The sequence below is a fragment of the Salminus brasiliensis genome, chromosome 24, assembly GCF_030463535.1.
Source record: "Salminus brasiliensis chromosome 24, fSalBra1.hap2, whole genome shotgun sequence".
NCBI lineage: Eukaryota > Metazoa > Chordata > Actinopteri > Characiformes > Bryconidae > Salminus > Salminus brasiliensis.
Window position 1 is genome coordinate 993,874 of NC_132901.1, and position 71,428 is coordinate 1,065,301.

A 71,428-nucleotide genomic window follows, 5' to 3' on the forward strand; every position below is an offset into this window, starting at 1 on the left:
GTCTGTGAGAGTGTCTACCTGTAATTAACTTTATATAACATTAGAATAAACCCAAATAAACATAGTCAGTTGTCTGTGAGAGTGTCTACCTGTAATTAACTCTATATAACATTAGAATAAACCCAAATAAACATAAAGTCAGTGGTCAGTGAGAGTGTCTACCTGTAATTAACTCTATATAACATTAGAATAAAGCCAGATAAACATAAAGTCAGTGGTCAATGAGAGTGTCTACCTGTAATTAACTCTATATGACATTAGAATAAACCCAAATAAACATAAAGTCAGTAGTCAGTGAGAGTGTCTACCTGTAACTACAAACTCTATATAACATTAGAATAAACCCAAATAAACATAGTCAGTTGTCTGTGAGAGTGTCTACCTGTAATTAACTTTATATAACACTAGAATAAACCCAAATAAACATAGTCAGTTGTCTGTGAGAGTGTCTACCTGTAATTAACTTTATATAACATTAGAATAAACCCAAATAAACATAGTCAGTTGTCTGTGAGAGTGTCTACCTGTAATTAACTCTATATAACATTAGAATAAACCCAAATAAACATAAAGTCAGTGGTCAGTGAGAGTGTCTACCTGTAATTAACTCTATATAACATTAGAATAAAGCCAGATAAACATAAAGTCAGTGGTCAATGAGAGTGTCTACCTGTAATTAACTCTATATGACATTAGAATAAACCCAAATAAACATAAAGTCAGTAGTCAGTGAGAGTGTCTACCTGTAACTACAAACTCTATATAACATTAGAATAAACCCAAATAAACATAAAGTCAGTAGTCAGTGAGAGTGTCTACCTGTAACTACAAACTCTATATAACATTAGAATAAACCCAAATAAACATAGTCAGTTGTCTGTGAGAATGTCTACCTGTAATTAAATCTATATAACATTAGAATAAACCCAAATAAACATAAAGTCAGTGGTCAGTGAGAGTGTCTACCTGTAATTAACTCTATATAACATTAGAATCAACCCAAATAAACATAGTCAGTAATCAGAGTGTCTATCTGTAATTAAGAAACTCTATATAACATTAGAATAAACCCAAAGTCAGTGCTCGGTAGTCAGCGCCAGGTGGCAGCAGCGGTCAGACCGCCACGAAACACCAACACAAGACGCAGAAGAAGACCGTTCAGGTAAACTAAGCTAAGCTAGGCTAGGCTAAGATGGGCTATGCTAAGCTAAGCTAAGCTAAACGTGGCCATTCCGGTCCGGGTCGCATGGAGACCTAACTTTGTCGAGGTGGGCTGACTCCCAGGGCGGATAATCTACCGGATGTTCACACATAGACGGAGAATGAAGGCCGGGGAGATCTGAGCTGAGGTAAAGGGCGAGTGATTAGCGGGCTAATGGCGAATTAACGGCTGTAGCGCTAGTTAGCTAGCTGGAGAGAGGCGTCTGGGAAAGTCTACAGACTTCGTTTTTGGTTGTGTTTAGGGTCTAAAAAGACTTGTTTTGGGGTTTTTTAGGGGTAATTGTATAAAATAATGGAGGAATTTGAACTTAAAGGCTGGAGTTTGCTCATTTTTAGGAATTCTCCGTTCCACCTTAAATGGTGCAGCGGTTACATTTCGGCGCCTCAGGCGCTGCACCATTTAAGGTGGAACGGAGAATTCCTCAACTCCTCAAACTCCACTCCCTGACCACCAACACCACACAATACACATGCAAACTCCATGTCCATGTCATAAAGTCAGCGGTCAGTGAGAGTGTCTACCTGTAATTAACTCTATATAACATTAGAATAAACCCAAATAAACATAAAGTCAGTGGTCAGTGAGAGTGTCTACCTGTAATTAACTCTATATAACATTAGAATAAACCCAAATAAACATAAAGTCAGTAGTCAGTGAGAGTGTCTACCTGTAATTAACTCTATATAACATTAGAATCAACTTAAATAAACATAAAGTCAGTAGTCAGTGAGAGTGCCTACCTGTAATTAACTCTATAACATCAGAATAAACTTAAATAAACATAAAGTCAGTAGTCAGTGAGGGTGCCTACCTGTAATTAACTCTATAACATCAGAATAAACTTAAATAAACATAAAGTCAGTAGTCAGTGAGGGTGCCTACCTGTAATTAACTCTATAACATCAGAATAAACTTAAATAAACATAAAGTCAGTAGTCAGTGAGAGTGTCTACCTGTAATTAACTCTATAACATCAGAATAAACTTAAATAAACATAAAGTCAGTAGTCAGTGAGAGTGTCTACCTGTAATTAACTCTATAACATCAGAATAAACTTAAATAAACATAAAGTCAGTAGTCAGTGAGGGTGCCTACCTGTAATTAACTCTATAACATCAGAATAAACTTAAATAAACATAAAGTCAGTAGTCAGTGAGGGTGCCTACCTGTAATTAACTCTATAACATCAGAATAAACTTAAATAAACATAAAGTCAGTAGTCAGTGAGGGTGCCTACCTGTAATTAACTCTATATAACATTAGAATAAACTTAAATAAACATAAAGTCAGTGGTCAGTGAGGGTGCCTACTTGTAATTAACTCTATATAACATTAGAATAAACCCTAATAAACATAAAGTCAGTGGTCAGTGAGAGTGTCTACCTGTAATTAACTCTATATAACATTAAAATAAACCCAAATAAACATAAAGTCAGTGGTCAGTGAGAGTGTCTTCCTGTAATTAACTCTATATAACATTAGAATAAACCCAAATAAACATAAAGTCAGTGGTCAGTGAGAGCGTCTACCTGTAATTAACTCTATATAACATTAGAATAAACCCAAATAAACATAAAGTCAGTAGTCAGTGAGAGTGTCTACCTGTAATTAACTCTATATAACATTAGAATAAACCCAAATAAACATAGTCAGTTGTCTGTGAGAGTGTCTACCTGTAATTAACTCTATATAACATTAGAATAAACCCAAATAAACAGAAAGTCAGTGGTCAGTGAGAGTGTCTACCTGTAATTAACTCTATATAACATCAGAATAAACCCAAATAAACATAAAGTTGTTGGTCAGTGAGAGTGTCTACCTGTAATTAACTCTATATAACATTAGAATAAACCCAAATAAACAGAAAGTCAGTGGTCAGTGAGAGTGTCTACCTGTAATTAACTCTATATAACATTAGAATAAACCCAAATAAACATAAAGTCAGTGGTCAGTGAGAGTGTCTACCTGTAATTAACTCTATATAACATTAGAATAAACCCAAATAAACATAAAGTCAGTGGTCAGTGAGAGTGTCTACCTGTAATTAACTCTATATAACATTAGAATAAACCCAAATAAACATAAAGTCAGCGGTCAGTGAGAGTGTCTACCTGTAATTAACTCTATATAACATTAGATTAAACCCAAATAAACATAAAGTCAGTGGTCAGTGAGAGTGTCTACCTGTAATTAACTCTATATAACATTAGAATAAACCCAAATAAACATAAAGTCAGTGGTCAGTGAGAGTGTCTACCTGTAATTAACTCTATATAACATTAGAATAAACCCAAATAAACATAAAGTCAGTGGTCAGTGAGAGTGTCTACCTGTAATTAACTCTATATAACATTAGAATAAACCCAAATAAACATAAAGTCAGTGGTCAGTGAGAGTGTATACCTGTAATTAACTCTATATAACATTAATAATAATACTACTACTACTAATAATAATCTCATTCAATAAACCTCATAGTTTCGCCCCAAAACCTCGCTTTCTACTTGTAGGCCAACATCTATATCACTACTCCTCTCAGTAGGGCCACTACACGACCCCAAAGGTCACCACCAGCATTGGGCCGTAAGGTCCTCTGGTCAGGTCTGGAGTGACGATGGAGCTCCATCTCCATCTCCATCCAGTACAGGTCACGTAAGGTCACGGGACATTCTCCAAGACCTCACTGGATCACTGGAAACATCCCCATCAGCAACATGGTTGGTTTTGATGTGTGCCAGTAGGTGGCAGCATCCTTCTCCAGATGTCCAAAAACCTGTGAAAGTCCCTTTGATTCCGTCATCTGGGACTTGCCCACAAATGCTCACACCCTGGGCCTGGTCACCGTCGTCATTGGAGTCATTGTCGTCATCATCCACCCATGCAATCAATCAAATCCTCACAGCAGTGCTCCTCCCAAAATACTAACACTTTAGTCCGTGTAGTTTCTCAGGTGTTGAAAGTAAACGTACAGCTCCACCTGGCTAGCGTCCTGCTGACGTATGGCTGTGGCATCTTTGAGACTTAGCGAGTGGGCTGTAGGGTAAGGCAGCAGGTGAAGCCACCAGAGAGATCGAGGCCTAGTGTGTTCTCTGGGGCTTCAAGCTACACATGGCTGGGAATTGAGCCCACGACCTTCCGAAGACCTCGCTGAAGCGTCATCAGGAAGTTCTGGGTGGAAGGGTTGGGCTTTGGCTTGGATGAAGGCCTGGTTGGGTCATATGTTTGCTCTACTGTGTCATGATGTCACTGGGGCTGTGTGGGAAGATGGGCGTGGGTTCTCCGGGACATCCCTCCCGGTATGCAGTGGTCAGTACCTACCAAAGGTGCTTCAAGGAGGGTCATAAAGGTCACTCCTCACAACCTACAGGCCTTAAAGGATCCGCTGCTGACAGTAGTGTCAGCAGGACACCTTCAGAGAATCGGAGCTGTCCCTCTGGGGACAAGGGGGACATACTCGGTACTCAATGCTAGGCGGTTATAATGTTATGGCCTTAAGACTGCTGCTTTTTCCGGGCCTAGAAACAGTGGTGAGTGTGAGGGAGCTCTTGGTGTGTATGTACATCCCCCTCTCCCTTACTAAAGGAGGATATGGGGGACGAGCTCCAGTCTGCTCTCTCCACCAGGCAGCCAATGAGAGCAGGAGGCCGTTCACAACCCCACCCCCTATGCCAGGGTGGCTGCTTTGTGTGGGCCTCTTTCTCTCTCTGTTTAATGGCAGACCAGAGCCAGGAGCCTGAGAGAGAGAGAGAGAAAGTGAGCGAGAGTCATTGGGTTAGACAGGCGAGCGGAGGGAGAGGAGAGCAGACAGAATGTTACGAGGCCTCGGCGCTAGAAACCCACATGTGAGTCGGCTGCCATGTTGCTTTTCTTCTTCCTCTCTGTCTCTCTGTCTCTGTCTGTCTCTCGCTGTCTCTCTCTCTCTGTCTCTCTCTCTCTGTCTCTCTCTCTCTGTCTCTTTCCCGCCTCCCCACACCCCACTGTAAAGATCACAGTCAGGCTGAGGTCTTGTGATGCTGCAGGGACAAGGATGCCGGGCCTGTGTGTGTGTGTGTGTGTGTGTGTGTGTGTGTGTGTGTGTGTGTGTGTGTGTGTGTGTGTGTTGAGGGGGAGGGTGAATTACTGATTCTCATAATGACTAGGATGCTGTTAGCCTAGCTTGATGCTATGAGCAGTTAGCAGCTATGCTAAATCTATATATATTTTTCTGTTATTTATATATATTATATTATATTGAGTTTTTTTTTGCTATTTTTTGAGCATTTTTTTAAATTAATCGTTTGTGCACCAACATTTATGGTGTTTTTATTTTCTTTTTTACATTTATTTTGTTACTTGTTTATTAAATTGTTTTGGAACTTGTTGCTATTTTCTTAATTTTTTTTGTGTTAGGATTTATTTATTTTTATGTTTTTAATATTTTTTTTATTATTGTTTTGTCCCTTGCAGTTCTGTTACAGTTTCTAATATTTTGCATTTCTAGGAGGTGTTTTTATTTATTTATTTATTTATTTATTTTAATTTTTTTGCTAATATTTCTTAAAAATATTCAGGGTCTTTTACTATTTTTTTTAGCAAATGTTTGAATTTTTTTTGGGCCAATGTTTGTCACTCATTTAATAATAGTTTAGATTTTATTTATTTATCTATTTATTTATGGCTAATATTCCAAATTAATTTAGCTATTTATTTATTTATATAATTTTTTTTTTTGGGGGGGGGCTACTTTTAAAACTATGTTCTTTACTAATTTCACAGCTGTTAGAGGAACCCTGACTTTTTTCCCCTCCCAGAATGCCTTTCTTCTCGCCCAGCTGGGTCTGATCACACACCAGCCCTACTGTTCACGAATAGGTGCTTTTAAGTTGGCTCAGAAACTGTCATGCAGGTGATGAAGTAAACCCCCCCCCACCCCACCCAGGAGGTCATATGTTCTTGTGCGCTGTCCCCTCCACTGCCACCCGGGTCGCTGTCCTGCTGGAGCTGCCAGTGGTTTGTCTAGCTGATGGTTTGAGGCTATGCTGGGGAATTCTGTGGTAGTCCCCCTCCTTCAGTTTTCCATCAAGTTCCAAAGTATGTAACTCCCACCACCATGTTTAACAGTTTGTACAGTGTCCTCAGGGTTGGACTTTACCTGCCCGTGTGGTTCAGCTGGGATCTTTAGCCGCATTTGAAGGCGGTGGTTTTGGAGCAGGGGCTTCTTTCTCGGACGGTAGTCCAGTTCTATCAACCTATATTAGCACTGACGCAGGTCTGCAGGTTTTATTTTCACTCATAATTAATAATCTTATAATCTCTTTTTACATATTTTTGGGGATGGTATTTAGTTTTCTTTGCTAATTTTGATACCTGCTAATATTTTCTATTTTTTCACCTGTTTTATCAATTTTTTTTTCAAAGTTTTTATATTTTTTGTGGTTTTCTTTGCTATTTTATTTTTTTTCTGGTGCAGGGCCTTCTTTCTTGGATATGGCAGCCTCCCAGTCCAGTGCTGTCACCTTTAGTCCTGATGCTAACGTAGGTGTAAACCTGGACGTATGGCGCGATCTTGCTGCCCAACAGGTTTTGCCACACAGGTGCCAAGACTATGCTCTTTTTCCAGCAATGGAAAAATTCCTCATAATGACATCATTCACATGTGATGTTCCTCTAGCACACCCAGCAACAACTAAAATCGTACCACCTTGGTCTCTCTGAGGCCTTCAGGCAAATTGCAGACCTTCAAGGTTCTCGATATGGTTGATGGGTGCACCTTCCACCCCAGTTTTAGGTACTGAACTCTGTAGCTCCTTCAAAGTGATTGTTGGCCTCCTTGCTGTTTCACTCATGAGCCTCCTTCCCAGTCGAATGCTGAGGTTTGAAGGACCGCCTTGTCTCGACAGTGGTGTCTTGGTCTTAGCCTTTTTCCGAGCTTGTGCTTCGGCCTTCGTTTTAGCAGGGTGACCAGCGGCGCTTGAATGTAGGGGGTCTCTTCTTCAGAAAAAGGGGAACTTGCACCAGATTGTGTCGGGAATGGGTCTGGTGAAATGCACCACATCTGTTCCACGTCTTCGGCGGGTCGTTAGCTCTGTTAGCCCAGGTTTTGTGAGTCTCTGGTTTCAAGTCTGTGGTCTGTCTTTGTCAGTTTGACAGGGAGGAGTCTCTGGGATTATCTTTCTAACCAAGAGAATGTTTTGGGTTTATTGCCCTGTAATCAGGAGGTTCCTCCCATTATCTGCTGGGGCTGGTGGGCAGCCAAGTGGCCGTAAACCTCAGGACACTCCAGTGGCCTGAAGCTAATATGGCAAGAGGTTAGCAAGCTGGCTAACTGCACAAGTCTGAGGACCTCAGCTTGGCGTTCATAGTAGTGATCAATGACCTCATGTAGGCCTTTGGATTTCTTGAGGTAATCGGGAACCTGAGGATTCTGCTCGACCCGTGGTGGAAGGCATAACCCTCAGGATACTCCAGTGGCCTGAAGCTAATATGGTAGGAGTGCCATAAAGTGGTTAGCAAGCTGGCTAGCTGCACAAGTCTGAGGATCTCAGCTTAGTAGTGATCAATGACCTCATGTAGACCTTTGGATTTCCTGAGGCCAGCTCGACTGGATGCCTACATAAACATCACTCGCCATGAAGGAGGCGGGACTTGTTTGTTGCATTTCTGAAGACCACTTGCTGATCTCTGGAATGTCTGGAATTGGGTTAGTGGTGGTTCTTAGCTCCTCAATAATCCTGTGTTACATTAGCCTACACTCTGGAAATACACACTGATCAGCCAGAACATTAGAACCACAGAGAACTGGGAAGGTTCCCTAGTATCCAAACCCACCGGTGCTACTTTCTGTAGCCGCACTACACCCTAAAGGCAGCATGTATCCCTCCACCAGTTTAATGATCTGGTTCTAAAAGCAGGTTCTAGAGCCGAGCTCTTCTCAGAACTCAGGTAGAACAGTGTCTCAGGCATCAGGCAGCGTCTTCATCACCAATAACTCTCCAGACTCTCAAACTGTTTACCATGCTTTGTTTGTTTCCGTGACGTGACGCCCCCGGTCTCGGCGCTCTACCCATCAATCATTTGCTCCCTCGCAAACTTGACCTCTCCGGATGACCCCGGCTTCGGCCTTGGCGGGGAGTGTTGTTACAGTACCGTGAGCTCTGGCCGCGACTGGCCAGGATGTCCACAGCACAGTATGGACAAAAGTATTGGGACACATGCTAATTCACCGTTTCTTCTGAAATCAAGGGGATTAAAAAGAGCCGGCCCTGCAGAGCTGTGAGGATTTGATTGCCTTCTGCTCCACAGCTCTAGGCATCATGGTGCCAATAGGTGCATTTTGATCTGCTCCAGAGAGATGGTCCTATTCTACTGGCAGTACTTCTCCACAGGGACTAGACAAGCAGTGGGAGAAGCTCTGGTGGTGTGATGGTTGTAGCTCAAGGTTATTTGCACCCGGATCTTCACGTTACTATTGATTTTACTCCCTATCAGCAAACATGAGGTTACGCCCGACTGCTTGACCAAACAAGGTCGTCAGTTGAGACTTTGCCTGCAGGCCAGATCAGACCAGAGGTGAGCTTCACCAACGTTAGCATGCGTTGTAGAACTGGGCTCTCAAACTGCTGTCAGACTGGCTCCACCTTTGGAGAAGACCACCTGCCTTGGGTACCCAGGTAGAACGCCATGCTAGCCATGACATAAACCGGCTACAAGTCCGGCCTAGGCTGGTTTACTTAGCGGTGGAATTTGCAACCACAAAATGCTTGGACTAAGTTTGATACACTATTTGGACAAAAGTATTGGGACACCTGCTCGTTCTCTGCTGTCCAGGCATTCCAGAGAACACAGTACTACTCTACAGGGACTAGACTATGTGCATTCATTAGAAGAGGTGTCCACAAACTTTTAGCGTATAGGACATGGGTAGTGTATGTGTCATAGAAGGGTGTCTTGAGATGATCGGGTGCTTTTGTCCTGCCATCATTGGTCAAATATAGCAAATAACGTCGGTGCGGGCCTTTCCTGGCGGTCAGGGCGATGAGTCCACAGTGACTAAGCTGCGTTCTTCCCCTTCACGTTTTTATTTTTTGTATTTCATGCCAGAAGGGTTCCCATCGCAGGAACACGCATGTAAGTACAACCATCCTCAATCTGGCCGCCCTGCATTTCAGAGGAATACTTCATCTACCTGCGACCCGTTAGCATAAGCTAATGTAGGTTCTAAGAACTTGCACAGATCAGGTCTCATACGCAAGGCTACGACGATCAGCCGTAACATCCGCACCACCTGCCTGGTGTTGTTTAGGTCCCCCTTGTGCCGCCACAACAGCCCTGACCGTTCCAAGGCATGTCTGGACTCCACAAGACCTCCAAAAGAAGGTGTCCTGCTGTGGTATCTGGCCCCAAGTCCTTGGAAGTAAGTTGTGAGGTGGGCCTTGGGCGGTTCACCGGTTGTCCTTCCTTGGAACGCTTCTGGTAGGTACTGACCACTGCATACGGGACAGAACACCCCACGAGACCCGCCTGGTCCTAATGTTATGGCTGATCGTTGTGCTAACACGTCTCCCTGTTAGCTTTCAGTCTCGACATTATAAAGTACAGCAGTACAGTTAGCATTCAGGTTAGCATTGAGGTGAAGTATTCCTGAAGCTAACTGGAACCTCGTGGTAGCGAGATTGCATGATTAGCCGTGCGCTGCAGGGGAATGCACCTATGCTAGCTATGCTAACGTGAATGCCAATGCAACGCCTTGCCTGGCTACCAGTCGTTCGGCACCGCAGACACTCGCTTCCCAGCCTATTCAGTTTGCCTGCATGCTAATCTGCACTTCGGTTTCCAGACGGCTAGCTGTATCGCTTGGACATACGCGAACAGCGGCGTTGCTAGCGAGAAGCTAGCTGCTGGCTGACCTGGCCTTGAAAGTTGGATTAAGCGAACGCTTGGTCGTAAGTTTCAGGGCAAGGGTTCGAACTGGTTCAACCTAGCTTTTGAAAAACTGGAAACCAGCTAGCTGTCAGTTGTAAATTAGCATGTGAGAGCCAGGCTAGTTACGGGGTGGGACTGCAGTCTCTGTAGTCTGGTCCGGGATCAGGTTTTTACCTCAGAATGAGGTACAAAACAGAACAGGAATCTGATCATGCTTCAAAATTCCAATTTTAGCATGCTAGCTAAAAAATTCAAGCACCAGCTCCAGGCTCTCATAAACGGAAAGTTTCTGAGGAAAATTAGCCAAAACAGGCCTGGTTTCACACTGCAGATACAAACCTTAAGCTAATGTAGCTAACAAATAGTGGAATTAGCGGTTAGCACAGTGCTAACTGCAGGCCTACGTCATCATGTTATCCAGTAATCTCTGCCGGACTTCAGTGTGCGGTTTATGGCGCTCTATAACTCGCCGTTATCTAGAAACATGGGCTGAGGTGTGTTAGCATGGCTAAAAACAGTAGCAGCAGCTGTTTAGCGCTCTGCTCCTGTTCACTGGGCAGCTCGTAAAAGTAAATTCATGACTGTTTATGACCTTGAAGTGAGCGCTTCCTATCCGCGGAGGTTGGTGGTGTGTGTCCGTAGCGATTAGCTGCTAACAGCCATGCTAAAGATTAGGAAATCAAGCATGCTAATCACGGTTCTGAGGTGTTTTTGTTTGGTACGCTCAAAAAAACAAAGCTTGAAGGCCGAACTGCTGACTCCGTGCTGACTCCAGCTGTTTTTCTGCTCGTTCTACAGGAGCTGTATTACCTGACGATGCAGCGGGCGGAGGAGAAGATGGAGCAGCTGGAGAAGGGGGCCAAGCGGAGGCTGCGGGTTTGCGTGGCCACCTGCAACCGAGCAGATTACTCCAAACTGGCCCCTATCATGTTCGGGCTGAAGGCCCAGCCGGAGCTGTTTGAGCTGGAGGTGGTGGTGCTCGGCTCCCACCTTATTGATGATTACGGGTAAGAGCTGGCCGGAGCGGTGTGGTCCGGAAGCTACGCCTTCCGGACTTGCTAAGCTCCTTAAAGGCACGTCTAGGTGTCAAGGGGTGGCTCTGCTAGGCAGCAAGTGAAGGGTCAGTTCTTGAAGGTGGAGAAATCTGAGACACTTTGACCGGAACCAGACTGTGATGTTCTAGATAGACGACTGGGTCAGAACATCTCCAGAACATCAGGCAGGTCCTGTGGGGTGTCCCATCCCGGTATGCAGTGGTCAGTACCTACCAAAAGTGCTCCAAGGAAGGACAACCGGTGGACCGGTCCTGCCCACCAGCTAGCCCACATGGTTTTAGCATTGTGCCACTGTTCTCCACAAAACTGTCCAACAGTACAGACCGGAGTCACATTTCAGGTGGCTAGCGCTGTGTTTAGCTATGCTAGCATGCTTTAATCTGTGGTTCTAGATAGCAGGGAGCCATACAGTGTCAGAAACCACCTAATCGGCTGTATGTAAAGCAGGAACGTCTGGCTCTCAGACCACAGCAACGCTCCCATTCCTGAAAGGCCGTGGGCCTCGAACTTGAACTCCCTTTGGAGTTGCCATGGAAACGTTGGAATGTAACACTGAGGGCCGGTCATGGCTGGACAAACACTTTCATCCGTGACCCAACGAATTCACACCCACTCCTACAGGCCCACATGAACCCTCCTGAGGTCTCAGACAGCAGATAGGGCTTGATACACTACAGGAAGCGTAGGGGGCGCTCTATAACGCTCTATAATGATCATATGATCCACACGCTCATTCTGACAGACTGTAATACACTACAGGAAGCGTAAGGGCGCTCTATAACGCTCTATAATGTTCATATGACCCACACGCTCATTCTGACAGACTGTAATACACTACAGGAAGCGTAGGGGGCGCTCTATAACGCTCTATAATGATCATATGATCCACACGCTCATTCTGACACACTGTAATACACTACAGGAAGCGTAGGGGGCGCTCTATAACGCTCTATAATGATCATATGATCCACACGCTCATTCTGACAGACTGTAATACACTACAGGAAGCGTAAGGGCGCTCTATAACGCTCTATAATGTTCATATGACCCACACGCTCATTCTGACAGACTGTAATACACTACAGGAAGCGTAGGGGCGCTCTATAACGCTCTATAATGTTCATATGATCCACACGCTCATTCTGACAGACTGTAATACACTACAGGAAGCGTAGGGGCGCTCTATAATGCTCTATAATGATCATATGATCCACACGCTCATTCTGACAGACTGTAATACACTACAGGAAGCATAGGGGGCGCTCTATAATGATCATATGATCCACACGCTCATTCTGACAGACTGTAATACACTACAGGAAGCGTAGGGGGCGCTCTATAATGCTCTATAATGTTCATATGATCCACACGCTCATTCTGACAGACTGTAATACACTACAGGAAGCATAGGGGGCGCTCTATAATGCTCTATAATGTTCATATGATCCACACGCTCATTCTGACAGACTGTAATACACTACAGGAAGCGTAGGGGGCGCTCTATAACGCTCTATAATGTTCATATGATCCACACGCTCATTCTGACAGACTGTAATACACTACAGGAAGTGTAGGAGGCGCTCTATAATGCTCTATAATGATCATATGATCCACACGCTCATTCTGACAGACTGTAATACACTACAGGAAGCGTAGGGGGCGCTCTATAATGCTCTATAATGATCATATGATCCACACTCTCATTCTGACAGACTGTAATACACTACAGGAAGTGTAGGAGGCGCTCTATAATGCTCTATAATGATCATATGATCCACACGCTCATTCTGACAGACTGTAATACACTACAGGAAGCATAGGGGGCGCTCTATAATGCTCTATAATGCTCATATGATCCACACGCTCATTCTGACAGACTGTATAATACTACAGGAAGCGTAGGAGGCGCTCTATAATGCTCTATAATGATCATATGATCCACACGCTCATTCTGACAGACTGTAATACACTACAGGAAGCGTAGGGGGCGATCTATAATGCTCTATAATGATCATATGATCCACACGCTCATTCTGACAGACTGTAATACACTACAGGAAGCATAGGGGGCGCTCTATAATGCTCTATAATGCTCATATGATCCACACGCTCATTCTGACAGACTGTAATACACTACAGGAAGTGTAGGGGGCGCTCTATAATGATCTATAATGTTCATATGATCCACACGCTCATTGTGACAGACTGTAATACACTACAGGAAGCGTAGGGGGCGCTCTATAATGATCTATAATGATCATATGATCCACACGCTCATTCTGACAGACTGTAATACACTACAGGAAGCGTAGGGGGCGCTCTATAATGCTCTATAATGATCATATGATCCACACGCACATTCTGACAGACTGTAATACACTACAGGAAGCGTAGGGGGTGCTCTATAATGCTCTATAATGTTCATATGATCCACACGCTCATTCTGACAGACTGTAATACACTACAGGAAGCGTAGGGGGCGCTCTATAATGCTCTATAATGATCATATGATCCACACGCTCATTCTGACAGACTGTAATACACTACAGGAAGACAAACAGTTCTGCAGTGTTTGTGTCCTTGTTGTTGTCTGTGGGGTTGCTGAAAGGCCCTGTTATGACTAAAGAAGTCGTAATCAGCGGTGATAACCGATAGCCGCTCAATAAACTGCGTAGAATATCTTAGAAGATTTTTAACTGGCTAAGAATGGGAATTTGGGGCGCAACTCAAAAAAAAAAGTATCCTCTGTACTGCAGCCGGGACCCTGAACACTGAATCATAGTGATATCCCGGTTTTGCTTGTTTTGTCCTCCTGCAGCTACTCTCAGCACCGCTCACTGAACGTCCTGTACTCAAACAAGGTCGCTACTGACGCTTCTGAAGTGGCCTCAGGGGCCGAGGAAGAGGCATCAGACGGGGGGGGAGGGTGTGCCCTTCGCTTTTTGGGCAAAACCTGTGACACAAATTTTCTCTGTCTTTTCCGTAAAACCGCCAGCATCTGGATTTCTCAGCACTACACTACAGGAAGCGTAGGGGGCGCTCTATAATGCTCTATAATGCTCATATGATCCACACACTCATTCTGACAGACTGTAATACACTACAGGAAGCGTAGGGGGCGCTCTATAATGTTCATATGATCCACACGCTCATTCTGACAGACTGTAATACACTACAGGAAGCGTAGGGGGCGCTCTATAATGCTCTAGAATGCTCATATGATCCACACGCTCATTCTGACAGACTGTAATACACTACAGGAAGCATAGGGGGCGCTCTATAATGCTCTATAATGATCATATGATCCACACGCTCATTCTGACAGACTGTAATACACTACAGGAAGCGTAGGGGGCGCTCTATAATGCTCTATAATGTTCATATGATCCACAAGCTCATTCTGACAGACTGTAATGCACTACAGGAAGCAAAGGGGGGCGCTCTATAATGCTCTATAATGTTCATATGATCCACACGCTCATTCTGACAGACTGTAATACACTACAGGAAGCGTAGGGGGCGCTCTATAATGCTCTATAATGTTCATATGATCCACACGCTCATTCTGACAGACTGTAATACACTACAGGAAGCGTAGGGGGCGCTCTATAATGCTCTATAATGTTCATATGATCCACACGCTCATTCTGACACACTGTAATACACTACAGGAAGAGTAGAGGGCGCTCTATAATGCTCTATAATGTTCATATGATCCACACGCTCATTCTGACAGACTGTAATACACTACAGGAAGTGTAGGGGGCGCTCTATAATGCTCTATAATGTTGATTAAATCTCTCCGTCTCTCAGGAACACCTTTCGCATGATCGAGCAGGACGACTTTGACATCGGCTCCAAGCTGCACACCATCGTCCGTGGAGAGGACGAGGCGGCCATGGTGGAGTCGGTCGGCCTGGCGCTGGTCAAGCTCCCTGACGTCCTGCAGCGCCTGGCGCCGGATGTGCTGGTCGTCCACGGCGACCGCTTTGACGCGCTGGCCCTGGCCACAGCGGCGGCGCTCATGAACATCCGGATCCTGCATCTGGAGGGCGGGGAGGTCAGCGGCACCATCGACGACTCCATCCGCCACGCCATCTCCAAGCTAGCGCACTACCACGCCGTCTGCACGCGCTCCGCCGAGAGCCACCTCATCGGCATGTGCGAGGACCACGACCGCATCCTATTGGCTGGATGCCCCTCCTACGACAAGCTGCTCTCCGCCCACCAGAAGGACGACTACGCGGACATCATCAAGGCCTGGCTCGGTCAGTTCGCCTCTTATCGACGAGATGATAAATGGAGATTAGCATGAGGACGATGTTCCTCAGGTAGCCAGACCCAGTCACGGCGTCCACAGCGTCCACAGCAGGCAAACAAGAGCCGTGTTAGCGTCCAGTATATGGTGCATGTGTGACGACCATGCTAACGGATAGCTATTAGCTTTAGAAACCCTGCAGCTAGCTTTTTAAGGGTTAGCTAGTTTATGCTAAGTGAGCCGGACGTCCTTAGTGCTACACCATTGAGGAGGCTGCTAATCTTCTGAAGGTTCTCCTGAGGTCTTGGTTCCGGAGGGGTTTCTATGAGCCCTGCTGATACTTACTCCGTCCTGCACTGTGTCTTTTTTTAAAAGGAGACGAGGTGAAGGAGCAGGACTACATCGTGGCGCTGCAGCACCCTGTAACCACTGACATCAAGAACTCCATCAAGATCTACGAGCTGATGCTGGACGCTCTGGTCTCCTTCAACAAGAGAACGCTCATCCTCTTCCCCAACATAGACGCAGGTCAGCACTGTCCAAATGTTTGTGGACACCCCTTTCTAATGATCAACCCTTTTTAAGACACCTCGATTTTAGAAGAAGCAATGAATGAGCATCCGTCCCAATACTTTTGTCCACATATCGTATCTTTGGTGTGTGTGTGCAGGCAGTAAAGAGATGGTGCGCGTGATGAGGAAGAAGGGGATCGAGCAGCACCCCAACTTCCGCGCCGTGAAGCATGTGCCGTTCGACCAGTTCATCCAGCTGGTGGCTCACGCCGGCTGCATGGTGGGCAACAGCAGCTGCGGGGTCCGCGAGGCCGGCGCCTTCGGGACGCCTGTCATCAACCTGGGAACGCGGCAGACTGGGCGAGAGACGGGTAAACGCTCCAGACTGTAATACACTACAGGAAGCGTAGGGGGCGCTCTATAATGCTCTATAATGATCATATGATCCACACGCTCATTCTGACAGACTGTAATACACTACAGGAAGCGTAGGGGGCGCTCTATAATGCTCTATAATGTTCATATGATCCACACGCTCATTCTGACAGACTGTAATACACTACAGGAAGCGTAGGGGGCGCTCTATAATGCTCTATAATGATCATATGATCCACACACTCATTCTGACAGACTGTAATACACTACAGGAAGCGTAGGGGGCGCTCTATAATGCTCTATAATGATCCTATGATCACACGCTCATTCTGACAGACTGTAATACACTACAGGAAGCGTAGGGGGCGCTCTATTAAGGTTCTGTGGGATTTTGTGTTTTGTGTTCAGGGGAGAATGTGCTCCACGTGCGAGACGCCGACACTCAGAATAAAATCTACCACGCCCTGGAGCTGCAGTTTGGGAAGCGCTACCCGTGGTACGTACGCCACCAACCCAGCACACAGACACACCCAGTACCAAAACACCAGGGGTTAATCTAGGTCCTCCGCTCCTGTCCCTGCAGCTCGAAGATCTACGGCGACGGAAACGCGGTTCCCCGAATCCTGAAGTTCCTGCAGTCCATCGACCTGTCGGAGCCGCTGCAGAAGAAGTTCTGCTTCCCGGCCGTGCGGGAGTGCTGCTCCCAGGACATCGACCACATCCTGGAGACCCAGAGCGCGCTGGCCGTCGACCTGGGGGGAACCAACCTGCGCGTGGCCATCGTTAGCATGAAGGTACACGCGTCACACACACCTGGGCTGGCCCGGAGGGGACTCTTACACGGCCGAGCGAGTATCAGACTGAGCTCTCTCTCTCTCTCTCTCTCTCTGGACAGTTAGGGTTTATTGTATGCTCAGCTATAAATGAGTAAACACTGGGTCGAGTCCACAGCGGCCGTTTGAGCTTCCTCTGCAGTATGACTGTGCTGACGTGGCCAGTCCTGTGTGTGTGTGTGTGTGTGTGTGTGTGTGTGGAGGTCTGAACAGGATCTGACTGTCCTGTTTGCTCTCTGTGTGTTTGCTCACAGTCCTGTTCCTCCTCGTCTGCCCCCTCAGATAAAGCTCTGTCCTGCCCGTCCAGCCGTTAGCCAGCCGCCACCCTGTTAATCACCCTGTATGACACGAGACTGAGTCGTGTGTGTGTGTGTGTGTGTGTGTGTTTCAGGGTAAAGTGATGAAGAAATACACTCAGCCAAACCCAAAGACCTATGAGGAGCGGATAGAGCTCATACTGAGCATGTGCAAACAGGCCATCGCCGAGGCCGTCCGCCTCAACTGCAGAATCCTGGGAGTCGGTGCGTCTGATCATTTACTCCAATCATCTGTTCATTCACTCGTCTGTTCATCCAGTCACTCGTCCAAATGTTTAGCAGTTCATTCTTATGGACCAGTTTACCGTCCACCCATCCATCCACCCATCCACCCACCTGTTTATCAGTTCTTTCATTGGTTCACCTTTTCACACATCGAAATATTCATCCATTCATTAATTAATCTACAAATGAATCCGATCATCTAGATGTCCAAAAAATGATTCATCCACCCATCCATCCACCCACATATTCATTCATTAATTTATTCATTCATTCATTCATCCAAATATTCATTCACCCATCCATCCATCCATCCATCCATCCATCCACCCACATATTCATTCATTTATCCACCCACCCACATTCATTCATTCATCCATCCACCCACATTCATTCATCCATCCACCCACCCACATTCATTCATCCATCCATCTGTCCATCCATATATTCATTCATCTATCCACCCACATTTATCCATCCATCCATCCACCCACATTCATTCATTCATCCATCCACCCACATTCATTCATTCATCCACCCACCCACATTCATTCATCCATCCATCCACATATTTATTCATCCATCCACCCACCTATTCATCCATCCATTAATCCAAATATTAATTTATCCATCCACCCACATATTCATCCATCTATTCATCCATCCATCCACATATTCATTTATCCATCCACCTACATATTCATCCATCCATTCATCCATCCATTCATCCATCCATCCATCCATCCAAATATTCATTCATTCATCCATCCATCTATCCATCCATCCAAATATTAATTTATCTATCCACCCACATATTCATCTATCCATCCAATTAATTCATTAATGTGTGTGTGTGTAGGAGTGAGTACAGGGGGGAGGGTGAACCCTCAGGAGGGTGTAGTGCTGGACAGCACTAAGCTGATAAAGGAGTGGAGTTGTGTTGACCTGCGGGCTCCGGTCTCCCGCGCCCTGCACCTGCCCGTCTGGGTCGACAACGACGGAAACTGCGCCGCGCTCGCCGAGAAGAAGTTTGGACACGGAAAAGGCGTGGAGAACTTCGTCACCGTCATCACGGGCACAGGTGAGGTTCTGTAGGTGGAGGTTAGAAGGTTCTGGAAAGGTGGATCTCCACAAAGTCTTCACCCATCACCTCTGACTGCATCTTATCCGTGTGTGTGAGCAGGGATCGGAGGGGGGATCATCCAGCACGGAGAGCTGATCCACGGCAGCACGTTCTGCGCCGCGGAGCTGGGGCACATCATGGTGTCTCTGGAGGGCCCCGAGTGTTCGTGTGGGAGCCACGGCTGCATAGAGGCCTTCTCCTCCGGCCTGGCCCTGCAGAGAGAGGCTAAAAGACTGCATGATGGTGAGCAAACACACACACACACCCCCATACACCCCCCACACACACCAAGGATGACTGTTGAGGAGCCGTAAAGGTTCCTCTGTTCATCCCTTTGAATTAAACAGACTGTCCCTTTAAGACTGATAAACACAAATCAGCTCTGATCTGATTGGCTCTCCTGTACTCATTTCAAAAGCAGGTCTGGTTGAAACACTACATAGATGTTCAGCGTGAAGGGGCGGGGCTAAACTGCTGTAGACTGAACAGGCAGATCTGTTTGTCCCATCCGTTTATTTATATATCTGTCTATCCAATTAACCGTCTGTCCGTCCGTCCAAATAACCAACCAACCATCCATCCGTCTGTCCGTCCGTCCATCCAACAAACCATCTGTCCATCCGTCCATCCGTCCAAACATCAAAATAACCAACCATCCAACCAACCATCCATCCATCCAACCAACTGTCCGTCCATCCATCTATCCATCCGTCCATCCGTCCATTCATCCATCCTTCCAACCAACCACCTGTCCGTCCATCCATTCATCCATCCGTCCATCCGTCCATTCATCCAACCTTCTGTCCATCCATCCATCCATCCATCCATCCATCCAATCAACCAACCATCCATCCAAATGAATAATCATCCATTCATCCATCAGTCCTCCATCTTCATGTCCATCTGTTATGTATCCATCCATCTAAATATGCAGATGAGCTTTCTGATTGGCTGCCCTGTACTCATTCAAGAAGTAGTCCAGGCTGGAACACGCTCAGGAGTGCAGGATGAAGAGACTCGGCTGGACTACCGATTAGCATAGTGCTAACAAGGTGATGTGGCGGCGCTTGTAGATGTATTTGTTAATGTGTGTGTGTGCGGTGTGTGTTTGATCTGCAGAGGATCTGCTGCTGGTGGAGGGGATGAGTGTGAACAATAAGGAGCAGGTGAACGCTGTCCATCTCATCAACGCTGCTCGCCTCGGCAACCGCAAGGCAGAGGCGGTCCTTCACACGGGTGAGACACACACACACACACACACACACACACATGTATTTCTAGATACAGTGAGAATTAGAGATACTGACATCCCCCCCCCCCCCCCCCCCTCTCTCAGCCGGGACCGCTCTGGGCGTAGGGATCGTGAACATCCTCCACACGGTGAATCCGTCTCTGGTCATCCTGTCCGGCGTTCTCGCTCAGCACTACCAGAGTCCGGTCCAGCAGGTCATCGGCCGCTGCGCCCTCTCCTCCACCCGGGACATCAGGGTCGTCACCTCCGACCTGGAGGAGCCCGCTCTGCTGGGCGCCGCCAGCATGGTGCTGGACTACGCCACCCGCCGCACCTACTGACACACTCAGCCAATCTGCCCGCCCGCTCTGAGCCTTCGAGCCAATCGGGGGCCGCGCATCCAGGCAGAGGGCCAATCACACACTGTGTGTCTGTCCGCTGGACATGTCTGGAGCTCTTCCCCATCTCATTTTTTTTAATTATAACTTTTTTTAATCATGTTTCTTTTTTTTACCTCATTTATTTGAAATATTTATTCGAGGGGGTGTGGCTAATGATGTGAGAATGTGATTGGCCAGACATAACGGTGTTGGGATCAACGTTGATGAGTCTTATGACCTGGCCACCAGCAGAGTTTGCTCAGTGCTCCCAGTCAGAACAACAACCTCGTATCTCCAGCAGAGTCATTTTGGAGCATTTCTATTGGTCCGTTCATCTGGAAGGACCTGGAAGGACAGTTACGTCGAAATGATGTCAGACAGTGAAAAGTGGGGGATTTTGAAGGACCAATAGAAACTGTTACACTAATTATTAAAGGGGAACTCCGCCCTGTTTTTCAGATTTCTGCATAATGAGCATTTAAGATGAACAGTGTTGGGGTTTGGTGTGAAATCGTATTATTATTATTATTATTATTATTATTATTTTTACACAATTGAGGTGAATGGAAGCAGGCGTCGGTCGCCATGACTACAACACAGATACAGCCCATAATGTATCTCCTATCCAAACCTACCAGTGCAGCTACATGAGTCTTCTGAGTTTTATAAGGAATGATGATGATGATGATGATGATGATGAAGGTAAAATAGTGAATAGAGAATCTGAACTAATGCAGTTCTCTTTAGGGACTACTTTCTGTAGCTGCACTACACCCTGCAGCATGTATCCCTCCACCATTTTAATGATCTGGTTCTAAAAGCAGGTTCTAGAGCCGAGCTCTTCTCAGAAGTCTGGTAGAACCGTGTCTCAGGCATCAGGCAGCGTCTTCATCACCATTAGGTGAAGAACTTTCTGTGAGGAGCTTTTATTAGAGCTTCAGACGTCTGCTTCCCTTCACCTCCAGTTCTGACTGTTTACGCTGAGCGCTGATTACGCAACGAATGTTGGATTGGTCTCGTTCGTCTGAGCGAAGAAGGAAAATCATGTGACTTTATTTATGTGTCCATTTATTTAATGTGGTCAGTCCAGACCATTTTAGATGCGTGTCATTTAAAGGGCCGATCCCAGCTGGGGCGGTCCACTGCTTTTTCAGGCTGACCACTGTGTGTGCTGTAGAGACCCATAGTGAACCACAGCTGCTTCAGCAGATCGAGGTTGGGCCGGAAAACGCTGGAGTAGCCCTTTAAACTGGTTTCCATGGTTACTGAAGGTACTGGGATCAGCCCTGGGATCAGCCCGACCACGCTGGACCTCTTACCCGGGTATAAGCTTAAAGGGCCCGTCTCCTGGACAACGGAGAGGTTCCGTACGTCTGTGACGTCTGTGATGTCACAAAGTCCAGCACCTTTACATTAATGCAGTATATGGAACCTGTCCAGGCCAGGGCAGCTTGTAAGGACCGTTTCAGCCTAGGCTCTGTGAATAGGGCGCAATAGAGGATGGCCAATCAGAACGGAGCTCATTTGCATATTACGCTGCCAAAAAAAAATAAATCAATGCTTTTGTGATGTCACACAATCCCTTCACATTTGCATACAGCCCCGCCCATTCACACCGACGTTATAGAGATGGTGCCAGCTCAGACTGCTTTTTTCGTATGGGCTGATTTGCATATTTCGGAATTGTAGACACATGATTATTTAAATGAGGCATGACTCACTATGTACGCGCTACAGTGGACCTCGAATTGATTCCACCCAAATGGACGAACTTTGCCAGTCCCACAATAATGTGACCCTGCAACTGATTTTATTTGAATATTTTTATTTGATTGATTGATTGATTGATCAATTAATTAATTACTTAATTATTCGCTCCATTTGAAAACACATGTACAGATTCACAGAAATGTCTGTTTGAACTTTTGTCCACTAGGGGGCAGCAGATTCCCAAAGGTTTCCCGATTGGGAATTATCGGGAACGCCTAGGACTGGGCCTTTTTTTTCCCTTTTCTTTTTTCTTTCCGAATATCCTCTCGCCCAGTCCACGGTACGAGCAATTTTGATTGGTCCAGGCTAGCTAGCGTCGATCGATCGTGGGACACAGTTACCGGGGACCCAATTTATACTCACTGTTCCTCCCCTAATGGACAAAAGCTCGTGACGACTTCTTTAACCCCTTTGTTTTTAAGTGTTTTAAGTATTTCGGCCCGAATAATAAACAGACTTCAACCGTTTCTCGTATTACTGTCAATTATTTACATCGGAAAAAACCTCATGTATGCGCACAGGCGTGGGAATGGGATCCTGTGTAGTGGCCAGAGTAAGGTAAGGTAAGATGCAGCCACGACTTGATTAAAAGGCGACGAGCCAGTTTTAGTAGCCTCATCTTTACGAAATAGTCCTTAAACCCCATTTTTTTTAAAAACGACTTCTCAATAAAAATGATCAAAATATCGAGATAAAAAAAAAAAAAAGCAGGATCGATGAATGAGTCAAGTGTCCCAATACTTTTGTCCACGTCATGTCATATTCGTGTGCATGGCGATGTAAGGTGTTTCCAATAAAGTGGCCAGTGCGTGGAAGCGGACTCTTATTATGAAATATGTGGGCGTGGCCGGGCCGGCTGTCTTCCTGCCTGCCCGCGGTTCACTGTAGGCTCGTGGAAAGCTGAGCTGGAGGAGAAACGACAAGCAGGAGAAGATTAAAATACATAATTTTTATTAGTTTATTTAGTGGAAAATGTCTCTAAAGTTCGAGCTGTGTCCCGGGCGGATGATCGGAGGGAATCACCCGTGTTTTATTATTGCAGAAATTGGACAAAACCATCAAGGGGACCTGGAGATAGCGAAGAAAATGATCAAGATGGCTAAAGTAAGAGCTTTTATTACAGAGGATTATATTTTAATGATATTTAATAAGAAAATAGCAAAAATCTAGATTTTCGTCAGCTTCTCATGCGAACTCTCCGTTCCACCTTAAATGCTGCAGCAGTTACAGTCTGGCGCCTGAGGCGCCAGACTGTAACTGCTGCAGCATTTAAGGTGGAACGGAGAGTTTGCATGAGAAGCCAGTTTTCGCCTCATATCCACGTAAATAGTCCGATTTTTAGGTCTAATCTCAATAAAAACGCTCAAATACACCTTTTCCTGCTTCCCCCCCTTCTACACAGTCAACAATTTGTAGATCTACACATCAGACTTTTATTATGAAGGGATTTCCACACGGTTAACATTAAAAAAGCTTATTTTTTAAAAAATATATCTGTGTAAAAATCTGTTGACATCATTTTTGATCAGATTATGTGGCGTAATTATTAGATATTGTATTTAACTACTAAAACTAATAAAAAAAAACATTGGATCATTGGACCATTTACTACTGCAATCAGACGTTTATCAGACGATGACTGTACCATTGCAGATTGAGTGATGGGCTGTCCGATTTCATTGAGTATCAGACAGTACTGATACAGTTCCAACATTGGAATCTTGAATATCGAACAGCGCCGATACTGGTCCGATATTAAAATCTCGAGTACCGGACAATATTGGATACGGGTCTGATAACGAAATCTTTAGTATCGGACAGCACTGATTCAGTATTGCAGTTTTGAGTATCAGACAGTATCAGTACTGTGCAGATACTGGTCCGATATTGAAATCTTGAGTACCGGACAATATCGATATTAATGCACTATATCTGATTTCGGAGTCTTATATTGGATACGGGTCTGATAACGATATCTTTAGTATCGGACAGCACTGATTCAGTATTGGAATCTTGATTATCAGATACTGTTTGGATATTGAAATCAGTATCAGACAGTCCTGACACTGTTCCAACATTGGAATCTTGAATATCGAACAGCGCCGATACTGGTCCGATATTAAAATCTCGAGTACCGGATAATATTGGATATGGGTCTGATTCCGAAATCTTTTGTATCGGACAGCACTGATTCAGTATTGCAATCTTGAGTATCAGACAGAATCAGTACTGTGCAGATTCTGAAATGTTGAGTATCAGAAAATTCTGATCCGATATTGAAATGTTGAGGATCAGACTATATGGATACTGTTCAGATACTAATATCTTGAGTATCGAACAAGATCAGTACTGTTAAGATTCTTGAGTATCGGTAAATACTGGTCCGATATTGAAATGTGTATTAGACAGTGCTGATACCGTTCTGATATTGGACTCTTGAGAATCGGACAGTGCTGATACTGTTCTGATTCTAAAAATGTTGAGTATTAGACTGTACGGATACTGTTCAGACACTGAAATCGTAAGGATTGGACAGCACTGATACTGATCCGATATCAACATCCTAAGCATTAGACGAGATCAATACTAATTCTTGATGATCAGAAAATACTGATCCAATATTGGAATCTGGAGAATGGGACATATCTGATACTGTGATGATATTGAAATATTGACTGTCCCACAGTACTGACACTGGTCCAGTGTAGAAATCTTGATATTGGACAGTACGGATTAGATTATTGGACAACATCGATACTGATCCCATATTGAAATCTTGGATCGGATCGGATCGGATGATACCAACATTGGTCCGATATTGAAATCTTGATCTGGGACAAAACAGGTCCAGATTCAGTGTTAAAATCTCGAGTATTGACCCAGAGAAGGACCCACTGTGAAAATACTGGGTATCAGACCCTTTGCTATCGGGTCTGATATGGGTGTGTGTGTGTGTGTGTGTGTGTGTGTGTGTGTGTGTGTGTGTGTGCAGGACTCCGGGGCGGACTGCGCTAAATTCCAGAAGAGTGAACTGGAGCACAAGTTCAACCGCCGCGCTCTGGAGAGGCCCTACACGTCCCAGCACTCCTGGGGGAAGACGTACGGGGAGCACAAGCGCCACCTGGAGTTCAGTCACGAGCAGTACAGGGAGCTGCAGAAATACGCCGCTGAAGTGGGAATCTTCTTCACCGCCTCGGGGATGGACGAGGTGCCCCGCCTCTTCACTTTCTGCTGGTTCCCAGAATAATGGCATGCACACGGATCCAAAAGGTTCCGCCACTCAGTATTACACAGAACCCTAAATGGGCTGAATGGGCCGGTGGCACTGGTCTAAGTAGGTTATTGGCCCTGGTCTGAAAGGAATGGACGGGTCTGAATGGACCGGTGGTGCTGGTCTAAATTAAATGGTGGAACTAGGCTAAATGGACTGGTGGCGCTGGACTGACTGACTGGTCTGGTCTGAGTGGGCTGGTCTGAGTGGGTCGGTGCCGCTGGTCTGACTGGGTGGTTCTGTGTGGGCTTTTTGCAGATGGCTGTAGAATTCCTCCATCAGCTCGACGTTCCTTTCTTCAAAGTCGGCTCCGGCGACACCAACAACTTCCCCTACCTGGAGAAAACGGCTCAGAAAGGTTGGTTAAGCTCCGGGTTTGATTGGATTTTAATTTGATCTGATCAGAATCAGAAGCGTTTCAGTCCTGATAACCGCAGGTGTCTGATGTCAGTGTCTTGGTTCTCCGGGTGTGCGGTGGTCCGGCAGGTCGGCCCATGGTGGTCTCCAGCGGGATGCAGTCGATGGAGACGATGCGGCGGGTTTATCAGACGGTGAAGAAACACAACCAGAACTTCTGCATCCTGCAGTGCACGAGCGCGTACCCGCTGGAGCCCGAGGACGTCAACCTGCGCGTCATCGCGGTGCGTGTGTGTGTGTGTGTGTGTGTGTGTGTGTGTGTGTGTGTGTGTGTGTGTGTATTGTCCAGACTTTTCGGTCTGAGAATTTATGCACCCTTCTTACGTCACACTAGTTACACCAGGCTAGCCACTTGGCAACACCATAGCAACCTCCTAGCAATACCATAGCAACCACTTAACAACACCATTGCAACCACCTGGGATAGAGTGGTAACCACCTAGCAACACCATAGCAACCATGTGTGACATCATAGCAACCACCTAGCAACTACCTGGCAACACTATAGCAGCGACCTAGCAATACCATAGCAGTCACCTGGATTACTATAGCATCCACTTAACAACACCATAGAAACCACCTAGGATAGAGTGGTAACCACCTAGCAACGCCATAGCAACCATATGTGATTACAGTAGCAACTACTTGGGAACATCAAAGCAGCCACTTAACAACACCAAAGCAACTACCTGGTATAGAATGGCAACCACCTATCAATACCATAGCAACCACCTAGCAACTACTTGGCAACACCATAGCAACCACAAACCCAGCACATTAGCAGCTGCCTGGAAGTCTGCGTTTCCTCCACGGTAACGCGGGAGTAAGCATCTCTGTTCCACCCAATAGGAATACCAGAAAGAGTTCCCGGACATTCCCATTGGCTACTCGGGCCACGAGTCGGGCATCAGCATCACGGTGGGCGCGGTGGCTCTGGGGGCCAAGGTGGTGGAGCGTCACGTGACCCTGGACAAAAGCTGGAAGGGCAGCGACCACGCGGCGTCGCTGGAGCCCGGAGAGCTGGCCGAGCTGGTGAAGGCCATCCGGACCGTGGAGAGGGCGCTGGGCAGCGGGGTCAAGCGCATGCTGCCCTGTGAGGTGCCCTGCCATGACAAGGTCAGAACGAACACACACACACACAGTGTCAAACAGGACGGTTGTGACAGAAATAATTGGACACTTTCTTTTTTCCCCCCTCTCTCTCTAGCTGGGTAAGTCTGTTGTGGCTAAATCAGCGATTCCTAAGGGAACGGAGTTGACCCTGGACCTGCTGACGGTCAAGGTGGCCGAACCGAAGGGTGTGGCTCCAGAGGACATTTTCCAGCTGGTGGGGAAGAAGGTGCTGGTGGACATCGAGGAGGACGAGAGCGTGACCGAGGATGCGGTCGAGAACTACGGTAAAAAAGCCAAAGTGTGACGGACGGAGCGCCGACTCTACCGACCGCCGGCACGAGATCCGCTGGTGTCGACCTCGGCGGGGCAGCGCCGGACCTCTGGACCGGCTGGAAAGCTCCAGTACTCAGCAGACGACACACGGCAGCGGTAGATCAGTTTAAAGCCCAGACTGTGGATTGTCCAGCAGTCACTGAGACAACCCTGCTGTGTGAAGAATCAGAGCACTTTGCCAAACTGTAATAAATAAATAAAATGAATCAATAAACTGCAATTTAAAACCACTCTCGCTTCCTCCTTTCTCACGGAGTCGCGCTACTCAGGAAAACTCCACCATATTTTAGGGTCTGACCTTGACCCTGATTCTGAGAAGAGTCATTGCATATCATTAAAATAGTGGAGGGATACATGCTGCAGGGTGTCGTTCGGCCAAAAGTAGTCCCTTAAGTCCCTAAAGAAAACTGGATTCCTTTTTTTTTTTTTTTTAAATTGGCCACGATTACCAATATGATCAACAATATGTACAAAAACCTCTTAACTGCTGTCTTCACCAGTCTTCAGAGGTCCTGCATGTGATTGTGGACTACGGTCGGACTGTACGCCTGTATAGTGGAGCGATAGGTGACGTGGTCAGTGGAAGGAAAGGCATGCCCTGCTTTGTGGGTGTTCTGCAGCTGCTTAGTGGAGCCTATGGCTGCTGATTGTTTTACATATTTATATATTTACTGAAATTTAGATTCATAACAAGGGCTAATGTTATGAATTTTTTTTTATCATTATTAAAATATATAAATATATATATATGCTATTTGTATAGTAATAATGTATTAATATTAATTATTAATATAAATATTATTATTTATATTGTTGTTGTTTGTACTGCAGCGTGCCGTCTGCGCATGATCTGCGACAGATCACGGGACCTGCACGCACACGGTTAAGTCATTTTATTGGTTGCGCGTCTACGCGATTCCCTCCACGATTGGACAACGTCGCTGTCGATCAGCAACCCGCGTCGCTGACTGGCCGCGCTGCGTCTCTCTCGCTCTGGCTGCCCCTTAGCCCCGCCCCCTCCCCCTCCGCTGACGCTGACCGTTGAAGAAGGTGGTAGAGGGGTTACAGCCAGCGAGCCGCTCCGCCATTTCCGTCGCCTTCGCAGCCAGTCAGCTTTAGCTTTAGGTGAACTCGGGCAGCCATGGATGACTTTGACATGCTGGGGAACGCTGGCAACGGCGTCGGGACTGAGGAGGACCCGGCGGCGGCTTTTTTGGCCCAGCAGGAGAGCGAGATTGCGGGGATCGAGCAGGACGAAGGCTTCAGCATCCTGGACGGCGGAGAGGTTCCCTCTCACCTCGGCGGTGACCAGCACAACGGTTGGTTGTAGAACCAGTGACCACGATTATACACACACACACACATATACACACACACACACACACCAGCTAGCTAAATCCCCGTCACTCGGCTGAAATTCGCCTGTTGTTTTTAATTCTCCGGTCCACCTTAAATCGCCCAGCAGTCGCGCAGCTGCTGCCCAGGCGCCACAGTGCGAACTCCGCGCTATTTAAGGTGGACCGGACAATTGCAGGACGTAGCTAGCTGTAGCTAATCCCCGGTCGTCTGAGGAAGCGCGTTTTTATACCTCTAAATGCTGTAGCAGGCAGATTTCCCTCTTTAACACAGCTGTGATGGTTTCTTCGTCAGTTTAAAGCGAATATCCTGCTGTGTTTAGCCTAATGTCTGCAGGTCTGAGCTAGATAGCGCTGAAGCTAAGCTAAGCTAAGCTAGCTATCGAGTGGACTCTGCCCCCGTTGAGGCCGAGCGGACATTTTTTCCGCGTATTTTTGACGAGATAAATGGTCAAATGTGGGGTTTGGTACCTTAAAAAGTGTGTCTGAGAAATCCAGGGTCGCGTTTGGCTGCTTTGAAGAAGGTTTTTAGGGTAAAATTCGCTGATTCGGGAACGTAGGGAAATCGGTAATTAGCTAAGGGAGCGTCTGACAAGGGCGTGACGTCAGTTAGGGATCGTGTGACAAGTGAAAAGCGTGCGGCGCTGAAGCTGAGCTGAGCGGTGCGGTTATTGTTATTGTCTCAACTTCCATCATATTCAGCTGCAATCTATCGAGTGTTGTCACATGGTTATAATCCAGAGCCTCCTCTGAGAGGATGCTGTACCCTGTACTGTACAGCTGCACTGTACTGTAGGTCCCTACAGTTGCATTGCTTAGGCACTCAGGCGTCCGCAAACTTTAGGCCACGTTGTGCAGTTCAGCTGGTCTTCTGCTTTGAATAAATCATGAGCTCAGGTTCTTGCGTTACAGCGGCTGAAACGTGCTACCGCTCCTGCTCACAGTCTGACACAGGTGTGCAAATACTGCCAGTAGAATAGGACCCCTCAAGGGCTAGAGGGGTGGTGATGGTCGTCGTCATCATCATCATGCAATCAAATCCTCACAGCTCCTCCACTTCTCCTCCTCCAGAATCTAGCAGAAAGTCTTCTTCCCTGGGCAGGATCAGCTTTGATTTTAGAAGAAATGATGATCAAGCAGGTGTCCCAATACTTTAGTCATTTTTTTTTTTTGCAGCGTTTCTGCTGGGATTAGTGTGTGTTCAGCATGTTGAAACGGCCTGAATCATCCCGTTGATGTGTGTTGTGTAACGTTTTCCGCCTGAAAAGGAAGGAGGCAGGAAGGAGTCAGCAAAAAAGTAGAGGCTCAGGACCGCCGAAGAAGGTCTGAGCGAGGGTTTCCTGTGGCAGCGTTTAGCTTGAGCTGACGTTCTTATTGATTTGGCATGTTGTCTTGTCCTGCTGGGTCCTCACTTCACCCCCTCTGTCTGTCTCTCTGTCTGTCTGTTTGCAGGAGGAGCACTGAACGGAGATCTGCATGAGGTAAAGTCGCTGAAGTTCAGCCACCCGCCACGAGGTGCAGGTTACCCGCAGGGGTGTTTATCAGATCTGTAGAGTTTAACGAGGTTCTGATATCTGGAACCGAGTTGCCAGGCCATGTACAGATGGAGGCTCAGCGCGCCCCGCCGTCCCTCCTGCCTCCGGTATGTTAATGAAATGGCAGCTCAAGGGAACCTCTGGAAGGCCGATAAATACCTGCAAGAGGCAAATCAGCACCCCCTATATGAGGCAAGAGGGTGCTGCACCCTTCTACTGTGCAGCATTGCCTGCCCAGACCTAGTGTTTTGCTTCCTGGGTCTCTAAACGCTTGACCATAACCACCCACGTTAGCTGAGCTCCTGATTGAGCCGACCCGTTGGTCCAGGATGTGAAGAACCCCTATTGTTTCCTCTCAGCTTTTTTGAACAATAGCTGTTATTTGCCCTGGCAGAGAGCTGTGGGCGAACACTGTGCACTGTTGACTCGACAGAAAGTAAAATCTGTGTGTTTGCTGCAGAGCAACGGCCCGTCTGACGCTTACGCCGCCATCTCCAACGCCGACCGCTTGCAGGCCGAGCCGGAGAGCCTGCGCAAGTGGAGGGAGGAGCAGCGCGAGAGGCTCGAGGCCCTGGGTAAGGAGGCAGGGGGCAGCTTGGGGTGAACCGGGTCCGTATTGCTCCATCCAATACTTCTGGGATGGGATTGCATTGAACGGGTGTCCCAATACTTTCGTCATATCATATAATATAATCGAGACCATGCCACTGTTCCGCAGAAGTAACGTCTTGTCCGTTCGCAGATGCCAACTCGCGTAAGCAGGAGACGGAGTGGAAGGAGAAGGCGAAGGTGGAGCTCGAGGAGTGGCACTCCAGACAGGACGAGCAGCTAGCTAAGACCAAAGTCAACAACAGGTATACAGCACACACCGATAGGCACGCGACATGCAGGCCAGCGACAGGTACACACCCACCCACACACACGGATAATAAAGAGTGGACAGACCTGCAGGATGAGGCAGATCGGCCGTATTAATGGCTATTTCAGAGCTTCAGGAAGTGTAAAGGACACGCAGTGAAAAGAAGTGTGGAGAGGAGGTGGGCTGGCCTGGTCAGGGTGACCGCAGCCTGGAGGGAGGAAGGTTACGAACGTTGGTTGATCCTAGTTTAGCTGTTTTATCTGAAATATGATGACTTGGAGATCTAAACCTCCTACTGAGTGTACGTATAATGTTCTCCGATATCTAGTACCTTGTAGGACAGTGATTAAGAAATGAACATAATTGCCGCTCTTCCCAAACACGTCCGCCTCCGCTCTCTCTGCTACCCACTATCCAAAAATGCTGCCTCAAATCGTCAAATTCAAATTTCTGCAGGTGAGTCTCGGGCTGGGTGCCGAAGTTCTCTACTTTTATATCCCTACACGAATTACTGAATTACCCTCAGACACTTGTCCCTGTCCCAAGCATGTCAGCACCTGAGCAGTTGATCTTCTCAGAGTCTGGGAGCCAATAAACATGCTTGTTCCAGATTCTGTAGGGGGGCCTGAAGCAGTGCAGTTCAGGTGAGCTCAGATGATACGTTAACGCAGTGGTTAACATCTAGCCAGCGTCAGCCAGGGCACTGGATGCCAAGCCAACATCAGCCCAGGTAGGTAGTTAGTATTCAGCCAACGTCAGAAAGAGCATTGAACTTCCAGGGCGGTTGACGCCTAGCAAAACAACGGGCGGGGAGGTCGACGCCTAGCTGAATCCAAAGCCGAACGATGGCCAGGACGGTCGACGCCTAGCCGGATCCAAAAGCCAGACGGTGGCCAGGGCGGTCGACGCCTAGCCGGATCCGAACGTCGGCCAGGCCGAATCCAAAAGCCAGACGTCAGCCAGGGCAGTCGACGCCTAGTCGAATCCAAAGCCAGGCAGCGGCCAAGCCGGATCCGAAAGCCGAACGACGGCCAGGACGGGTGGTATCAGGTGGTTGACCAGGGCGGTTAACAGCAAGTCAGCGGCATTTGGCATCCAGCCTTCTGGCCGGCCCAGGGCGCCTTGCGTCTCCGGCAGTTTGGATGGCAGCCGCCGGTGGCCGGCTCCGATATGTAGGGTTTGGGTAATTGGCGATTCAACTTTGGGAGAAAATGGGTAAAAAATGAGTGCTCGATATCCAGCCCGAAAATCACCGAATCCAGCAGGTCACCAGTTACTGATGTTTTTCCACCCCTGCGATTGACTCTCTTCTTGTGTGTGTATTAACCTGTATCTCTGTCTTCTAATGGAAATGTGGTGTGTGTGTGTTGGCTCCACTGTATGAGGTGTGTTCTTCTCCTTTCACTGCTCTCTCTCTTCTCTCCTGATTGGCTGCTCTCCTCTGGGATTCCCAGGGTTTTGGATGAGGATTTCTACAAACAACCCTTCGCTCACCTGATTGGTTATGTGTATGTTGCTCAACTAACATCCTTTCTTTTCACATGCATCTCTCTTTTTAACACCTGTCCATCTTCTGCTTCTGCCCTTTCGTCCATTCGTCATGCCATCGCTCCAGACACCGAGCGCTTCCCTTCCTGTACATCTCACAGCGGTTTTCGCTTGAACACTCCTTTAAAAAAGAAGCGTAAAGGGGCTGCTAAGGGTTCTTTGAGCGACGCCATCTGAGGACCCTTGTGAGACGTGGAGGCTCCAGTCGCTCCGAGAACCCTGTGTAGCCCTTTATTGTTTTAAGAGCGTAAGCTTAAGGAGAACTGACGTCCCGCATGCCCTTCATTTGTCTCTACGTTCAAATTCACAAGGACTTTTGTGATCCCGATTTCGGAAAACCGCCGTTTTTCTTTCCTCCATTGTCCGTCGTACGGCTTTGTCATGTGCTTCCGTCATGTTTCCACCGATTCACCTCCTTCTTTTTAATGAATTCTAGATGATGTGTGTCTAAATTGCAGGACTAGTGCCTCCGTTGTAATGTGTGACCTTTTCTTCAGTATGAGTAGTGCAGTGTTGTTGTTTTGTTTTTTTTTTTGCTGTAGTTTATTATTAGTGGTAGTTTTAGCAGTGTTTAGTTTAGCCTCGTTCTTCAGCAGCTCTGCAGTGTGTCCGGCAAACGTCAGGCCTTGAGCGTTAATCAGGTGGACCTTTGCCAGTTCCGTTTTGAATTGATAAATTTGGCACTTTTTTAAAATGCTAAACATAGGAACTGAAACATGAAATGGTCGACGATCACGATTAACGCATGTTAACACTTAAGTGGTGAGTATTGGGGATGTGTGGCTTTGCCGAAAGTCGCCGCAAGCCTGTAGTATTCAGCTAACGTCAGAAAGAGCATTGAACATCTAGCCAACGTCAGCCAGTCCGGTTGACGCCAGACCAACCCCAAAAGCCGCCGTCAGCAAGGTCGTTGACGTCTAGCCGACCCCAAAAGCCAGCGTCTGTCAGGATGGTTAGTATTCAGGCAACGTCAGAAAGAGCATCGAACATCTAGCCAACGTCAGCCAGTCCGGTTGACGCCAGTCAGGATGGTTAGTATTCAGGCAACGTCAGAAAGAGCATCGAACGTCTAGCCGACGTCAGCAAGATTTGTTGACGCCTAGCCGTTCCCAAAAGCTGACATCTGCCAGGCCGGTTGACACCTAGCCGACCCCAAAAACCGAACATCAAACATCTAGCTGGTTGACGTTGAACATCAAACATCTAGCTGGTTGACGTCTAGCCGACCCCAAAAGCCAGCGTCTGTCAGGGTGATTAGTATTCAGGCAACGTCAGAAAGGGCATCGAACATCTAGCCAGAGTTGTTGACGCCAGGGTCAGCGTCTAGCCAACGGCAGCAAGAGGAGGTAACGTCTAGCCAGCGCCTGTCAGAGGTAGCTGTTCGTTAACTAGAGCAGTTGATTACCTTTTTTATAGTGTTTAAGAACCTGAAACCTCTGGAATGTTTAACTGGTGCTTTCCGGCATCCGTACACATCCCCAGTATCTACTCTGTTGATGTTGACCCATAATCCGGGGAGGCACTTTTTTGGCTGTTAATTACGCTTGTGGGTCGACGCTTTGCTGGACACCTCGCTGATCATAAATGCTGGTGGTCAGCAAGTGTGGCTGTAGGTGTAGTTTGGTTAGTAGAGTTAGGGCGTGGTGTAGCTTATGAGCAGCTTTAGCTACTGGCCTAGCTCTGCAGCCCTCATCACAGTGGGGCTTCTGCCCGGTCACTAAAGGCCGGGCCGAACGGGTCTGTGCCCGACATGCTGGAAGAAAGGGTGGCTTAATGCTTTTAGTTCTTTGTTTAAAATCCATAAGCATCTGAATCGAACCAAACGTGATCTTTACTCACGCTTTATTAACGCTGACTTCCTGCCCATGTGATGCCCTCTGGCCTCATTTTGAATGGCCATCCTACAGGAGGCTGCCTGAGTGACCAGCAGAACCGTGTTGAACCGCTAACCTCGTTTGCCTACAGTAGAGATTTTCTACTGTAAACCGAGGCAAATCGAGGCTTGGTTTGCCAGAATATAAAGAAACCTTCCTTCAGCTTGTCGGTGAGCAAATTAAAGCATGTTTAAAAAAAGGACAATGCAATATAAATAAATTCTTTTATTTAAATCTTGATTATATGTTTTATTCTTATGTAATATTTAGATTTGGTTACTAAAATATTTTTTTATAAATAAAAAGGACAGTAAAGACAGTGTAATTAAAAAAAATAATCTAAATTATATAGATCATTTAAATAATTTTAATTAAATAGATTTTATTTTGATTCACTGGCTAATTGTATTATTTTTTTTTTTATAAATAAAAAAGGAAACAATGTTTTATATATATTATTTATGTTATATATTCTCTATATATGTATTATTATTAGTAATGATAATAGATAAACAGGACATGAATTATTTAAATTTATAAAAAATTAAAGGACCTTAATTATATTCTTTTTAAAATTATAATATATATATATATTTATTATTATTATTATTATTATTATTTATTATTGTGAATTTCCCCACTGTGGGACTAATAAAGGATTATTTTATATTATTATTGTTTATATTTTTAATTATTTAAATATATCCAGCCTTTAAATAGTAGATATTTTCTTCCAGCATTATTTTTTTGTTATGGTATCTTTTAATAAATAAAAATGTTAATAAATACATAAATAAATAAAGCAGTAATGCAGTGGCTCCGAATCAGTCGATGAAGGCTGCAAGCTAAGCGCGTTAGGAGCGATCCTCAGATGGTCTTTCTTTATTTGCCGGCTATTTTTCTTAGTTTCTTCTTGGTTCTGCTCTTCTGTTGAGGAATTGCATGTCTGCTTTGATCATCTGCATAAATCTCATTTCTTTTCATTTTCTATATTATATCTGACTTGTGCTCTGTTTCTCCTTGTGTTTCTTTTCTCTATGCACCTTTTAAGCACTCATATTAACCATCCTTGCTACCGCCTAGACCAGTTAAGTAAAAAAAAAAAAAAAAAGACAAGAAGTAATAATAATATTAATAATAATAATAGTGATGATGATGATGATGATGGTGAAGACCTTTAGGGGGACGGTAATGACTGCAGATAGATGCACAGTTCTACTTGCTGTTTTGTTCCTGTCCGAATGTTTCACTGCTAGTCTTAGCTAGGCCCTGGATGTTGGGTTGATTGATTTTATTGATTTATTTATTGATTTATTGACTTCGTGGTGATGTGCTGGTGATTATTTTGGTCTTGTGCGTTCGTGTAATTTGGGTGTGTGAGCGTGAAACTCCTCACTGGCTCTCATCCCCATATTGCTGTCTGTGTGTGGGAGCGTGTATGTGTGCGTCAGCAGCCAGCTGGCCCGAGGCCGTGGCAGTAAGTGTGGGGTTGTGCTGGACAAGGGCACTCTACCATGTTGATCATCCTCATCTCTGACTGCGACATGGCAACCGGGACGAGCCAATCAAAAACCTCGATCCCAACAGCCAAGCGCCATGCTCTATTATTATTATTATTATTATTATTATAATTATTATTATTACTGCTGTTATTGAGTGCTTGGCTTGCCAGTCGTTGTCCCATGAGCTCTGTTTTATTGGGACTGCCATTGCTTGGCGCGTACAGCTTCTGCACAGCGATTTGGTGGTTCCAAAAGCATACAAGCAAATTCAGTGTTTGCTGGCTGGACGAAGACGAGCCCCAAAATCCCCCCAATTTTAACCGACCAAATCGCTTCCCGAAATCTATAGCCCATTGTTTGTTGTTTTCGTTGTTGTTGTTGTTTACTTGAGAGCCGTCCTTCTGTGCAGTGCAGGTGAAAGGCAGTCCTCTGAGCACCGTGTCTGTGTAGTGGGGGGCGGGGGGGTGCTGTAGATTTCCGATGGCCGCTCAGAGCGGGCCGCGGTTTTGTTTTGGACGTTCTTTATGTTCATGGTGTTCGTGTTGAATGGGAACCGGATGGACGCTGTTGGCCTTCAGACGCCCTCACTCTCACACTCCAACCCTCCCTCACCTCCTGCCCACAGCATCCCCACTGGGCTTCTAGCCGGGCCTGACCGATAAGAACCCGTATAGTTGGTCTGTACTTCAGTACCTCACCCTCAAACAGCATGAGGTAGATATTAGTGTTCATAGCAGTTAAAACTGAATCGTTTACAGGAGATACTGATTCACTTATAAATGATTCATTTTCTTACTATAGTAGATACTAAATCATACAGTAGAAAGTGAGTTGTTTATAGTAGATACTGAATCTATAAGTAGCCACCGAGTCACTTATAGTAGATGGTGAATCATTTATAATGGATGCTGAGTAGATACAGAATCACTTACAGTAGATGATCATTACAATGATTCAGTACTGAATCATTTTAGCAGTTACTGAATCAATAGTGGAGACAGAATCAGTTAATGTGGATGCAGAGTCATTTTAGCAGTTACTGAATCAAGAGTGGAAACTGAATCACTTACGGTAGATAATCATTACTGTGATTCAGTACTGAATCATTTTAGCGGTTACTGAATCAATAGTGGATACAGAATCAGTTATTCATTTTATCTGTTACTGAATTATTTCTTGTAGAGACTGAATCAAAAGTAGATACGCAATCACTTATAGTACGTACTGATTCGTTTCTAGTAGATTCTGAATCATTTCTCCAAGCAATTCTCTGAAAGTGCCTCGTCGAGCCGCCGCTGAGATGCGGAGGAGGTAAGCGGGCGGCTGCGAGTGTGTCAGTAGGGCGACGCTGAGGCCGCGGTGTGTGGGTGTTTAAGTGTGAGGCAGAGTGAAGTTTGGCGAGTGACGCTAACTGTGCTGTGCTGTGGTCGGCAGGGCGGCGGAGGAGGCCATGGTGTCGGAGCTGGATGAGAACAACCCCGGGACGGAATGGGAACGCGTGGCGCGCCTCTGCGACTTCAACCCCAAGTCCAACAAGCAGGCCAAGGACGTCTCCCGCATGCGCTCTGTGCTCATCTCGCTCAAACAGTCCCCGCTGGTCCGCTAGACGTCCCCATCCCCGCCCGCCGTCCCGTTCCCCGCTTCCCCCATCCCCCCCTTCCCTCTCTCAGTTCCGCACACCTCACAAAACTACAACTCCCAGCAGCCCGCCGGCCTCGCCGCCTAATTTCCGAGTGGCTGTGGTCCTAAAGGCTTCGAGACCTGTTTTCATATATAAATAATCTATATGATATCCTTGTGTAATATGATATAGATATATCTATATATGTTTCTATACGTATATTCCGCCTATAAATATATACATATATATACATATAAATATAAAAAAGATGCTTAACAGATTGGTTTTATTACTGTTATTATTTTTTTCGGGTTATTCAACATCTGTTTTACGGACCAAACTCCATAAGTGTGTTCTCGTTTCCGTTTAGAGTCCGCGTATGGCATTCGTGACTTTATCGATCTATGCATTTCTTCTCCGAGCTGTCCAGGAATGAAGTACAGAGTGTCTCGTGTATGTCGTATACCGATGGTAGGTGTATCGTATGTATGTGTGTGTGTGTGTGTGTGATTGGATGTGTGTCTGGGTTTGTGCGCCAGTATCTGCGTACACCTCAGCGCACGCCTCCGAGTGTGAACCCGAAACACAGCTAGACGTTTATGAGCAGAACTGTACCTTGATTGTTGTACCTGTGTCGTTCTCTGAGCTGGATTCTGATTAAAACATGGTTGAAATCTAATCTCCTAGTCTGTCCTTTTTTTTCGGGGGTCTCTCGTCTCTCTGACCTCCCCACACAGCTTAGTAGTGACCTCTCTAGCTTCCCGCCACGATGCAAATTAGGTGCATCTTACAGCTGCTTGCAGTCAAACAACGAATCGGATGAGACTGAATGACCCTTCAATCACACCCGTCATCGTAGAATTACGAGACCCTAAGAAGGTCAAGGGCTTCGTTAAGTGCATCAGCTGTGCCTGAGAGAGAAGCTCGAATACCCGCTGCTATCTACGAGGAGGTTTGCTGATTGGTGACTGGTTTGAACACATGGTGGCGCTATGGCTGAAGCCCTTTTTCGTACAGGGACGGTTACCTATACTACAGGACGTCTGTAAAATTTTCTGACTGCTTCACATAAGATTAAGAATTCCGGCCCCTCGACCTCCGTCCACTGCCGTCGCCTCGGGAAATACTTCGTAAGTAACGAAGTTGTAGTCTGAACATTCGCAGCTATGTGTTCATAACCTGTATGTAGGCTACAGGCTACGCTGCACGATGGCTCGCCTAGAACTGGGGGCACAGATTGACGAATGTAGGCGAATGAACTGACGCCACCTGCTGACTCAGTAAGGCAGTACAAGCTCAGCACCAACTGGCACCCTATAAAAACCCCCAAAGGCACATCGGGAGGGGGGGGGCTTGACTTCAATACCACAACCTCAAACCACATGAGGTAAATATTAGTGTTCATAGCAGTTAAAACTGAGTTGTTTATAGTAGATACTGAGTCACTTATAAATGATTCATTTTCTTAATGTAGTATATACTGAATCACACAGTAGAAAGTGAATTGTTTATAGTAGATACTGAATCTATAAGTACCTACCGAGTCACTTATAGTAATTCGTGAATCATTTATAATAGATGCTGAGTAGGTATAGAATCACTTACGGTAGATGATCATTACAATGATTCAGTACTGAATCAGTTATTATGGATACAGAGTCATTTGAGACCTTGGGAAAAGTTGCCGGAGAGGTCAAATCTGTTGGGGTGGCCAAATGTTTGCATGCCGCTGTCCAAACCACTAGCTCCAGCTCCAACTCAGAAAGAGCTCTGTGTGTAGGTATGAACATCCGTTGCATCTACAGGGCGTTGCACAAGAACAGGAACAGGCAATTTGATATAATCTTCACATATCCTGGAGAAACCCTGATGAAGCATATATCACACACAGAATCACACCCTCCCAGTGACAACCGTCAAGGACACACACACACACACACAGGTCTCATCCAGACGTACAGAGACGCTGGACCGCAGAGGATGGAGTTCCGGACTCCAGTAGTCCTGCAAACTGCTGGGATACTGATGCTCGTCTGCGCCACTGCAGGTAGGACTCGGGCAGCAGTGCTGGACCGTCTGGCTTTAGATGGAGCTGATCGGCTATCCTTAAGCGAGTGGGGTTCTTAAGCATGCGTCGGCGTAACCCCCTCCTCTTTGGATGGTCAAAGGAAGGAAAGGTCACCCCCTGCGGCTTGATTCCTTCCTGCAGATCTGATAGCAGCTGGTTTACTCATTTTCACTGACCAGCAGAATCGGGTGATGCCTGAAAGGTCACAAGGGTACAAACAGTAGTGGAGGTAGTGGTCTAGATAGTGGCTTATCAATCACAGGGTTGTAGGTTCTATTCCCAGGTCACTGTTGGTCCCTTGAGCAACCCTTGAGGATCTCACTGGCGTCCATTGTAGACTGTCAAGTTGCCGTTGCCTATGTCCTCTCTGTCTCCTCTTCTCTGGTTAGACATGATTGGGGTCAGACTGGTGGACGGCGACAACCACTGCTCTGGGACACCAGAGGTCCTTCATCAGGGGGCATGGAGGGAAGTGAGCAGCAAGACCTTTGACGTCCGAGCTGCTACGGTGGTGTGTAGAGAGCTGGACTGCGGGACTGGGGTCAAGGTCACTGCCGCAAGTCAGACCTCTGCAAGAGCAGTGGTCAAGACGGTTATTGATTGCACAGGGCGTGAGTCGGCAGTTTCGCAATGCATCCAACGAACATGTGACGATAAAGCTGACGTTGAAGATCTTTTTAACATCAGGACAGTTCTTGTCTGCTCAGGTGAGTTCTTTCGTTGAGTATAAAGAGGGTCAGGGGAGCCTTGCTTTTCACTACATTGACCGGTGTGTCCTCTCAGACTCGGTGAGGCTTGTGGACGGAGCTGGACTCTGCTCTGGGAGAGTGGAGGTGAAGTCCGATACAACCTGGACCGCAGTGTGCGGGGCTGACTTTGACTGGCAGGATGCGGAGGTAGTCTGTAGGGAGCAGGGCTGTGGACGTCCACTGACTCTACAGGGGGCGCTCTTTGGAGAAGGGAAGCGTCCATTCGGGACCCGAGAGTTCCAGTGTAAAGGCACAGAGAAGGGTCTACATACCTGCAGCACCTCAACCAGAGAGGAGCACCACACCTGCACTGGTGGTGGTGCTGTGGGGCTTACCTGTTCAGGTAGGACAGGTACACAACATGCTGACTCAGGTGTTCCCTATGTGAATGGTAACTAACGCTCTCCTCTTGGCCCAGGACCTGACGATGTGAGACTGGTGGCTGGGAGCAGTCGCTGTGCTGGAACAGTGGAGATGTTCCATAGTGGCAAGTGGAGGAGAGTAAGAGCAGAAATGTGGTCCAGGAGAGAAGCTGCTGTGGTCTGCAGACAGCTGGACTGTGGCTCTGCGGTCGCAGTTAAGCTGGCCAATGCTTTTGCAAATGAGCCTGGATGGAGTGTCCTGACTGACTGTGAAGGATCTGAGCCTGCTTTGAGGGAATGTGCTACTTTTGTTTACCTGCCAACCAAGATCCTTGCCGCGGTGACCTGTTCAGGTACGTCATCAGATGTGGGACATGTAAGATTATGTCTGTTGCCAGGGGCGCCAACCCCACTTTCGAAGCATTAGGAAGCTGGTGTAGAATTGATCACTTCCTCTGTACTGACCTGATCGTTCTCCCAGACTCGGTGAGGCTTGTGGACGGAGCTGGACTCTGCTCTGGGAGAGTGGAGGTGAAGTCTGATACAACCTGGACCACAGTGTGCGAGGCAGACTTTGACTGGCAGGACGCAGAGGTAGTCTGTAGGGAGCTGGGCTGTGGACGTCCACTGACTCTACAGGGGGCGCTCTTTGGAGAAAGGAAGCTGCCATTTGGGACTGAAAGGTTCAAGTGTAAAGGCACAGAGAAGAGTCTCAATTCCTGCAAGACCTCAGCCAGAGAGGGGCAGTCCTGTACCAGAGCCAGTGCTGCGGGACTCACCTGTTCAGGTAGGAGTTCCACAACATGCTGCCTCAGAGGGAAAGTGGATATGATGAATGTGTGGTGAATGGTTTTTCTCTTCGTCTAGAACCTTATGCTGTGCGACTGGTGGATGGGATCAGTCGCTGTGCAGGAACAGTGGAGGTGTTTCACAGTGGTGGGTGGAGGAGAGTGGTGGCCGATAGATGGACGACAACAGAGGCTGCTGTGGTGTGCCGAGAGCTGGACTGTGGCACTAATGTTTCATCTGGGATAATTTGGTCTGGCGAAGATGAGACTCGACAGGACGTTTGGATGAACTGCAAGAGGTGGAGCTCTTCACTGCGGGAATGCACAGTCCTGGGGGTTTCATCTGCTGAATACGTTACAGATGTGGTCTGTTCAGGTAATTGGGCAAAATGCTGAAATCGACAGATGTGATGTCTAGTCCCTGTAATGAACCATTGCCAGTGGAATGATGGATGGGGGGCTGATCATCCGACATCCTGACCCTGAATGCAATCAATCCTCACAACAATGCTCTGTTCCGAAAAAAACAAAACAATGAATGAGCAGGTGTCCCAATTTTTTTGTCCACATAGTGTGTATAACCAGGGGGATAAGGATCAAGAACGAATAGGAAGAAGTGTCCCAGGTTGTGGCTAGGATGTTGCTGTGTTTCCCAGGTGGTGTCTAGGGTGTCTAGTTTTTGGAAATTCCATCCAGGAGCCAAGTGTGGCCTCCATTCTTTAGTTCTGAAGTTCTGGTTCCTGAAAGGTTTCTTGGGGTCAAAACTGGTATTTCTACGTTGAAATGAAAAACTCATGTCATGCACATTCACAGATCTCCTGGAGAAGCCCACCATATCTTTGTCTGCTCCCATAAGAGTGTCCAGGGGTCTCCAGAAGTCAGAGGTGTTCAGGGGCCACAGCTTCACCATCACCTGCTCCACTAAGCCGCAGTACCCAGGAGGCTCCTTCCACCTCAGACTACCCTGTACCAACAGAAACCTCTCCCAGACAGCTGTCAATCACTCAGCCTCTTTCCTCTTCCCTGCTGCAGATGACTCCCACCAGGGGAACTACAGCTGCATCTATGAGAACCAGATTGACTTTATAGATTCAACAGATGGTGACATGTTCTTTTTCCTGATGGTCACCTTTAATTTCTCTTCTGAAAGTGAACTTCTCTCCCTTACTATCACAGGTACAACCTTTTGTCGGTCTGTCACGTCTTCTTCAGTCTGTCACATCTTCTTCAGCAGGAGGGTAGTTCTAGGTGTGTTCAGAAGTGGGACACCTAAGCTAGCCTGCAGGAGGGTAGTTTTAGGTGTGTCCTAATGTGACTACCCTCTGTAGGAATCGTTGTTGTAGTCACTTTAGAACCATGTCTTCATATGTGTCTCACTCCTGTCCCCTCCTGTCAATTTGAAATATGTCTGAAATAGAAGGACACACCCAGAACTACCCTCCTGCAGTCTAGCTTAGGTGTCCCACATCAGGACACACCTAAAACTACCCTTCTGCAGGCTAGCTTAGGTGTCCCACATCAGGACACACCTACAACTACCCTTCTGCAGGCTAGCTTAGGTGTCCCACATCAGGACACACCTAAAACTACCCTCCTGCAGGCTAGCTTAGGTGTCCCACTTCTGAACACACCTAGAACTACCCTCCTGCAGGCTAGCTTAGATGCCCCATGTCTGGACACACCTAGAACAAACCCTCCTGCAGGCTAATTTAGATGCCCCATGTCTGGACATATCCAGAACTACCCCCCTGCAGGCTAGCTTAGGTGTCCCACTTCTGGACACACCAAGAACTACCCTCCTGCAGGCTAGTTTAGGTGTCCCACTTTTGGACACACCAAGAACTATTCTCCTGCAGGCTAGCTTAGGTGTCCCACATCTGGACACACCTAGAACTTCCCTCCTGCAGGCTAGTTTAGGTGTCCCACTTCTGGACACACCTAGAACTACCCTCCTGCAGGCTAGCTGAGGTGTCCCACTTCTGGACACACACAGAACTACCCTCCTGCAGGCTAGCTTAGGTGTCCCACTTCTGGACATCCAGAACTAGCTTTGGTGTGCTAAAATACTTAAGCCAAAACTTATATGTATGTGTTCCAGACTCTCCAGTACCTGCAGTCATCACCAGGATGCTGCTGGTGCCGCTTCTGCTGCTGATATCCTGCTCAGTGATCTTCCTGATCTTTAAGAAGTGGGGTCATATCCTCGTTAGGAACCCATCAGGTGAGTGGCTCCATTACCCGGAGATTAACACACACTCTGAAGGTCTGGATGCAGAAACGAGGTGCAGAAGTGTGCTGGTAGGTCACTGTGTGGACAGTTCAGGAGGTCAGGTTAAGGTCCAGCACACAGAATGCAGCTCATCCAGGTGTAAGAGGATTCTGCTCATCATTGTGATGCATTCGTGTGTACAGGCCAGCAGGGGGCAGCAGCTGCAGTCCAGTATGAGATCATAGAGGTGGCCTGCAGCAGTGACAAGACCGCCTGGAGAGGAGAACGAGGTGGAGGCGGAGAAGAAGCAGGCCAGGAATTAGCTTGTCTTTCAGCCTGAAAGTGCTAGTAGACGTATTTTAGCATATTTTAGCGAGATTTTTTTTTTTCACGTCTTACTTAATGCTCACGCTTATTGCCAAATATTTTAAATGTTAGCTTGATAGCTTTAGCTTGCATAGCTTGTTTTAAGCTTTGCATTTCTTGAATATAACATTGATATTAAAGAGAATGACTTTCAAAATGTCCTTTATGTATTTATTTATTCATTTATTTATTCATATAATAAACTTTTGTGGTTTTCCTGGTGTTTACCAACATCCTTGCCACAAGTTCCACAAGTCTGTTGAATCACTCTGTTGAAGATTCCTAGAGCGAAGACAAGCCCACATCACATGACTATACTATATGTTCATATGTTTGTGGACACCCCTTCTGATGATTGCTTTTAGCTACTTTAAATTGGAACCATTGTTGACATAGATGTGCAAATGCACACATGCAGCACATACAGTCTAGTCTCAGTAGAGAAGCACTGCCAATAGAATAGGACCACTCTGGAGCAGGTAAACATGAACCTATTGGCACCATGCCTAGGGGGTAAAGGGGTAAAAAGCTGTGGAGCAGTGAAACATTACCTGAGTGGTAGCAGAAGGGTGGGTGCTGGTCTGATGTGGGTAGCAGGAGAGCACAGAGGACAGTCAGGCTGGACAAGTGGGTAGTCATTTGAGCCAGAAGGTAACGCAGACATGGGAGCACCCTGAAACACTGGCATCCACCTGCTCTATCGTCAAAACCCAGGTGATCATGAACATTATCTGAAAGGTTATTCCAGAGTCAGGGGGCTTTACAAGAAAAAGTTCTTCTCCCTGCTGAAGAGAGTAAGAATGCTGTAACACACTCCGCCTCCGCTTGACTTCCCTTAATGCACTGTCCTGTCCAGGCAGTGCTTTAGGTCCAGGCAACTTCTAATACCATTTTTAGTCATGATTTCTTTCCGGGTGGGTAGGTGGCGCTCTATTCACTCATTACTCTTAAGCGATATTGAGCAGCACAGGCATCTTCTAGCTGGTGTGGTTGAGTTGGGGACCCCCAACCACACAGTAAACCATATAACCCAAAACAAAATTCAGTTGTGGTGCTCATAGTTAGTCAAGTAGCTGTCAGAGACAGACTGTCCTTAAACATGTATGATAAATGAGCTTTATTTAACACAGAAAATGCCTAGATGAAAACATCTGGATCATCCTAATTCCACAAGGCTTACATAAACATGCATGATCTTAAGAATATCCTAATCCCTGGCCTGCTCGTCCTCCTACTCCACGTCGGTGGGCAGCTCCTCTCCAGACCTTTTCTCCACGTTCTGCTGCAGGAAGACCAGCTCTATGTTCTTGCGGTACTGGACTGCAGCTGCTGGTGTAGCTGCACCCCCCTGCTGGCCTGTGCACACCAATACATATCAATGATGATCTGTACTTTTCACTGCATCCAGACCTTCAGAGTGTGTGTTAATCTCTGGGTAATGGAGTCACTCACCTGATGGGTTCCTAACGAGGGTATGACCCCACTTCTTGAAGATCAGGAAGATCACTGAGCAGGATATCAGCAGCAGAAGCAGCACCAGGAGCATCCTGGTGATGACTGCAGGTAGTGGAGAGTCTAAAACACATACAAAATAATCGAAGCTCATTCTACTAATATGATGATATTCTGCTTAACCATGAACTTAACACCAAGCCACGGCTTTAAAGAGCAGGTTACCTGCAACCGTGAGGGAGAGAGACTCGCTCTCAGAGGAGAAATTTCCAGTGACATTTTCTTGATTCATTCCAGATCTATTGTTTAATATTTCACTCTGAAAGGTGAGCTGGTTCTCGTAGACACAGCTGTAGTTCCCCTGGTGGGAGTCATCTGCAGCAGGGAAGAGGAAAGAGGCTGAGTGATTGACAGCTGTCTGGGAGAGGCTTCTGTTGGTCCAGGGCAGCTTGAGGTGGAAGGAGCCTTCTGGGTACTGCGGCTTAGTGGAGCATGTGATGGTGAAGCCGTGGCCTCTGAACACCGCTGATCCCTCGAAACCCCTGGACACTCTTATGGGAGTAGAGAAAGAGATGGTGGGCTTCTCCAGGACATCTGTGAAGATCAATTACACATCCAATCACACCTTTTCCCACCAGAGCCCATTGAGAAATTCCAATTCCACACACTGGATTACCTGAACAAATCACTCCAGAATTCAAGACGGCATCTTGATTTGCAAGATCACATTCTCTGAGTGCGGCCTCAGATCCATTACACCGGATCAGAATGTCCTCTCCAGAGCTGGATCTCTGAGACTTTCTCTGTATAGCTGCAACAGCCAAGCCACAGTCCAGCTGTCTGCACACCAAGACAGGTTCTGGAAAATGAAAGAAATTCTCACTCTCCTCCACTCGCCACTATGGAACATCTCCACTGTTCCAGCACAGCAACTGCTCCCGTCTACCAGCCTCACATCGTCAGGTTCTGGACAGAGAGCAGAGCGTTAGCTACCATTAACACTGAAAACATCTTTTTCTATATGTTGCGTACCTGTCCTACCTGAACAGGTGAGCCCCACAGCACTGCCACGTTTACAGGTGTCCTGCTCTCTGGTTGAGGTCCTGCAGGAATGGAGAATCTTCTCTGTGTGTTTACACTGGAACTCTGTGGTCCCGAATGGGCGGCTCCCTTCTCCAAAGAGCGCCCCCTGTAGAATTTGTGGAGTTCCACAGCCCAGCTCCAAACAGACTACCTCCGCATCCTGCCAGTCAAAGTCAGCCCCGCACACTGCGGTCCAGGACTGATGGAGCTTCACCTCCACTCTCCCAGAGCAGAGTACAGTTCTGTTCGCAAGCCTCACAGAGCCTGAAAGAATATGAAAAAATATTACACGTTACCAGCTTCTAGTCCTCCACTGGAGGTCTAAGCAAGTCTCTTATATCTGAAATTCTTGCCGAATTTTTGGCTGAATTACCTGAACACACAACAGCAGCGTGGTCATTGGTTTCAAAGTCATTCCATACCAAGCACTCTCTAACCGCATCGGAATATCGACATTGAATTCCAATGCTCCATTTAGCCACACCCCTCTCTGATTCTTTCCCTGACGTTGCAACAGCAGAGCCACAGCCCAGCTGTCTGCACACCATAACGGCCACTCTCATGTCCCAGTAGACCGTTCTCACTCTCCTCCACTCTCCACCATGAAACATCTTCACTGTTCCAGCACAGCGACTGCTCTCGTCCACCAGTCTCATATCATCAGGTTCTGGACAGAGAGCAGAGCGTTAGCGCCCAGTCACACCGGAAACACCTGGTTCAGGTTGCTTGTGTAATTCCTACCTGAACAGGTGAGTCCCACAGCATTGCCACTTGTGCAGTTCTTCTCCTCTCTGGCTGAGGTGCTGCAGGTAAGTAGATGGTTCTCCGTGCCTTCACACTGGAACTCTTTGGTCGCAAATTGGTTTTCCTTGCCTTCTAGAGGCGCCCCCTGTAGAGTCAGTGGAGGTCCACAGCCCAGCTCCCTACAGACTACCTCTGCATCCTGCCTGTCAAAGTCAGTCTCACACACTGTGGTCCAGGATGTATTGGACTTCACCTTCACTCTCCCAGAGCAGAGTCCAGCTCCGTCCACAAGCCTCACAGAGTCTGAGAGGACACACCAGGTAGGAATACGGTATTAACAGAAGTTCCATTTCTGGCACTTCGGTCAGAATTTAAAAGAATGTTTGAAAGTCAAGCTTCTCACCTGAGCAGATAACATCAGCAGTGAGGTTGAAGTAATTATGAGTGTTGCTTCGTTTACACTGTGAAACTCTTCGCCGTTACATAGGATGGAAACCACAGTTTCATTCCCCCCATCGTTTCTGAAACCTCTTCTAAACGTCACCTTGACTGCATTCCCACAGTCCAGCTGTCTACACACCACCATTGCATTCCTGTAATTGAAGGTTTGACCGTCCACACTCCTCCATTCTTCCTCATAACGGACCTCCGGTGTCCCAGAGCAGCGGGCTTCACTGTTCACCAGTCTGACCCCTGTTATCTCTAACCATAGAAGGTAGGACACAGAGGACATATGCAACCGGAAAGCCCAATCTACCACTTGACATCACTCCCACCCACCCACTCGTTAGAACTCTACTACTTCTATCACACGTAATACGTCCCACATTGGGAGGGTGAGGACTGACACATGCGCCAACCAGCCAGCCACCACCTCTTTTTGAACTTCAGATGATGCATCGTCACCAGGCAACCAGTGCACTTGGAGGAAAGCACCAGGTACCCAGCTTTGATGCACCATGCTGTAGTGATGTGGAGTGAGAGGGAGGCCAATTGTGCTCTCTCCAACTCCAGCTGCTGATGGCAGGCAGAATGCCTGGGGATTTGAACCAATGAGCCTCGAATGGCTTGAGGGCATCAACATTTTGGTGGCTGGAGATACAGTGTAAGGCAGAGCTGCTCAATCCTGCCACCCTGAAGAGTTCAGATCCAACATAGCTAACTCTTCATTATCTGGATCAGGTGTGTTAGAATCGGGGTGGAGCTAAACTCTGCAGGGTGGTAGATCTCAAGGACCAGGATTGAGCAGCCCTGGTGTAAGGGAAGTAATGGCCTGAAAGTTATTGTGGCATTTCTAATGATTCGGAATACCCTGTGCATGTTCCTCCTTAACCCAAATTTATATTATGCCCATATCTTAACCCATATCTCATATTTATGAATAAGCAGAGGTCTTACCACAGTTTTCTTCATCACTGTTGTCAGGGCAGTCACTGTCACCATCGCATTGCCAGTGCATGGGAATACACTGTTGTCTGGTCTTGCACAGAAATCTTCCATATTCACATTGCTTCATGTGACTGCTGCAGTTACAACAACACTGTTTTAAAAATCTACATGAATTATTTAATTATTAATATTTTGTTTTCTCAGTTTTTTCACTTTCTAACTTTACAAAGCTTAAAAGGTCAGATCATACAAAGATATGCCCGTTATTGAAGTTCCACTGGTTCCATACTGGCACGGATTGCTTGGACCCCAAATGTTTGCCAATAGCCTGAAGAAAAATGATCTAAAGCAACATGACTGAATGTCCAAAAAAGGAAACGACTCCACGGATAAGGAAACACGGCTCTTTTAAAGCTCCCCTCGGCCCGAATGAAAGTTGGCATAATAAGGACTGCGACCTGCTCTTGAGGAGTGGATTTCCCCCTTTGCATTTCCTGCTGGTGCACATTTCCTGCTGGTATTTTGCCCCTGGTTCAGTCAGAGAGTTCAACCTCACTTCCGCAGTGACTGGCTTATCTAGATGATGTTTTAGATGATGAGGCCGCGGGTGAGGTTTGAGCAATGCTGCACCATAAAAGGACACCCCTCCACTCCTGTACCAACTAAGCCTTCCTACTGGATCCTTGCTGAAATATGACACTTTCCTTTGCCTTTCTGGTACGAGTGTAACGTAGTGGTTGGGGCAGGCTGCAAGTGCATAGGGACTTTATCGGGGATAAGGTGAAACTCATGGTCAGGACATGCAGGGGTCAAAACACAGGCAGGGAGGCAGGTACATGGTAGGCAATTCCATACTCCAAGTGTCAAACCAAACCGAGGTGCTTTTGAGGAGAGTCATAATCAGTCCCCTAATTAACAGCACCTGTGTGCTTGGAGTTTCAGGTGAGGGGCGGAGCTTATGAGCAGCTCTGTTTTCTCTCTGTTTGCTCATAAGCTCTGATAAGACTCATAAGTCCAGATCTTGGCCACCTCAATGGGAACATGCCCTTCCCCTTCATGCTTAGTCCAAACTGACCACCAACAGCAAATAACACAGATGGAATAAAATTTAATCCTAGTAATGTTTATGACGTAAAGATGTGTTATTGACTTTGACAGTTTACTTCATCACTTTTGTCGGGGCAGTCTGAATCACCATCACATCGCCAGATCAATGGAATACATATCCCATTCCTGCACTGAAACTGTCCAGTTTTGCAGTCCGTGTCGGTGTCTGCAATGGATGCAATTAATAATAATTAATAATGGAATTAATAGAAATGTAATTTTGTAATCCCCCCCCCCCCCCTTGGCTGAAATGCTTTCAGTTAGACGTTCCTATAATGATCTATCAGTCTCTGACATCAAATGGGAGAGAGTGTTTCCTACTCCTTCATGCAGATGTCTTTCAGCTGTAGGACTTCTTTACTCATCTCGTGGTTCGGCTTCTGGGCTGAACCTGCTAGGACCTGGCTACATTGGTCAGTTGCACTTGTAAATGATGTAGTGGGCAGTGGAATGGCTGATTTCTGAATGGTATCTGTTTTCAAACATTTCATACATCCTTCTTTCTAAAGGCTTCAGATAGCTCTTTGGATCTGGCCATGGTGATCTTCACCACTGACCACACTAAATGTGGCTTACATGTGGCTTAGTGCTAACAACCACAAAAGAACATCATTACTAATGAAGCTTTAGCTGCTTTTCCACTGACCCCTGCAGCTCATGTCCATCTGACCTGGACACTCCCACCTGAGCAGGCGTTAAGGGTGTGTCTTGGCCTGCTCTGACAGTGAGTGAGAACTTCTACTGTAAGGTAAAGCCAGTCTGTCCAGCACTGCTACTGCCCGAGTCCTACCTGCAGTGGAGCAGATGAGCATCAGTACCACAGCTGTTAGCATGACTGCTGGAGGCTGGTAGTCCATCATCTACAGTCCAGCGACTCTGTAGATCTGGATGAGACAAGTGTGTCCCCTTGACTGCAAGTGTGTGTGTGTGTGTGTGTGTGTGTGTGTGTGAGTGTTTGAGCACATGACTGTGCTTACTTTTGCATTTCTTTAAAAGATTTTAATCTGAGTCTTACTCCAACACACACACATACAAACACACACACACACACACAAATTTACGCAATAATGGGCCAACGCTGCAGAAAATGCATGTAGACATACAGCACACACATACAGTTCAGTGCTGATATTATTATTATTATTATTATTATTAATAAAATTATTATTTTATTATTTGATTAGTTTGAAAGAAAAACACAGACATTAACCCCTGCACTGCATTTGTATCTGTGTAATGTGCTGCAGTTAGGATGATGTAAAGGCCATGTGACTATTGTTATTCTTCTGTGATTATTAATAGAATGTTTTATTTCTGTACTTATAAAACCAACAACTTTATTTCACTGCTTTTAGATAAAAAGGTAAACATCCCCAGAACCTGCATATTGCTCACCCCCCCCCCCTTAATTTATGTACAGCCAGTGCAGTAACACCAATCTTATTTGACATCAGAAGCTTTATTGCAAAATAAAGATGCAGGGCAACACGTTCTCAACAAAGCTAAAAAGATAAAACAGACAAACAACTACAACAGCTGTGATGTTTGATGATGATTATATATGTAAAATTAAAAGATTGTTGGATAACAGGGTAGTGGAAGGGGTTGGCTATCGTGATGGTGTGACACAGGAGGATAAACAGGATTACGATCGATTTTTATTCAAACAAAAGATGGAAAAAGTGAAGGATGATGGATGTTTGACAAAGGTAAATGGACAAAGGATAGATGGTTTTATCAACAAATGATGCAAAAATACTGAAATCAGCAAAAATAAAGAAACAATACAACAAATGGAATTAAGATAAATTAAATAAACCAAGGAAAAGCAATCAATCAATCAATCAATCTAACAAAAGAAGACAAATGGATGAGGTAATAATTAATCAAACAGTTACATAATTACACATCTAAGAAATAGTACAATGGAAGAACCTTTTAAACTTTGCATGGAGTTCTCCACCTGCTCCCCTGGGACCTTCCAACAATACAGGTTATATTATATCAGGACTACCAGCACACCTGAGCAGAAGACCCTATGTGGTGGTATGGTGACCTTTTCAATTGATCAGTTACTAAATAGTTTTGACCAGAAGATGGACGATAGGTCCCCCCTTTAAGTCTTGGTTCCTCCCGAGGTTTCCCAGTTGTTCCTCACCCATTTCTCCTTTGGCTTGCTTCCGTAATCTGATTCCTAGATGACTGCAAAGCTGCTTTTTGAAAACGTTGGTGATAAAAAGTGATTTACAAAAACATCTGATTTGAAATTTCCCCAAACCTCCAGATTCAGCTTTGAACCCAAACAAACCTTAGAAGAGCTGTGACTTGTTAGACTCGTTGAACAAAAACCCTAAACCTTAACTCTCTCACCATCAGCCTAATTCCTGGCCTGCACCTCCTCTTCCTCCTGCTCCAAGTCTGTGGGCAGCTCCCTCTCCACGTTCTGCTGCAGGGAGACCAGCTCTATGTTCTTGTGGTACTGGACCGCAGCTGCTGCTGCTGCCCCCTCCTGCTGGCCTGTGCACAGCAATGCATCACAATGATGAGCCCGACCACCATGACCTTTACCTGACCTCCTGAACTCCTACCAGCACACTTCTGCACATCTTCACTGCATCCAGACCTTCAGAGTGTGTGTTAATCTCCAGGTAATGGAGCCACTCACCTGATGGGTTCCTAACGAGGGTATGACCCCACTTCTTAAAGATCAGGAAGATCACTGAGCAGGATATCAGCAACAGAAGCGGCACCAGGAGCATCCTGGTGATGACTGCAGGTAGTGGAGAGTCTGGAACACATTTTTGAAGCACATTCTAATAATATGATGATATTCTGCTTAACCATGAACTTAACACCAAGCCACGGCTTTAAAGAGCAGGTTACCTGCAACCGTGAGGGCGAGAGACTCGCTCTCAGAGGAGAAATTTCCAGTGACATTTTCTTGATTCATTCCAGATATATTGTTTAATATTTCACTCTGAAAGGTGAGCTGGTTCTCGTAGACACAGCTGTAGTTCCCCTGGTGGGAGTCATCTGCAGCAGGGAAGAGGAAAGAGGCTGAGTGATTGACAGCTGTCTGGGAGAGGCTTCTGTTGGTCCAGGGCAGTTTGAGGTAGAAGGAGCCACCTGGGAACTGTGGCTTAGTGAAGCAGGTGATGGTGAAGCTGTGGCCCCTGAACACCTCTGATCTCTCGAGACCCCTGGACACTCTTATGGGAGTAGAGAAAGAGATGGTGGGCTTCTCCAGGACATCTGAGAAAAAACAGGAGATCTCATTCATCATTCAGTCACAGTTTAGCTCAGAGCTCTACAGGAAAATCAGTCTCATGTCCTGAATCACCTGAACAGATCACTCCAGCGTTGATCGTATACAACGTATTGTTGTAACTTATACATTTCCTCAGTTCAGATTCAGAACCACGACAGTAAATCCCAATATCCCACTCACTCCTCTTTCTCTTAGACTTTCTGATTGTCGCTGCAACAGCAGAGCCACAGTCCAGCTGTCTGCACACCACAGAAGCATCAGTAATGGTCCAATAATCTTCATTCACTTTCCTCCACTCTCCACTGTGGAATACCTCCACTGTTCCAGCACAGCGACTGCCCAAGTCCACCAATTTCACATCACTGGGGCCTGGACAGAGAAGAGAGTAAAACATTCCCTGCATTGGTGACAATCAACTCAAGAAACATCCAATCAGGCATTTTGTGAAATTCCTACCTGAACAGGTGAGTCCCACAGCACTGCCATGTGTGCAGGTGTGCTCCTCGCTGGTTGAGGTCCTGCAGGTACGGAGACTTCTCTCTGTGCCTTTACACTGGAACGTTCTGATCCCAAATGGGTGGCTCCTTTCTCCAACGAGCGCTGCCTGTAGAGTTTGTGGAATCCCACAGCCCAGCTCCCTACAGGCTACCTCCGCATCCTGCCAGTCAAAGTCAGTCTCGCATACTGTGGTCCAGGATTGGTAAGTCTTCACCTCCACTCTCCCGGAGCAGAGTCCAGCTCCGTCCACGAGCTGCACAGAATCTGAGGGAACAATCAGGACAATTCAAATATTTAAAAATGTCCCATCAAATCAAGGATATTCCATGAACAGGCAAAAATTGGACACATAGACGATCTACTCATCTTGCACTTTTTCTTTTCTTCTTTTTTGGATGCTCTAATTAAGCCCCCAAGATGTATCCCACCAAGACTATGTCTTGCTGTTCATGCCAACAAATGTAATCAAAGCTCATTTTTTATTAGTCGAATTACCTGAACAGGTCACTTCAGCACAAAACTCGGAAAGCTGATAAGGCCTAAACCTGCATTTCCTCACTGCATGTTCAGTGCCCTCACAGTCAAGCTCAACGCCCCATCCAGTTCCATCTCCCCCACACTTTCTCCATGAAGCTGCAACAGAAGAGCCACAGTCCAGCTGTCTGCACACCACAACAGCTTCTCTGATGGACCATCCATCCGTCCGCACTTTCCGCCACTCTCCACTATGAAACATCTCCACTTTCCCGGCGCAGCGACTGCTCCCATCCATCAGTCTCACATCACGTGGTGCTGGACAGAGTAAAAATCCATTCTCACAGGAAACCCATCATATCAGAGCTTCGTTAAACCACTTTTCCACTGTAATTCCTACCTGAACAGATGAGTCCCACAGCACTGCCACGTATACAGCTGTCCTGCTCTCTGGTTGAGGTCCTGCAGGTAAGTAGACACTTCTCCGTGCCTTTACACTGGAACTCTCGGGTCCCAAATGGGTGTTTCCCTTCTCCAAAGAGAGCCCCTTGTAGAGTCAGTGGAGGTCCACAGACCAGCTCCCTACAGACTACCTCCGCGTCCTGCCAGTCAAAGTCAGCCTCACACACTGTGGTCCAGGTTGTATCGGACTTCACCTCCACTCTCCCAGAGCAGAGTCCAGTTCCGTTCACAAGCCTCACAGAGTCTGCAAACAGTGTACCATTATGGACATCAGATTTAAATGCTATGAACATCCATACCTACAACCCTTCAACCTTTCAAGTATGATTTGGCTTGACCTACCGTCCTTTAAGATACATGAGAGACAAGACTCTATCCTGGAGTCCAAGGGTTGGAATCAATCACCCTCATCAAACAGGCCTGCTACAACATTGCTTAAATCTATCTTTCATTTCCTGAATTACCTGAACAGATCACTCGGCCATGGAACAAAAGGGGCGGATTCAAATACATCCTGCACTCCCTCAGTGCAGACTCGTGTGTCTTGCACCTAATTTGAGCAGCCAATGTGGTCTTATTTTCCTTAAGCTTTCCCCATGGAGCTGCAACTGCCGAGCCACAATCCAGCTGTCTGCACACCACATCTGCTTCGTTTAGGAACCATTCATGGGCAGAAACTCTCCTCCACTCGCCACTATGGAACATCTCCACTGTTCCTGCACACTGACTGCTCCCGTCCACCAGTCTCACATCGTCAGGTTCTGGACAGAGAGTAGCACGTTAGCTACCATTCACACTGAAAACACCTGGTTCTATATGTTGCGTACCTGTCCTACCTGAACAGGTGAGCCCCACAGCACTGCCACGTGTACAGGTGTCCTCCTCTCTGGCTGAGGTGCTGCAGGTACGGAGACTCTTCTCTGTGCCTTTACACTGGAACTCTGTGGTCCCGAATGGGCGGCTCCCTTCTCCAAAGAGCGCCCCCTGTAGAGTTAGTGGAGGTCCACAGCCCAGCTCCCTACAGATTACCTCCGCATCCTGCCAGTCAAAGTCTGCCTCACATACTGTGGTCCAGGACTGATGGAGCTTCACCTCCACTCTCCCAGAGCAGAGTCCAGCTCCGTCCACAAGCCTCACAGAGTCTACGAGAACATTCAAGACAGTGTAGAGTAAGAGTAAGTACCAACTGACACGTTCATAAACATCACAATCTGGTCAGTTTAACCCCTTACCTGAGCAGGTGATGACTGTTGTGAGGCTTGTGTTATATTCAAAGCTGCTTTGTTCGCACTGTGAAACAGCCGATTCGTTTCCTTTACACCAGATCGAAATCACAACTTCTTTTCTGAAGTCCGTCCTCATAGTAACACTGACCGTATTTCCACAGTCCAGCTCTCTACACATCACCATTGCATTAATATAGTCTATTTCCTCACTGTCCACTCTACTCCACTGTCCCTCATAAAGGACCTCTGGTGTCCCAGAGCAATGGTCGTGACCGCCCACCAGTCTGACCCCAGTCATCTCTAACCAGACACAGAAGAGAAGACAGACATGAAAGACACCTTCTCAACATGAAACACTAAAAGACCTGGAATCCTATTTGAAGTCAGGCTGCTACGACAGCAAGTCCTACCTGCAGTGGAGCAGATGACCATCAGTATTACAGCAGTTAGCACAGCTGCTGGGGGCTGGATGTCTATCATCATCTACAGTCCAGCGTCTCTGCAGGTCTGGATGAGACCAGTGTGTCCGCTTGACTGCTGGAGAGCATGTGATTGCGTGGACTCATATGAGTGTATGTGTCTGAGCTCCTAAATGTGCTTACTTGTGATTTGAAGATGTTAATCTACTTGCTGCTCATGTGACATCTTCCTTGCGCAATGCCGGACCATCACTGCTGGAGATGCATGCAATCATACCATAAACAAACCCATACACACACCCATGGCTCCCAGTTTGATGACTATAGCCAGGCTGCCTGAAAAAGCCCAGAGAGCAACACCACCAACACTCCACACTCAGAGAAATCAGAGTTGATTCCCCATTCAGGCAGGAATGCCATTGCTATACCAATGAGAACTGCGGGAAGTTGCTCAGATTGACCCATTTGGGAGGGAGCAGCATGTCTACCATTGCCAGCACTCATGCATATTCTCCAGAGAAGTTTCCAAATCCCCAAACGTTCTTATGGCCAACTTACCTTGGCTGTTCTAGTGATGGGTTATTGAGCACAAGGTTGTGGGTTTGAAACCCAGGCCCATTCAGCTGCCACTGTTGAGCCCCTAAGCAAGGCCCTTAACACTCACTGCACCAGGGAGTGCTTTAGCATGGATGACACTGCACCTCGACACTGACACCTTCTAAGCTGGGATATGCAAATTTCATTTCCTGTTGATGTTTTTTTAAAGAAAGACTCAGGACCATAAAAGCAAATAAGTACAAGCGGACTAATATAAGAAGAACACAGCTGCAATGGTTTTACCGGAATAACAAGATTTATTGATTTTAGCAGAACAGAAATCTGAGAATAGTAGGAGGAACTGTACTGATGTCATTTCAGTTTTAAGTGATACAGAAAAATGGTATAAATACAATATGTTTTTAAGTGTATACAATATTTCCTATCATAATAAGTGCAACGAGAGTCAAAAAGGCATGAATTGTAAGATGTAAGACCTAATATATCTGTTTAAATTCAGCAGTGAACAGTAAAACATTGTTCACACATAATAAAGAACTACATACATACATAAAAACTGAATACTGAACCATATACGAACTGAATACTGAACCATATACGAACTGAATACTGAACCATATACAAACTGAATACTGAACCATATACAAACTGAATACTGAACCACAAATGAAATGAATGCTGAACTACATACAAACTGAATACTGAACCACATATGAACTAAATTCTGAACTATATACGAACTGAATACTGAACCATATATGACCTGAATACTGAATTATATACAAACTGAATTCTGAACCACATACAAACTGAATACTGAACCATATACAAACTGAATTCTGAACCACAAACGAACTGAATACTGAACCATATACGAACTGAATTCTGAACCACAAACGAACTGAATACTGAACCATATACGAACTGAATTCTGAATCATTTACAAACTGAATTATGAACCACATACGAACTGAATACTGAACCACATATAAGATGAATATTGAACCACAAACAAATTGAATACTGAACCACATATGAACTCAATAATGAATAACATACAAACTGAATACTGAACCATATACGACCTGAATACTGAACCACATACGAACTGACTACCTCCGAATCCTGCCAGTAAAAGTCAGCCTCACACACTGTGGTCCAGGACTGATTGAACTTCACCTCCACTCTCCCAGAGCAGAGTCCAGCCCCGTCCACAAGTCTCAGAGAGTCTGAGAGGACAATCAGGTCAGTACAGAGTGAAAAGCCAGGCTTACAAGTTGGATAAATATCATGATTTGTGCCTCTGATAAGTTTAAACTCTCACCTGAGCAGGAGATATCTGTAGTAAGGGAGATGTGTTGTTCGCACTGTGAAAGGGACGACTCTTTTCCTACACACCTGATTGAAAGCGTGGTCTGGTTCTCCACCCTAAAATCACTTCTAAATGTGAGGTTGACGGCATGCCCACAGTTCAGCTCTCTACACACCACCATTGCGTTCCTGTAGTCAAACCTATAGCTGTCCACTCTCCTCCATTCTCCCTCATAAAGAACCTCTGGTGTCCCAGAGCAATGGTTGTGACTGTCCACCAGTCTGACTCCAGTCATCTCTAACCAGACAAGAGGAGACACAGACATGAAAGACACCTTCTCTACATGAAACACCAAAAGACCTGGAATCCTATTTGAAGTCAGGCTGCTATGACAGCAAGTCCTACCTGCAATGGAGCAGATGACCATCAGTATTACAGCAGTTAGCACGGCTGCTGGGGGCTGGACGTCCATCATTATCTACAGCTGAGCGTCAGGGTAGGTCAGGATGAGATCGGTGTGTCCCCTTGACTCATATAAGTCCCACATTGCGACTTATATGAGTGTGTGTGTTGTGTGTGTGTGTTTAAGCATACTGACATGTCTCCGTTTGCATTTTATCAGTAGGTGTGAAGATTTTATCAGATTTTTGCTACCCCACACCCAACACACACACACACACATGGTATTACCCAACCGTAGACCTCAATAACTTCCGAACCATTTAAGGTGGAATGGAAACGTCTACTGAAAAGCTAGAGAATAGCGCCAGCTTCACGAAGGCAGTGTTTGTCAGACAAAAGCTTTTCCATGCATTGACAATCTGTGCACAGCAGCACCATGGGAGTAGTCGTGGTCAGATGATACTGACAAGCAGCCCTCTTGGGTAAGGTCTTCTTCAATGTGCATACTCCCTGGGAATGGGATCAGTAGTCTGCAGGAGTCTAGGTTCGTAGAACCCTTCGATCTGTGGCCACCAAGGTCATTAGGCTAACGGAGCTTCGTTTACTCTCCTTCTTGTAAACAAACCCTTGCTTACGCTCCCATTAAAAACACCAGGATGTGAGTGTATAATCATATCCAGGTTGGAAAGAAAACTCGGCGGATCTCATTACCTTCACTGAATGCTTCTGGGTTTTTTTACATACTCAGTATTTTTAAACATACTCATAGTGCCCTCTAGTGTCTGTTCAACCCTAATTAGCAATGCTCTGGTAATGCAGGGCTAGCTTAATGTTGTGGGTCCAGTTTCCAGACCTATCTGTTGGTAGAATTAGTTGGAATTGCTACAGTGTACAGTGCAGAACCACAATCTGTCTGCTTAGACAGAGATGATTTGAGAGCAATCATTATGTAGTCCTGTATTTAGAGCAATCAGCAACTGTTCTTTGCATGCTATTATAATTAATAATGCTATTATGTATTATGCACTATGTACAGGAAATGCATCAAATAACCCCATTTTCACACCTTTTCACAGACAAATCTAGACAAAGCTAGATCTCACAAAACTCTAGAACAGAACAGTGCTGCCCACTTAACTAGACCATCTGAATAGAGTCTGTTCCAGTAACCCGACATGCAGTCTACTGCAACTCAGTTTAAGATGACAATAATCTGTGATCCCACATTAATTACCATCAGCCCTGTTCCACTGATCTGAGAGCAGTTTTGCACTGGGCCTTTTTTTACAGGACTTTAGGAGGTAGCTTCACTCCCCAGGGCTTTAGGGGTCTCCCCATGCTCCTACATACATCCATAACAGTCTCCACTGATGCACATTTTCATCCCTTTGGAGGCACTGAAGAGACACCACCTCACACATCATGGGTATGGAAAAGTGGGCTATCCTATTCCCACTGTGGAGGAAGTCATTTTTGGCTAAGTTGAACAGATTAAGGTACATGACTCAGCAGGGGCACTCTGGTCATACTCCAACCTTGCCTTCCGGAATCATCCAGAGGTTTCCACCTGCTGACCCGTGTTGTTCTGCTGCCAGTGCTCCCACTGCTGCTGTGGCTGCTGCTGTAGATGTAGATGGACATCATTTGTCCATCTACAACTTTCTGGTTACGGGTCTTGAGAGGCTATCTTGTTGATAGTTATTCTATCATCTATCTGTGTATTTATGTAGTTAGTTGCCGATGCCCAGCAAAATCTTTGTATCTCCATGTTATGACATTTTGAACCTCTGTATTGGTCAACTCCCCATTATTAGCTTGGAGGTCGAGGTGGAGGTAAGTGCAGGAATTTAATCAAATCAAATTGAACAAACAGAATGCAAAGAAATACAAACTCGGGAATAAACCAAAATACTGAAACTAACAAAGAGAACCAACAGATGAGATAAACATAACTACTAAGATTAGCAAAATGAAATAAACTGAAACAGAACAGACCGGTTTAGCAAACATAGCAAAAACCAAGACGAACAAACCAAACAATACGGAAACCAAAGAAACAGGCAGAGCCAGCAAACCGTAAAAAAACGTCATGGAAACGTATGTGTGTTAACATGCACAAGGCCAGACAAGGGAAGGTTGTGAAATGAATACTGAACTATATACAAACTGAATACTGAACCATATATGAACTGAAAACTGAACCATATACAAACTGAATACTGAACCATATACAAACTAAATACTGAACCATATACAAACTGAATACTGAACCACATATGAACTGAATACTGAATCATATACGAACTGAATACTGAACTATATACAAACTGAATACTGAACCATATACAAACTGAATACTGAACCATATACAAACTGAATACTGAACCACATATGAACTGAAAACTAAATCATATACAAACTGAATACTGAACCATATACAAACTGAATACTGAACCATATACAAACTGAATACTGAACCAAATACAAACTGAATACTGAACCATATACGAACTGAATTCTAAATTTAGAATTCAGTTCGCATATACGAACATTGACGGACAAGCGGGGCTAGGACTGACGAACAAACAAACTAAACAAAGGGGCAGGCATGACATACGTACAGCCAGTGCAGTAACATTAACACATCATATTTGATCATCAGAAGCTTTATTGCAAAATGAAGAGGCGGGGCAATTCATTGTCAACAAAAACAAGATAAAAGAGTCAAACAACTACAACAGCTGTGATGTGGTTCTATATTTTGTTCATATTATAATCATAATCTACATTTATTTCCATAGAGATTTCAGAACACTACTTCTGGCAAAACAGTATCGTTTTTTTGCCTTCAACTCATTAAGAAATCGGCCCAAACCACTACAGCAGTAGCTTCAACAACCTGAAAATCAAAACCTTTAAGGAGTCATGACTCGAGAACTCGAATCCAAGTCAAAGTTGACTTGACTGATTCTTCTCCAGACTGTCTCTTTCCCAAACCACACTAAACCACACTAAACCTCACTAAACCTCTGACCATCAGCCTAATTGCTGGCCTCCTCCTCCTCCTCTTCCTCCTGCTCCAAGTCAGTGGGCAGCTCCTGTCCAGACCTTCTTCCAATGTTATGCTCCAGGGAGACCAGCTCTATGTTCTCTCCATACTGGACTGCATCTGCTGCCCCCTGCTGGCCTGTGCACACCAAGACACCACAATGATGATCAGTGACGTTCACTCTCTCCTCCTGCCTTGAATGTGGATGTGATTTCGGTGCCTACACAGCTACCGAAATGGAAGGTCCCATCCATCTGGCCCCACTATCAGGCCTTGCTCTAACTAATTCACGTTGCTTTGCTATGAGAATGCCGGCCAGTGTTTAACCTCCCTCACAAGACAACGCCTTCATGATCATTTGCATACTGCAATCCCATAATTTTTGGCATTTCGGTGTATATATCTCTGCTACTTTTATTAGCAGTCACATCGTCAACAAACACCAGTGGTTCAGTTCCAATACAGCCATACATGCCAATTCCATGACACTGCCTCCACCAGGTTTAACAGATCAACAGCCCACTCTTTCTTACGCTAACGTTCCTGACATTTTAACAATGTGACTTTAATGTTTTCCTTTATGGATCTTTGAGATGATACGTGGTAACCATTGACTGATGAATATGAATAATGGAGTCACTCACCTGATGTGTTTCTAATGAAGATATGACCAAACTTCTTTAAGATCAGGAAGATCAACAAGCAGGATATCAGCAACAGAAACGGCACCAGGAGCATCCTGGTGATGACCACAGGTAAAGGAGAATCTGAAACACATACAAACTCTTAAAATATTCAAACTTTGTATATAAATATAAAAAAAATCTCCACATTTTTTAAGAGCAGGTTACCTGTAACAGTAAGGAACAGAGACTCACTCTCAGTGGAGAAATTCTGGATGAACACTTGATAGTAAGTCAGAAAGGTGCCTTGGAACTTATAAATACAGCTGTAGTTCCCCTGGTGGGAATCATCTGCAGCTGGAAAAAAGAAGGATGCTGAATGATTGTCAGCTGTCTGGGTGTGGCTTGTGTTGGTGTAGGGCGGTTTGAGAAGGAAGGAGCCCCCTGAAAACTGTGGCTTGATACGGCAGGTGATGGTGAAGCTGAGGCCCTTGAACACCTCTGACACCTGGAGATGTCCCCTGGACATTCTTTTGGGAGTAGAGGACGAGAGGGTGGGCTGCTCCAGGACATCTGAGAAAAGGCATGAAGGGAAAATAAATATCGAACACCTTTTATCAGAGTCTTTAAAGGAGACCGGAGACTGGATTACCTAAGCAGATCACTCCAGCTTCATACACAAAAACCTCGTTAATGTAAAAGGAGCATTCCCTCAGTGCAGATTCAGATCCTCTACAGAAGATCCGAATACGATGTTCAGTCGTACTTCTCCTAGACTCTCTCCAGGTAGCTGTCCCAGCAGAACTACAGCCCAGTTGCCTGCACACCACAGCAGCCTGTGTCCTGGACCAGGAATATCCCATTACTCTTCTCCACACTCCACTATAAAACACCTCCACTATTCCGTCACAGCGACTGCTCCCATCCACCAGTCTCACATCGTCAGGTTCTGAGAGGAGATAAAGACACTCACTACTTTAGCTGACTGTCAACCTGACTCTGGCTACGATCACGATGTTGTGTAAGTCCTACCTGAACAGGTGAGCCCTACAGCACTGCCAGCACCTGTGCAGCCCTGCTTTTCTCTAGTTGAGGTCCTGCAGGAGTGTAGACTCTTCTCTGTGCCGTTACACTGGAGTTCGTCGCTCCCAAATGGGTGCTTCCCTTCTCCGAAGAGTGTCTTCTGCTGAAGAATCAGTGGAGGTCCACAGCCCAGCTCCCTACAGACGACCTCCGCATCCTGCCAGTCAAAGTCAGCCTCACACACCGTGGTCCAGGACTGGTTGAGCTTCACTTCCACTCTCCCAGAGCAGAGTCCAGCTCCGTCCACAAGCCTCACCGAGTCTAAGAAGACAATCAGTTCATGTCAGAATCTGTAAGAACTTCCAAAATGTGACTCCAAAGTTTCATCTCTCACCTGAACAGATGACCGCTGGAGTGAGGCTGGTCAAATTAGAGACTATGTATTGTCCACACTGTGAAATCAACAACTCGTTTCCTGTACAAAAGCTCAAAGTTGAAGTTTCTTCTTTACTCAATTTTCTCAAATCACGTCTAAAAGTAACCTTGACGGCACTCCCGCAGCTCAGCTCTCTGCACACCACCATCGCACTTCTGTAGTCAAACCCCAAACTGTTCACTCGTCTCCATTTTCCCTTAAAAAAGATCATTGGTGTTCCAGAGCAGTGGCCGTCGCTGCCCACCAGTTTGACCTCAGTCATCTCTGATCAGAGAAGAAAAGACAGAGGAAATAGAGTGAATTGCTGTGACTCACCAGCAAGTTAGTTTATATGAAATGAAGACACTGAAGAACACCTAGGGCTAGGGCAGTGAACACACAGTGACAGTGACTGTAGCATACATGCCCCAGGGGCACTTGAAGTGGTGGGCAGCCATTGCTGTGGTGCCTGGGGAACAGAGATAATGAAGGACCTTGCTCAAGGGCCCAAAAGTGGCAGTTTGCAGAGCCCAGATATCGAACCCGCAAGACAACAGGGGCGTTCATGAACCCAAACGGCTTTACTAAGTACTCATATTGCCCAGCAGGGCTGTTTAAAGCTGCTGGGGCAGTGGTGGCTCAGCGGTTAAATGGGGTTCACTGCCCTATCGTCAATAGCCAGTGCTCTAACCACTGAGCCACCACTGCCCCAGCAGCTTTAAACAGCCCTGCTGGGCATTATGAGTATGTAGTAATGCCGTTTGGGCTCATGAATGCCCCTGTTGTCTTCTGTTATGAACCAGCACAGTTATTTAGATGACAAGGTGCTGCATCTTACAAGTCCCCAGAATTCAGAGCTCTTCAGCAAGGGAAAGAGCATTTTCATGAAGCCCCCCAACTCTGGCATCATTTTCTAGGTAGTGTTTGGGACCACAGTCGCAATTTCCAAGTCTAGGCTAAACATTTGCTGGTTTTCTTGAGATAAAGCTTGCAGATCTGGAGGTTCATGGACACAGGGGATTGTGGTACACTGAGTTGTTGGTGTCTTTTTGCCCTTTTCTGAGTTCATGACTGCCCAACTGTTTGGCCTGACACTGATGGAAGATGGGGGAAGAAGGGATCTCCTGTGGCCTACCTCAAACCAAATGTTTTACATGTTACACATATACCACCATTGCTTTATTAGTATCATCAACACTGCCACAAAGCACATCTATAATCTTTAATCTTCTATAATAATATAAGTAACCCTCAGAACAACAAAGGATTTACAGTATTTTACAGTGCTTTTGACAAGAGGAGGATCAGTCCCCAGTGTGAGTCCTGGCTCGATCTGAGGTTTCTTCCTCTAGCCTTAAGGGAGTTTTTCCTGGTCACTGTCACCTCTGGGCCGGCTCACTTTAGGTTATGTGATCTATGTTTTGTTTGTTGATTTCTGGAATTCTGTGAAGATTTGATTTGAAGAGATTGTAGCCAGTTAGCTTTTAGCCTTGCCTTTACTCACTTCCCCTGGTCTGTTTCAAAGATTCTGGTTTGGTTTGGTTCAGACAAAGTAGTCCAGTTAGTTTCCCGAGTGAGCAGATGATGGAGATGATGGTTAGCTTTCAGCCTAGCACAGATTTCCAAGTCACAACTTAGATGGAAGAGTTTGGGGGTTTTGGAATTGGCTTGTTTTATAGCTCTATTTTGGACCCTTTGGAGCAAGAGTCATGGTTTGGCATGTCCATCATGAACCACCTGTACTCTAATTAATCAACAATTCAGAGACAAATACTGTTTGACCTTTGTTGACCCACATTGAAACACGTCTGGGATGTAGCTCTGAGCTAATAGCAGACACACTTTACAGCAGATATATGATGTAACCAAGCTGACTGGACCCCCGTTTCCTCTTCTATTACATTTTGAGTATAAGGAAATTGCAGTATTTGGCAGCTGTTACAGAATGCTGATGAACAGAAAGAGTTAATTACTATTTTTACCCGTTTCTCCTTCTGGCTTTGCTTTATCTCCCATCTGGGGTTTGTCAGTCTGACAGTCTGTGGAGAACACATTTCCTGTGTAAATGGCACTTTCCACTTCCACATAAACTCACTCAATATTCAAATGAATGAAGGCCATAAGACCAACTATTTGATTGCACACAACCACATAATTAGAAATTTACTTCTATTAATGGTAACAGTGAACAGCTTTCGTTTAAAAACCCAGTTTGACACAGGTAGCCAGTAAGTCACCCTACAGCCATTAGCAGGTCAGTCCCCGGTCAGCCCAGCACAGCCTAGAGTCCTACCTGCAGAACAGCAGATGAGCGCCAGTACCACAGCGGTTAGCGCGAATGCTGGAGGCTGGAAATCCATCGTCCTTCACTGTCCGCGCTGCAGAGGTCTGTCTGTTCTCTGTGCCCCTGTGAGAGGAGTGTGTTTGATTGCATACGTGTATGTATGGGTGTGTATGTTAGATGGTATCTGACTTCTGCATCACACACTCCTGACAAATTAATCTATCATCATGCAGTAGGGGGACTGCACTGAAAGCTGGAGGAGGAGGAGGAGGATGATGATGGTGGGCGCGTTCAGTGTTTTTAATGCTAATCTCACCTGATCCACATTTACTGGACTGCTCAAAGCCAGTCAGGAATAACCCTGGACAGGGCACCAGTTTATTGCAGGGCAACATACACAACCATTCACTCACACCTATGGGTCATTTTCCATTGCCAGTAAATCTACCATTTGTGTTTCTGGAGGTGGCACAAAAGCAGAGTGCCCAGAAGAAAGGGTCGAACCCACAACCTTAGACCCACTACCTGCTGAGCTCAACCCGAGTCCTATAATAATACTCAACCCCTCATACAAAGTGCGATTTGTATTTACAGTGGTGGTGTAAAAGTGAATTTCACCCTGTAGGCGGAGCCCAAGGGCAAATGTCCCAAGCCATGCCGGACATTATGTTTTGATTTCCTTAAAACAGCAACAAAACGCAGTGGAAATGTTTAAGACATTCTTTAATATGTTTCCAATAACAAACACAATAATCAGTCTTTTAATGAAGCGCTTTTAACAGGGTATTATCAGCACACATCAATGTTTTATGAACCTGATCAACAAAATACAAACAAATTATTATTGATACAAGGAGCAAATATTTGACATAAAAACACAAAAACGATATTTGAGCTCTGCATGATTTTGTATTTTCTTTATATTAAAAAAAAGCAAACATACACACTTTCAGGTTTAGCTTTAAAATATAAGTCATCAGCAGCAGGGAACAGGAAGGAGGCTGAGTGATTGACAGCTGTCTGGGTGTGGCTTCTGTTGGTCCAGGGCAGCTCAAGGTGGAAGGAGCCTCCTGAAAACTGTGGCTTCGGTTTGGAGCAGGTGATGGAGATGCCGAACACTTCCCTGAGGACCCCTGGACATTCTCATGGGAGTTGAGAAAGTGATGGTGGGCTTCTCCAGGAGATCTGTGAAGATCAATTACTCCAATCACACCCTTTCCCACCAGAGCCCTGCGAGAAATCCTCAAACTGAATCACCCGAACAGATCACTCCAGAATTCAAGTATTTGCAGGATCACCTTCAGATCAGAACGTCCGGATCTCCAAGGCTGCTACAGCCGACCTGCTGGAAGATTGCCTGCTGAGGTCCCCTCTACCTGCGTCAGACCAGCTGCCACCTACCAGTCAGACCATCAGGCCTCCCACCCATCACCACCCCCCATACCAGACCAGCGGCACACCCTCCTACCACTGCTACCTGTCTAATGACCATGTTAAAACCTAAATGGACTCTTAACCATCTGCCACTATTAATATCACCACTATTAACTATCTGCACCATGATTATTATATTATGATTATGATCAGAGCAGTTCAACAGTTTAGATGGTTTGGTAACTTATTATAATTTATCAATAGTTCTGATCAGAGGAGGATGGGTCGGGTCCCCCTTCTGAGTCTTGGTTCCTCCCAAGGTTTCTTCCTCCAGCTCTGAGGGAGGTTCTCCTTGCCACTGTCACCATTGGCTGCTCACTGGGGGTCTTTGATCCTTCATGTCTTACGTTATTTCTTTTTTGTCTCTGTCTTTTACTAATTACTAATTATGTAAAGCTGCTTTGTGACGATAACAGTTGTAAAAAACCAAACAAATAAATTTGACTTGACATCTCCACTGTTCTAGCTCCAGGACATCTGAATATGCACGATATCTAGGTCATATTTCTGAGATGAATCAAAAGATACCTTCCATCAGAGATGAAGAAACTCATCTTCATGAACTGAATTACCTGAACAGATCACTCCAGCTGTCGGTACACCACGGCAGCATCTCAAACCCAAGCATGGCTTCTGTTAGAAGTGGCCTACAGGTCAACTTTTCAAACAGACCTCAGCTGCACTGCTGAACCCACAGGTCAAAGAGCCGATCTTCTTCTAGTGGGCCCTTTCCCTACTGATCTGAGAGCAGCTTTGCCGTGGATCGTTTTACAGGTTCATAGATCAGCAGAAAAGATTGACTTCCTCCCACAGACAGGACGTGAACCAGCTTTTCTGAAGAAGTGCAGCACAACAGGAAGTTTACTCTTGCTCTTACATCCATAACAAGCTCCTCTAACGCTCTTTTCCATCCTCTTCTGTCCTGTTCCTCAGCTTCTGGACGGCAGATCGCAGGCGGCCCAGCACTGCTACTGCCCGAGTCCTACCTGCAGTGGAGCAGATGAGCATGACAGTCCATCATCTACAGTCCAGCGACTCTGTAGACCTGGATGAGACTGGTGTGTCCCCTTGACTGCAGGAGAAAGACAGTGTGTGTGTGTTTGTCAGGATGTGTAAAATGTTTTTTGTGATTTCATCAGATTTTGCTTCCTCACACACACTACAAACACTTTTCTTGTGCAATAGTGGAACATCCCTGCTAGAGAAGCATGTAGGCATGTATCACGTATAACACAAGTTCAATCACTCGGTGCATCTTAAAGAGATATTTTTGAAGATTTCCTACTAAATAGCATCAATTTATTATTAAATGTGGGAGTGGGGGCTCAGCGGATGGCAATATTGACGACATGGTTGTAGTTTCAATACCCAAGCTCGGCAAGCTGCCACTGGTGGGCCCTTGCAAGCAAGGCCCTTCACCCTCCCTACTCCCCCACGGGCACCGCAGTGACGGCTGCCCGCCGCTATCGGGGTATGTGTGTGTGCACATGGATGGGTTATCCAACACTGGGTCTGTTTCCAACACTAATGGTAACATGATATGTATAATATATGTCATGTCACTTGTCTACCCCCAGTGGCAGAGGCAGGAACTGCAAGGCCTTCATTAGGATGGCACTATTGACACAATCCTACCGACCAATCTCCTTCCCATTTTCCCACACATGCCGCACATTATGTACCACGCATTTCCAGTACATAATGTGCGCTGTATGTGTTAAATGTGTCTCCAGTAGGCATGGCCCACTATTGCATAAGACTCTGACTGTGTGTGTGTGAGGGTACAAACGTCAGATAAAATCTTCACACCTTTTGATATCCGATCTGCCTACACACACTGAAGTCCCCGCCGTCACGCACTCCCCTGCAGAGTGGCGGGCATGCAGGTCTCATTCAGACCGAAGAGACGCTGGACTGGCAAGGATGGACCGCCAACCTCCAGCAGCCGTGCTGACTGCTGGGATACTGATGCTCATCTGCTCCACTGCAGGTAGGACCTGCCGACTGGCTTTCCCTTCCCTTACCTCTCACTGTCAGAGCAGACCGATATACCTACTCAGGTTCAGGTCAGGTCTGTCTGGAAGCTAGACGGGGGTCCAGTGAAGAAGCAACTGAAGCTTTTAGGGTCATCAGGAATCAGTAAGTAAGAGTCCGCACCAAGAAACTGACAAAGCTGGTTCCCTTCCTTCCTGTCGGCCACCAGAGGTCCTCGGCCTGAAGGTTGCAGCCTAGAAAAGGATGTAGACATTCTGGACCTCTCTCTTATCAGGAACCTTCCCAGTGCCTGTCCTCATTGCCCTGCTTCCAGGACCAGGGTGTAAGGGTTTGATGCTGCTATAGAGGTAGCCCTGCTTACCTGAGTTGGGTGCTTCTGGACTCCAGGTGCTGGGGATGCCATATGTCCTACCTTATGGACTTGGTAATGGTCCTGAGGAGCTTGAGGAGGTGCTCCTGACTCCAGACTGAAGATGTTCTGAGAGTTGATTCTGGGTTAGGGGTAGGGTTGGGTTGATGGGTTGTTGGCACTGGGGAGCTGCCTTTCCTCTGAGCAGGGTGGCTGCCTAGTGGCTCTCAGTTGGTTGGCTTCACATGGGATGAAGGAGGCATGTGCTAGTCTTCACCCTCTTAGTGTTGGGGACATTGCTAGGAATAAGGCGAGTTAACATGGTTGGGAATTGGTCAATTGCCTTAAAAACGTAATTGAACTCTGCTTTCCTCTTCTCTGGTTAGAGACGACTGGGGTCAGACTGGTGGACGGTCAGGGTCGTTGCTCTGGGACACCACAGGTCCTTTATGAGGGAGAATGGAGGAGAGTGGACAGCTATAGGTTTGACTACAGGAACGCAATGGTGGCGTGTAGAGAGCTGGACTGTGGGAACACCGTCAGTATTGCTTTTAAAAGTGACTTAACAAACTGGGATGAGACAGAAACGGTGACGTGGATCAGGTGCGAGGGAAACGAGTCGTCTGTTTCACAGTGTGAACAACACAACATCCCTTATAACATCGACCTGGCTACAGACATCTTCTGTTCAGGTGGGAGAGAAAACCTTTCAGATGCACTTATTGGATTTTCTCACAGATCGTATATATATTTACATATATTTATATTCTCAGACTCGGTGAGACTTGTGGACGGAGCTGGACTCTGCTCTGGGAGAGTGGAGGTGAAGCTCAACCAGTCCTGGACCACAGTGTGTGAGGCTGACTTCGACTGGCAGGATGCGGAGGTAGTCTGTAGGGAGCTGGGCTGTGGGACTCCACGAATTCTAAAGAGGTCGCTCTTTGGAGAAGGGAGCCGCCCATTTGGGATCAATGAGTTCCAGTGTAAAGGCACAGAGAATAGCCTCCGTACCTGCAGGACCTTAACCAGAGACCTAACCAGTAGCAGTGCTGTGGGACTCACCTGTTCAGGTAGGAGTTACTCTTCGGAAAGTCGCTCTGGATGAAAGCATCAGTGTAAACTCCGACCTCCTTTCAGGACTTGCCGATGTGAGGCTGGTGGACGGGAGCAGTCGCTGTGATGGAACAGTGGAGATGTTTCATGGTGGACTGTGGAGAAGAGTCGATGAAGATTACTGGTCGATGAGTGAAGCCGATGTGGTGTGCAGACAGCTGGACTGTGGCTCTGCTGTAGCAGCTGAGAAAAAGAAATCGATGAGAAAAGAAAAGACAGAAGAAAGTGTTCGGATTGACTGCAGAGGACCTGAATCTGCGCTGAGGGAATGCTCCATTCACAATTTTAGATCTCTCACATACAAAGCCACCGTCATCTGCTCAGGTAATTCAGTTCGAGAAGATGATTTTCCCCTCTGCAAAAAAAGTATGATTTTAATTTGATAAATATTTTCTTTTCTCAGATTTCCTGGAGAAGCCCACCATCTCTTTCTCTACTCCTATAAGAGTGTCCAGGGCTCTCAAGGGATCACAGGTGTTCAGAGGCCACAGCTTCACCATCACCTGCTCCACTAAGCTGCAGTTCCCAGGAGGCTCCTTCCACCTCAGACTGCCCTGGACCAACAGAAGCCTCTCCCAGA

The 71,428-nt window shown here is 46.2% G+C and overlaps 3 protein-coding genes across 7 annotated transcripts; all 3 read left to right on the forward strand.

The window, feature by feature from the left end:
• Positions 1 to 1,169: 1,169 nt before the first annotated feature.
• Positions 1,170 to 22,666, forward strand: gne (glucosamine (UDP-N-acetyl)-2-epimerase/N-acetylmannosamine kinase). 3 transcript variants are annotated; one of them, XM_072670228.1, is made up of 12 exons: positions 1,170 to 1,349; positions 10,922 to 11,130; positions 14,992 to 15,446; positions 15,812 to 15,964; positions 16,107 to 16,319; positions 16,732 to 16,819; positions 16,907 to 17,117; positions 17,548 to 17,677; positions 18,555 to 18,776; positions 18,879 to 19,061; positions 19,938 to 20,054; positions 20,155 to 22,666. In XM_072670228.1, the coding sequence occupies exons 2-12, from the start codon at positions 10,940 to 10,942 to the stop codon at positions 20,388 to 20,390; spliced, it is 2,199 nt and encodes a 732-aa protein (XP_072526329.1). In that variant the 5' UTR covers positions 1,170 to 1,349; positions 10,922 to 10,939; the 3' UTR covers positions 20,391 to 22,666. The 3 variants fall into 3 exon arrangements, with proteins under 3 accessions (XP_072526329.1, XP_072526330.1, XP_072526328.1); XM_072670227.1 differs by lacking the exon at positions 1,170 to 1,349 and adding an exon at positions 4,874 to 5,064; XM_072670229.1 differs by lacking the exon at positions 10,922 to 11,130.
• A 390-nt stretch (positions 22,667 to 23,056) lies between these two features.
• Positions 23,057 to 27,563, forward strand: nansa (N-acetylneuraminic acid synthase a). Its single transcript, XM_072670619.1, has 6 exons — positions 23,057 to 23,303; positions 25,192 to 25,407; positions 25,729 to 25,828; positions 25,957 to 26,111; positions 26,737 to 27,003; positions 27,095 to 27,563. The coding sequence occupies exons 1-6, from the start codon at positions 23,172 to 23,174 to the stop codon at positions 27,302 to 27,304; spliced, it is 1,080 nt and encodes a 359-aa protein (XP_072526720.1). The 5' UTR covers positions 23,057 to 23,171; the 3' UTR covers positions 27,305 to 27,563.
• Positions 27,564 to 28,352: 789 nt separating this feature from the next.
• On the forward strand, positions 28,353 to 38,306 carry clta (clathrin, light chain A). Of its 3 annotated transcripts, XM_072669904.1 has the most exons (7): positions 28,353 to 28,652; positions 30,141 to 30,169; positions 30,684 to 30,798; positions 30,966 to 31,077; positions 32,537 to 32,590; positions 35,556 to 35,591; positions 37,441 to 38,306. In XM_072669904.1, exons 1-7 carry the CDS (start codon positions 28,475 to 28,477, stop codon positions 37,610 to 37,612), a joined length of 696 nt encoding a protein of 231 aa, XP_072526005.1. In that variant the 5' UTR covers positions 28,353 to 28,474; the 3' UTR covers positions 37,613 to 38,306. The 3 variants fall into 3 exon arrangements, with proteins under 3 accessions (XP_072526005.1, XP_072526006.1, XP_072526008.1); XM_072669905.1 differs by lacking the exon at positions 35,556 to 35,591; XM_072669907.1 differs by lacking the exons at positions 32,537 to 32,590; positions 35,556 to 35,591.
• The last annotated feature ends 33,122 nt before the right edge of the window (positions 38,307 to 71,428 follow it).

What these genes read in the sequence shown, in the direction of transcription:
- nansa (XM_072670619.1), top strand. Translation starts at nt 23,172, where the DNA reads ATGTCTCTAAAGTTCGAGCTGTGTCCCGGGCGGATGATCGGAGGGAAT. An exon ending in AAATGATCAAGATGGCTAAA is followed by an intron (nt 23,304 to 25,191) that starts GTAAGAGCTTTT and finishes GTGTGTGTGCAG; the next exon opens with GACTCCGGGGCGGACTGCGC. An exon ending in CCGCCTCGGGGATGGACGAG is followed by an intron (nt 25,408 to 25,728) that starts GTGCCCCGCCTC and finishes GGCTTTTTGCAG; the next exon opens with ATGGCTGTAGAATTCCTCCA.
- gne (XM_072670227.1), top strand. Translation starts at nt 5,032, where the DNA reads ATGTTACGAGGCCTCGGCGCTAGAAACCCACAT. An exon ending in CATCATCAAGGCCTGGCTCG is followed by an intron (nt 15,447 to 15,811) that starts GTCAGTTCGCCT and finishes TTTTTTTAAAAG; the next exon opens with GAGACGAGGTGAAGGAGCAG. An exon ending in CACCGTCATCACGGGCACAG is followed by an intron (nt 18,777 to 18,878) that starts GTGAGGTTCTGT and finishes GTGTGTGAGCAG; the next exon opens with GGATCGGAGGGGGGATCATC.
- clta (XM_072669904.1), top strand. Translation starts at nt 28,475, where the DNA reads ATGGATGACTTTGACATGCTGGGGAACGCTGGCAACGGCGTCGGGACT. An exon ending in CGGCGGTGACCAGCACAACG is followed by an intron (nt 28,653 to 30,140) that starts GTTGGTTGTAGA and finishes GTCTGTTTGCAG; the next exon opens with GAGGAGCACTGAACGGAGAT. An exon ending in CGAGAGGCTCGAGGCCCTGG is followed by an intron (nt 30,799 to 30,965) that starts GTAAGGAGGCAG and finishes GTCCGTTCGCAG; the next exon opens with ATGCCAACTCGCGTAAGCAG.